This window comes from Loxodonta africana, chromosome 3, assembly GCF_030014295.1.
Source record: "Loxodonta africana isolate mLoxAfr1 chromosome 3, mLoxAfr1.hap2, whole genome shotgun sequence".
Lineage (NCBI taxonomy): Eukaryota > Metazoa > Chordata > Mammalia > Proboscidea > Elephantidae > Loxodonta > Loxodonta africana.
This window is the reverse complement of record NC_087344.1, coordinates 71,182,631-71,254,719: the sequence shown is the minus strand read 5'-3', so window position 1 is coordinate 71,254,719 and position 72,089 is coordinate 71,182,631. Positions and strand designations below refer to the sequence as shown.

Sequence of the window (72,089 nt, the reverse complement as noted above, 5' to 3'; positions counted from 1 at the left end):
TAAAATAAATAAAAACAAACCAAAAAAATGTGGTGGTGGGGAAGTGGGTCATTGGGGGCAGGGTAGAATTGGAGTGGTGGTGAGCAGATGTCTCTCTCACCAGGCAGCATGGCACAGCCTGTCAGGAAGGGGTGGAGGCAGCACAGTGCCTAAGTGGGAGGGAGAAGGAAAAGGGAGAAGGGGAAAGATAAAAAAGAATAAAAAACATGACATTGAGGGAGCTGGCCTGTGGGGGCAGTGCAGACCCAGAGAGGCTGTGTATCAGAGGCTCTCCAGCCCAGTGGTATGGCACAGCCCACCAAGAAGAGGGGGCAGTGGCACATAGGGCTAAGTGGGTGGGAGAAAGAAAAAGAAGGAAGGGAAAGAGAATAAACAACAACAAGAAAAGAAAAACAAAAATAAAATGGTGCTGAGGGACCCAGCTTGTAGGGGCAGCACAGACCCGGAGAGGCTGTGATCAGTGGCTCTATAGCCCAGCAGTGCAGCACGGCCCCTAGAGAAGGGAAAGGGACAGTGCACAGGGCTCAGTGACCGAGAGAAGGGAAAGGAGAAAAAAAAAAAAAGAACTAAGCAAACAAACCAAAAAATCACAGTCCGTCAAGAAGAGGAGAGGATGGCAAATGGAGGTAGCTGGGCAGGAGAAAGAAAAGCAAGGAAGGGAGAGCCAGAGAAGTAACAACAACAACAAAAAAGCCAAAAAAAAAAAAAAAAAGTGCTGAAATGGCCAGCTACTGGGGGCAGGGCAGACCTGGATGGCAGTGAGCTGGACTCCCTCCAGCTAAGCGACCATGTACCATTGGAAAAGTGGCAGAGGCCGTGTAGAGGGAAGAAGAATTGGGGGTGGGAAAGCATATATGCCTGGTTACGGGATTCTCTGTCTTCTGTTGGCAGCTCCTTGAAGTTGCCTTCCTGTACTCCCTGTCCCGGGTCCTTGGTGGCTGAGGTCCAAGATGGCGAATCCATGCCTCATTAGCTCCACTCCATGGCTCTCCTTATTCTGTATTCTCTGTCAGTTTCTTATTTCCTTCAGTTATTGATCGAGTTTTTTATTCCTTCATTTGATGCTTAGGGTTCCAGGATTGAGGTTTGTATCTGTTTTAGTTTTTCGGGTCATTGCTGCAGAAGGACAGCATGGTCCTTCTGTCTAAAGCGCCATGTTGGCTCCTCAGTCCAGAAGATTATTAATTATTAATACAATTTCTTTAATAGATATAGACCTGTTAAGATTATCTGTTTCTTCTTGTGCAAGTTTGGTGATAGATTGTGTCTTCAAAGGAAATGGTCCATTTCATCTATCAAATTTGTGGGCATAAAGTTCATAGTATTCTTTTATTATCCATTTAATGTCCATGGAGTCAGTAGTGATTGCCCCTCTTTCCTTTCTTTTTTTTTTTATTAACTTTTATTGAGCTTCAAGTGAACGTTTACAAATCAAGTCAGTCTGTCACATATAAGTTAATATACATCTTACTCCTTACTCCCACTTGCTCTCCCCCTAATGAGTCAGCCCTTCCAGTCTCTCCTTTCGTGAAAACTTTGGCAGCCTCCAACTCTCTCTATCCTCCCATCCCCCCTCCAGACCGGAGATGCCAACACAGTTTCAAGTGTCCACCTGATATAATTAGCTCTCTCTTCATCAGCATCTCTCTCCCACCCACTGTCCAGTCCCTTTCATGTCTGATGAATTGTCTTCGGGGATGGTTCCCGTCCTGTGCCCACAGAAGGTTTGGGGACCCTGACCGCCGGAATTCCTCTAGTCACATCCAGACCATTAAGTATGGTCTTTTTATGAGAATTTGGGGTCTGCATCCCACTTATCTCCTGCTCCCTCAGGGGTTCTCTATTGTGCTTCCTGTGAGGGCAGTCATCGATTGTGGCCGGGCACCAACTAGTTCTTCTGGTCTCAGGATAATGTAGGTCTCTGGTTCATGTGGCCCTCTCTGTCTCTTGGGCTCTTAGTTGTCGTGTGACCTTGGTGTTCTTCATTCTCCTTTGCTCCAGGTGGGTTGAGACCAATTGATGCATCTTAGATGGCCGCTTGTTAGCTTTTAAGACCCCAGACGCCACATTTCAAAGTGGGATGCAGAATGTTTTCATAATAGAATTATTTTGCCAATTGACTTAGAAGTCCCCTTAAACCATGGTTCCCAACCCCCCGCCCTTGCTCCGCTGACCTTTGAAGTACTCAGTTTATCCCAGAAACTTCTTTGCTTTTGGTCCAGTCCAGTCCAGTTGAGCTGACCTTCCATGTATTGAGTGTTGTCCTTCCCTTCACCTAAAGCAGTTCTTTTCAGCTAATAAATCAGTAAAAAACCCTCTCCTTCCCTCCCTCCCTCCCCCCCTCGTAACCACAAAAGTATGTGTTCTTCTCAGTTGATACTATTTCTCAAGATCTTATAATAGTGGTCTTATACTATATTTGTCCTTTTGCCTCTGACTGATTTCGCTCAGCATAATGCCTTCCCAGTTCCTCCATGTTATGAAATGTTTGACAGATTCGTCACTGTTCTTTATCGATGCGTAGTATTCCATTGTGTGAATATACCACAATTTATTGACCCATTCATCCGTAGATGGACTCCTTGGTTGCTTCCAGCTTTTTGCTATTGTAAACAGAGCTGCAATAAACATGGGTGTGCATATATCTGTTTGTGTGAAGGCTCTTGTTTCTCTAGGGTATATTCCGAGGAGTGGGATTTCTGGGTTGTATGGTAGTTCTATTTCTAACTGTTTAAGATAATGCCAGATAGATTTCCAAAGTGGTTGTACCATTTTACATTCCCACCAGCAGTGTACAAGAGTTCCTATCTCTCTGCAGCCTCTCCAACATTTATTATTTTGTGTTTTTTGGATTAATGCCAGCCTGGTTGGAGTGAGATGGAATCTCATCGTAGTTTTAGTCTGCATTTCTCTAATGGCTAATGATTGAGAGCATTTTCTCATGTATCTGTTAGCTGCCTGAATATCTTCTTTAGTGAAGTGTGTGTTCATATCCTTTGCCCACTTTTTGATTGGGTTGTTTGTGTTTTTGTGGTTGAGTTTTGACAGAATCATGTAGATTTTAGAGATCAGGCGCTGGTCGGAGATGTCATAGCTGAAAATTCTTTCCCAGTCTCTAGGTGGTCTTTTTACTCTTTTGGTGAAGTCTTTAGATGAGCATAGGTGTTTGATTTTTAGGAGCTCCCAGTTATCGGGTTTCTCTTCGTCATTTTTGGTAATGTTTTGTATTCTGTTTATGCCTTGTATTAGGGCTCCTAGGGTTGTCCCTATTTTTTCTTCCATGATCTTTATCGTTTTAGTCTTTATGTTTAGGTCTTTAATCCACTTGGAGTTAGTTTTTGTGCATGGTGTGAGGTATGGGTCCTGTTTCATTTTTTTGCAAATGGATATCCAATTATCCAGCACCATTTGTTAAAAAGACTATCTTTTCCCCAATTAACTGACACTGGGCCTTTGTCAAATATCAGTTGCTGATACGTGGATGGATTTGTATCTGGGTTCTCATTTCTGTTCCATTGGTCTATGTGCCTGTTGTTGTACCAGTACCAGGCTGTTTTGACTACTGTGGCTGTATAATAGCTTCTGAAATCAGGTAGAGTGAGGCCCCCACTTTCTTCTTCTTTTTCAGTAATGCTTTGCTTATCCGAGGCTTCTTTCCCTTCCATATGAAATTGGTGATTTGTTTCTCTATCACCTTAAAAAATGACATTGGAATTTGGATCGGAAATGCATTGTATGTATAGATGGCTTTTGGTAGAATAGACATTTTTACTATGTTAAGTCTTCCTATCAATGAGCAAGGTATGTTTTTCCACTTAAGTATGTCCTTTTGAATTTCTTGTAGTAGAGCTTTGCAGTTTTCTTTGTATAGGTCTTTTACATCCTTGGTAAGATTTATTCCTAAGTATTTTATCTTCTTGGGGGCTACTGTGAATGGTATTAATTTGGTTATTTCCTCTTCGATATTCTTTTTGTTGATGTAGAGGAATCCAAGTGATTTTTGTATGTTTATTTTATAACCTGAGACTCTGCCAAACTCTTCTATTAGTTTCAGTAGTTTTCTGGAGGATTCCTTAGGGTTTTCTGTGTATAAGATCATGTCATCTGCAAATAGAGATAATTTTACTTCCTCCTTGCCAATCCGGATGCCTTTTATTTCTTTGTCTAGCCTAATTGCCCTGGCTAGGACTTCTAGCACGATGTTGAATAAGAGCGGTGATAAAGAGTATCCTTGTCTGGTTCCCGTTCTCAAGGGAAATGCTTTCAGGCTCTCTCCATTTAGAGTGATGTTGGCTGTTGGCTTTGCATAGATGCCCTTTATTATGTTGAGGAATTTTACTTCAATTCCTATTTTGGTGAGAGTTTTTATCATAAATGGGTGTTGGACTTTGTCAAATGCCTTTTCTGCATGAATTGATAAGATCATGTGGTTTTTGTCTTTTGTTTTATTTATGTGGTGGATTACATTAATGGTTTTTCTGATATTAAACCAGCCTTGCATACCTGGTATAAATCCCACTTGATTGTGGTGAATTATTTTTTTGATATGTTGTTGAATTCTATTGGCTAGAATTTTGTTGAGGATTTTTGCATCTATGTTCATGAGGGATATAGGTCTGTAATTTTCTTTTTTTGTGATGTCTTTACCTGGTTTTGGTATCAGGGAAATGACGGCTTCATAGAATGAGTTAGGTAGTATTCCATCATTTTCTATGCTTTGACATACTTTTAGCAGTAGTGGTGTTAACTCTTCTCTGAAAGTTTGGTAGAACTCTGCAGTGAAGCCGTCCGGGCCAGGGCTTTTTTTTGTTGGGAGTTTTTTGATTACCGTTTCAATCTCTTTTTTTGTTATGGGTCTATTTAGTTGTTCTACTTCTGAATGTGTTAGTTTAGGTAGGTAGTGTTTTTCCAGGAATTCATCCATTTCTTCTAGGTTTGCAGATTTGTTAGAGTACAATTTTTCGTAATAATCTGAAATGATTCTTTTAATTTCAGTTGGTTCTGTTGTGATGTGGTCCTTCTCGTTTCTTATTCGGGTTATTTGTTTCCTTTCCTGTATTTCTTTAGTCAGTCTAGCCAATGGTTTATCAATTTTGTTAATTTTTTCAAAGAACCAGCTTTTGGCTTTGTTAATTCTTTCCATTGTTTTTCTGTTCTCTAATTCATTTAGTTCAGCTCTAATTTTTATTGTTTGTTTTCTTCTGGTGCCTGATGGATTCTTTTGTTGCTCACTTTCTATTTGTTCAAGTTGTAGGGACAGTTCTCTGATTTTGGCTCTTTCTTTTTGTATGTGTGCAGTTATCGATATAAATTGGCCTCTGAGCACTGCTTTTGCTGTATCCCAGAGGTTTTGATAGGAAGTATTTTCATTTTCGTTGCATTCTATGAATTTCCTTATTCCCTCCTTGATGTTTTCTATCACCCAGTCTTTTTTCAGGAGGGTATTGTTCAGTTTCCAAGTATTTGATTTCTTTTCCCTAGTTTTTCTGTTACTAATTTCTAGTTTTATTGCTTTGTGGTCTGAGAAGATGCTTTGTAATATTTTGATGTTTTGGATTCTGCAAAGGTTTGTTTTATGACCTAATATGTGGTCTATTCTAGAGAATGTTCCATGTGCACTAGAAAAAAAAGTATACTTTGCAGCAGTTGGGTGGTGAGTTCTGTATAAGTCAATGAGGTCAAGTTGGTTGATTGTTGTAATTAGGTCTTCTGTGTCTCTATTGAGCTTCTTACTGGATGTCCTGTCCTTCTCCGAAAGTGGTGTGTTGAAGTCTCCTACTATAATTGTGGAGGTGTCTATCTCACTTTTCAGTTTTGTTAAAATTTGATTTATGTATTTTGCAGCCCTGTCATTGGGTGCATAAATATTTAATATGGCTATGTCTTCCTGATCAGTTGTCCCTTTTATCATTATGTAGTGTCCTTCTTTATCCTTTGTGGTGGATTTAAGTCTAAAGTCTATTTTGTCAGAAATTAATATTGCTACTCCTCTTCTTTTTTGCTTATTGTTTGCTTGATATATGTTTTTCCATCCTTTGAGTTTTAGCTTGTTTGTGTCTCTAAGTCTAAGGTGTGTCTCTTGTAGGCAGCATATAGACAGATCGTGTTTTTTTATCCAGTCCGAGACTCTCTGTCTCTTTATTGGTGCATTTAGTCCATTTACATTCAGCGTAATTATACATAAATAAGTGTTTAGTGTTGTCATTTTGATGCCTTTTTGTGTGTGTTGTTGACATTTTCATTTTTCCACATACTTTTTTGTGTTGAGTCGTTTTTCTTAGTGAATTGTGAGATCCTCATTTTCGTAGTGTTTGACTTTATGTTTGTTGAGTCATTACGTTTTTCTTGGTTTTACCTTGAGTTATGGAGTTGTTATACCTCTTTGTGGTTACCTTATTATTTACCCCTATTTTTCTAAGTAAAAACCTAACTTGTATTGTTCTATATCGCCTTGTATCACTCTCCATATGGCAGTTCTATGCCTCCCGTATTTAGTCCCTTTTTTTGATTATTGTGATCTTTTACATATTGACTTCAGTGATTCCCTGTTATGAGCACTTTTTTTTTAATTAATCTTAATTCGTTTTTGTGATTTCCCTATTTGAGTTGATATCAGGATGTTCTGTTTTGTGACCTTGTGTTGTGCTGGTATCTGATGTTATTGGTTTTCTGACCAAACAATATCCTTTAGTATTTCTTGTAGCTTTGGTTTGGTTTTTGCAAATTCTCTAAACTTGTGTTTATCTGTAAATATCTTAATTTCGCCTTCATATTTCAGAGAGAGTTTTGCTGGATATATGATCCTTGGCTGGCAGTTTTTCTCCTTCAGTGTTCTGTATATGTCGTCCCATTCCCTTCTTGCCTGCATGGTTTCTGCTGAGTAGTCTGAACTTATTCTTATTGATTCTCCCTTGAAGGAAACCTTTCTTTTCTCCCTGGCTGCTTTTAAAATTTTCTGTTTATCTTTGGTTTTGGTGAGTTTGATGATAATATGTCTTGGTGTTTTTCTTTTTGGATCAATCTTAAATGGGGTTCGATGAGCATCTTGGATAGATATCCTTTCGTCTTTCATGATGTCAGGGAAGTTTTCTGTCAGGAGATCTTCAACTATTTCCTCTGTGTTTTCTGTCCTCCCTCCCTGTTCTGGGACTCCAGTCACTCGCAAGTTATCCTTCTTGATAGAGTCCCACATGATTCTTAGGGTTTCTTCATTTTTTTAAATTCTTTTATCTGATTTTTTTTCAGCTATGTTGGTGTTAATTCCCTGGTCCTCCAGATGTCCCGTCTGCATTCTAGTTGCTCGAGTCTGCTCCTCTGACTTCCTATTGCATTGTCTAATTCTGTAATTTTATTGTTAATCTTTTGGATTTCTACATGCTGTCTCTCTATGGATTCTTGCAACTTATTAATTTTTCCACTATGTTCTTGAATAATCTTTTTGAGTTCTTCAACTGTTTTATCAGTGTGTTCCTTGGCTTTTTCTGCAGTTTGCCTTATTTCGTTTCTGATGTCTTGAAGCATTCTGTAAATTAGTTTTTTATATTCTGTATCTGATAATTCCAGGATTGTGTCTTCATTTGGGAAAGATTTTGATTCTTTTGTTTGGGGGGTTGTAGAAGCTGTCATGGTCTGCTTCTTTATGTGGTTTGATATGGACTGCTGTCTCCGAGCCATCACTGGGAAACTAGATTTTCCAGAAAATCTGCTAAAAAAAAATGCAGTCAGATCCCTATCAGAACTGCCTTTGGATTATAACCGCCACCTTGTTCCCTGTAAGGATGAAAGTCTGAGATTTGGATCATATATGCTTGGCTGTAGCTGGTTCTGTGTTTTTAGTCCATTTAGGGGTGGATTTTTGGTCCCTGGGTTTTTTGTGTTTCCTTCTCTCAGGCCGGAAGAGTGGGTTAGGAAAAGACCAAAAGAAAAAAAAAAACGGGGCGGGGAGGGAAGCAAAGCCGCCGCGGAGCCGGAGCCGTTCTCCCTCTGGCTCAGGAAATTCCAATGTTAATGAAGCCGCCTGGGGAGGGTGGGGGAGGGATCAGAGAGATAGGAGAGTAGCACCTCAGAATATAGCCAGAGTTGCTTGTCTTGCTTGGAATGACTGTTTTATCTGAGATTCCCGAGGGGCGTGTTGCCTATGTGTGCTGGCTGTGTGGAGATTGCCCCCGGGGATCTGGCCCACTGAAGCTGCGGTCAGATCCTCCACTGCCAGTCCCACGCCCAGCGTCAAGGTTCCCCTGCTGGGACGGTGCACTCCCGACTCCAAAATCAGTCGCTGCCTCCTGGGGACTTCTCGTCCCGCCAGCCGCGTCGCCACGCCACCTCTGAGAACTGGCTGGGCCCCCTCCTGGGGCTAGTTCAAGGGAGTGGAGCAGCTCTCCGTGCTTGCGCCGTGACAGCGTCCAGTCAAATGCCCGGCGGCAAGATTCCCTGGCTGGGACGCTGCCCTCCTGGCTCCAAAATCAGTCGCTGCCTCCCGGGGACTTCTAGTCCTGCCAGCCGTGTCGCCGCGCCACTTCTGCGGACCGGCTGGGCCCCCTCCTGGGGTTAGTTCAGGGGAGTGGAGCAGCTCTCCGTGCTTGTGCCGTGACAGCGCCCAGTCAAAAGCCCGGCAGCAAGATTCCCCGGCTGGGACATTGCACTCCCAGCTCCAAGACCAGTCACTGCCTCCTGGGGACTTCTCCCTCAGGCTGCGTCGCCACGCCGCCTGCGCGGACCGGCTGGGCCCCCTCCTGGGGTGAGTTCAGGGGGGTAGGGCTGCGCCCCTTGTTTGCGCCGTCAGCTCCCCTGGGCCCTGCCCTAAATCGGGCGCCCAAGTTACCTGACTGGGACGCTGGCTCCAGGCTCCGAAAACAATCGCTGCTTCCCCGTATTTGTTCGTTTTCCGTCTCTAAATCTGTGTTTGTTGTTCAGGGTTCGTAGATTGTTATGTTTGTGATCAATTCACTTGTTTTTCCGAGTCTTTGTTGCAAGAGGGATCCGAGGTAGCGTCTACCTAGTCCGCCATCTTGGTCCTGCCTCCTCATTTCTAATATTAGTAATTTGTATCCTTTATTTTTGGTTAACTTGGCTAGAGGTTTATCAATTTTACTAATCGTTTTCGAAGAAACAGCTTTTGGTTTTATTGATTTTCTCTATTAATACCTATTTCCAATTTTATTTAATTCTGCTCCAATTTTTACCTTTTCTTTTCTTCTGCTTGCTTGGATTTAATTTGCTCTTCTTTCTCCAGTTTCCTTAAATAGAAACTTAGATTATTGATTTTAGATATTTCTTCTTTTCTTATATGTACATTCAATGCTATAAACTACAGTGCTTTTGCTACATCTTACAAATTTCAACTTCATTTATTTATTTTTACCTTTCTTGCTTTAATTTGGACCTCCAGTACAATGTTGAATAGACGTGATGAGAGGACATTTTTGCCTTGTTCCTAATCTTAGGGAAAAATATTCAGTCTTCACCATTAAATATGTTAGCTGTTGGTTTTTTTGTAGATGACTTTTAACAGATTGAAGATACTCCCTTCTCTTCCTGGTTTGTAGAGGGTTTATCTTATGAATGAGTGTGGTCAAAGCTTCTTTTTCAAGGGAGGGATTATCTATCGAGATGGTTTAATGGTTTTCCTTTTTTAGTCAGTTAATATGGGAAATTACATTGATTTTTTAAAATGTTGAATCAACCCTGCATTTCTGGGATGAACTTCACTTAGGCATGATATGTTATTCTTTTATATATTGCTGAATTTAATTTCTTGATATTTTGTTAAGAGTTTTTATCTTTATATTCATGAAAGATATTGGTCTGTACTTTTTTGTAATGTCTTTATCTGGTTTTGATAATGTTGGGTGGCACAGTGGTTAAGAGCTATGGCTGCTAGCCAAGAGGTTGGCAGTTCGAATCCACCAGCCACTCCTTGGAAACCCTATGGGGCAGTTCTACTCTGTCCTACAGATTTGCTAAGAGTCAAAACTGACTTGACAAGAACAGGTTTGGTTTTTACCTCATAATATCAGTTGATTCGAACTTCCAGCCTTTTGGCTAGCAGCCAAACTGCTTACCGGAGGACTGCACTTCTCAGCTATTCTCTTGTACACTGTGCATTACTGAGCAAATTTCATCTATCCACCAACTTCTACCAAGAAAACTTGTCCAAGCTACTCAGAGTAAAACAGAATTCTGAAGTTACTTTATTTCTCTGTGTGTACTTCTTAGGGTATTAGGTTTAATTTTCTACATTTCCGTGCTTCTGAAGAAATGTCACTTTAAGATAAATATATTACTTTTGCTTTCAAATTCCCTGTTAAATTTCCTCATAAGGACTTAGAGTTTGTTAATTGAAGGGTTTAAAGATTCTAAAGTACTAGGAGCTTCGTTTTCCTTCAAGATTAAATAATGTGACTAGCTATTTGAAGGAGCACCTGAAACTAATTATTCTACCTCTTCTAGTTGAAATTCTTTATAAAAGAAATAGTGTAGAATGATTCTATTATGCTACATTCCTGTAGACAACTACTGTTTAAACACCATTCATTATTTAACAATAGCTAGGAAATTGCCCAGGCCTAGAGGAAAATAATGTTACTCTTGTAATAATATGTGGGAAGTTATTTCTTTTGAAGAAAAGATGTATACCGATCTTTCTGACATTCTTAGAAGCTACTACTTTTGAGACTATTGTTACTGTCTCCTTTAGGTAAGGATGCTTTAGTGTAGAGAGGGCCAGTGTCTTCACTAGAGTCACACACTGAATTTGTGATGAGTGTTCAGAAACTTCTCCTCCACCCTGAGATGTTTGAAGATCTGGAGTATTCTGGTTATTTAATACCCGCCAACCTTTTGGTTAGCAGCTGAGCTCTTAACCACTGTGCTACCAGGGCTCCGATACCTAATGGTAAAAAGATACTAGAAATTCTAGGAATACAACAAATAGGGATTAGTAAACAGGAGTAGTTTTAAGATGTTCTTGACTTAGAACAAGAAAGTAACCAAATTCCCTATTTTACCCCTAGATAAACCTATTCAAGCAATTTATTTCTCTACTTGATTGATTGTATATGGTGTTTTATATTTTAATATTGGCACTAAAAATGAAATATTTTAGTACAACAAAGTTTGGTTTTCTTCTTCAATATGCTGATAACACATTACTGATAATCACATTTTATTTTGTTTCAGTCTCAAGAAACTGAACTGATTGGATAACTTTTGGAAAAGCTTTTCAGATGTGCTTCTCTTAACTGAATTAAGAATAGGAATTATTAGTTATAAAATAACTTAGCCTGACTTATTTATCCAGATACCCATTTTTCTCTCAAGCACCTTGGTCAGTCTCTATTTGTATTTTTTAGAAGTAAAATTTTCATACCCTTTGATTTGCAGTTGTCTTCAGAGCCCATGGTTCATTCTTTAAGAATATCCTTTATGCACACGTTTGAGGATGGGTAAAGTTATCTGGAATCTTCTCTGATGAATAAGGTACATAATTGACCTGACTATTGCTATGTGACCAATGCTTTGCTGGGTGTTCAGCATATATAATCTTACCTTTGCAACACCTCTGTGATGATGGATGATAATATTTATCCCTTTTTCACAGATGAGGAAACTAAAGCTTAGTGCAACTAAACTTGCTCGAGCTCAAACAGGTAGAAAGTTGTGGAGCTGGGATTTCAACGAAGGGTTGAATGGCTCCAGAGCCTGTTTTAATTGCCATCATGCTCTATGCCCCATCCCTTTAAGGAGCTCACCTGAGTTTAGCTTTGGTGTCCTGTGTGAAAATTCTCATACACTTGCCAGCATCTCACTTCAAGCAAGGACTGTGGGGTATCTTTGTTTTCTTGCCTTATAGAGGTTCAACCCAGAAATGTGGGGGAATTAATGTCCCGAGGGGAAATCTCAATGGAAGTAGGTGGATAATGCCCCAACCTCCCTGTTCTTCAGTGGGACAGTTCTGAGATATTGTCTACATGGTTCCTTTGTTGTTGTTGTTAGGTGCCTCAAGTTGAATCCCGACTCATAGTGACCCTATGTACAACAGAACAAAATACTGCCTGGTCCTGCACCATCCTCTCAATGGTCTTTGTGCTTGAGCCCATTGTTGCAGCCACTGTGTTAATTGATCTCATTGAGGGCCTCCTGCTTTTTCGCTGACCTTCTACTTTACCAAGCATGATGTCCTTCTCCAGGTACTGGTCCCCCCTCCTAATAACATGTTGAGAGTACTTGAGACGAAGTCTCGCCTTCTTTGCTTCTGATGACCATTCTGGCTGTACTTCTTCTAAGACAGATTTGTTCTTCTGGCAGTCTATGGTATATTCAGTATTCTTTGCTAACAAACACTGTAATTCAAAGACATCAGTTCTTCTGCAGTCTTCCTTATTCATTGTCCAGCTTTCACATGTGTATGAGGTGATTGAAAACACCACGGATTGGATCAGGTGCAATTTAGTCCTTAAAATGACATCTTTGCTTTTAACACTTTAAGAGGTCTTTTGCAGAAGATTCGCCCAGTGCAAAATGTTGTTTGATTTCTCGACTGCTGCTTCCATGAGTGTAGAGGGAGTCCCATGTGGGATTAAGTTCCAGTTGCTCACTGTGTAGTAACCAATTAATTAACATTCTTTATTGGATTGTCTGCTTTCCCTATCTCACTTTCCCTACTCGTTCACTTCTGCTTCCTGGGATCTCCTCCCAAATAAATTATTTGCACACGAGCCCTTGTCTTATACTTTGCTTTTGAGGAATCTAAGACTAAGAAATCCACCAGTTCTGTCTTTAAGAAATAAGAGTTGGCCATGAAAAAAGTGTCCTTGTATTACTTGTAAATTGTCCCAGAAAGATATACCTAAATGTGTGAGTCACTAATTCAGTAGGCATGTATCAGCTTTATTAAGGTATAATTGATGCACAATAAAAGGTACACATTTAAAGTGTATAATTTAAGCAAATATAGAGAAACCAAAGATTATTAGTGGTTACCAGGAGTGGAATGGAGGGAGGGAAAGAGGAGTTTTTGCTTAGAGGGTATTGAGTTTGTGTTAATGGTGGTGGAATGATTTGGAAAAGAATAGAAGAATGGTTTTACAGTTTGAAGAATGTAATCAATTATCACTGAATTGTACATGTAGAAATTGTCAAGAGGATATGTTATGTATATTTTTACTACAATAAAAAAGTGTATAATTTGATAGTTTTGACATATATGAACACCCATGAAACTGTAACCATATCAAGATAATGAACATACTCATCCCCCCCAAAATTCTTCTTGCTCCTTTGTAATCCATCCCTTTATCCCTACCCAGGAAGACACTGATTTATTTCTGTCACTATATATTAAATTTTCTAGAACTTTATATAAATGGAATAACACAGAATGTACTCTTTTTTTGTTCAGATTCTTTCATTCAACATAATTATTTTGAGATTCATCCATGTAGTTACATGTATCAATAGTTCATTCTTTTTTATTGCCGAGTGGTATTCCATTGTGTGGATATATCACAATTTGTTTATCTATTCACCTGTTGATGGGAATATGGGTTGTTCCAGTTTGGGATTACTACAGTAAAGCTGTTATGAACATTTGTGTACAAGTCTTTGTGTGGACATAAGATTTCATTTCTTTTGGGTAAATATCTAGGAGTGGAATGACTAGGTCATATTGTTGGTACACATTAATTTTTTAAAGAAACTGTCAAAATGTCTTCCAAAGTGTTTGTACCAACTTCCATTCCCGTCAGCAGTGTATGAGAGTTCCAGTTGCACCACATCCTTGTCCACACTTGGTATGGCCGATCTAAAATTGTAACCATTCTAATGGGTTGGATAGTGACATCACATTGTGGTTTTAATGTGCATTTCCCTAATAACTAATGATGCTGAGTATCTTGTCATGTACTTATTTGCTATTCATGTATCTTTTTTGATGAAGTGTCTGCTTATATCTTCTGCCAACTTTTCGATTGGGTTGTTTTCTTATTATTGAATTCTAAGAATTTTTCATATGTTCTAGATATGTATTTTGTTCAATTTATGTTTTACAAATATTTCTTCCCAGTCTGTGGCTTGCTTTTTCATTTTCATAACAGTCTTTTGAAGAGCAAAGGTTTCTAACTTCGATGATGTCCAATTTATTGGATTTTTCTTTTATAGTTTATACTTTTTGTGTCCTATTTATAACATTTGTGCCAAACCCAAGGTCATTAATATTTTCTGGTTAAAGCTCTATAAACCAAAACCAAACCAAACCTGTTGCTGTTGAATTGGCCCTGACTCATAGTGACCTTATAGGACAGAGTAGAACTGCCCCATAGGGTTTTCAAGGAGCAGCAGGTGGATACAAACTGCTGGCCTTTTGGTTAGCAGCTGAGCTCTTAATCACTGCTATATATCTATAATCTTTAAAATATAACAATCTATAAAATATAATATAGATTGTTATATTTTAAAGATTATATCATTTTTAAAAATTAAATTGCAGTTTTTTTCTTTCATAGTTAAGAATCCTTATAATACATTAATTTTTTTCCTTTGTACAAATGATTGTCAATCTAATTCTAAAGTTTTTATATTTTCTAAAATTTTAATATTCTCCATTTTTGTTGTACAATACTTAGTCATCATTTCATTCATTCATTTAGCCATTATTTAAAAAATAACTAGAAGTCACAAAACTTTTAAATTATCTTCCTTTTCATCTTTTATGGATTGAATTATGTCCCTGTCTTAGGCTAGGTTCTCTAGAGAAGCAAAACCAGTAAAGCATGTAAATATATATATAAAAAGAGAGAGAGAGAGAGAGATTTATATCAAGGAAATGGCTCATGCAGTTTGTAGAGGCAGGAATGTCCCAAGTCTTTGGGTCAGGATGGAGGCTTCTCCTGATTTACGTAGCCACAGGGGCTGGCAAACCCAAGATCGTCAGATCAAAGGGCAGGGCTCTTGCTCACAGGCTGAGAAGATCAAGGAATCCCAAGATCAGCTAGCTCAAGTTCCAGGAACTGGAGGTCAGATGAACAGGAGCCAAGTGCAGGATCTAGAGCGAGCAAAAGCCCACCATCCTTGCCAGCATGTCCACTTATATTCCATGCAGGCCACATGTCCAAGGAAACTCCCTTTCAACTGATTGGCTACTCACAGCAGATCCCATCATGGAAGTGATCACATTATATCAAATCTCATCATGGAAGTGATCACAACATCACGTGACTGCCAAACTACATCATAATTGCCAAACCACTGAGAATCACGGCCTAGCCAAGTTGACACACAACTTCAGCCATCACAGTCCCCTAAAGAGATGTTGAAGTTCTTACCTTTGACACCCGTGAGCATGACTCTGCTTGGAAATAGGATCTTTAAAGACATTATCAGTTAACATGAGGTCATACTGATGCAGGGTGGATCCTAAACCAATTATAAGTGGTATCCTTATAAAAGAAGAGAAGAGACACAGAGACAGAGACACAGAGGGAAGGCTACTCTGTGAAGACAGAGGCAGACAAGGAGTTATGCTGAAGCTGCAAACCAAGAAATGCCTCAGGTTACTAGAAGCTGGGAGAGACAAGGAAGAATTTTTCCCTAGAGCCTTTGAGAGAGCATGGTCCTGCCGACAGCCTGAACTCCAATTTCGAGCCTTTAAAACCATGCAACAATAAATTTCTGTCATTTTAAGCCACCTACTTTGTGATGCTTTGTTACAGAAGTCCTAGGAAACTAATACACCATCCCATTTGTTTCTTTTTTCAATAACATCCTCCTAGTCCATGAACTTCCCCCCTCACCACTGCCATTGCGTCAGTTCTGACTCAAAGCGACCCTATAGCACAGAGTAGAACCGCCCCCATAGTATTTCCAAGGAGCACCTGGTGGATTTGAACTGCAGCCATACTCTTAACCACTACGTCACCAGGGTTTGAGATCATTTATAACAGTTTTGCCCACATGTAATACCACATTATCAATCTTATATGTTTAATCTGATTCTAGTACCTTTCATTTTTTGTATTTCATTTCTAGGCTTTTCTATTTTTATGATTCCTATCATATGTTTTTTTCCCAGTCTGAATGGCCTCCTCATTATTCGAACTCTGAGTGGACTCAAATTGCCAATGTTTCAGTTAGCAGGCGGGTACGTTAATTGTTTATATCACCTAGGGACTCCCATTTGTCATTAGGGAGATGCAAATTGAAACAAGACCCCACTCATTTCCATTTTTCCAGTTCAGAAAAGTTAAAACTATAGAGACAGTAAAAAGATCAGTGGCTGCTGGGGCTTGGGGGACAGGGGGAAAGGATGTAGGGATAAATATATGGAGCACAGGGGATTTTTTAGAGCAGTGAAACTATTATTTGATACTGTTACATTGGATACATGATCTTATGCACTTGTCAAAACCCATAGAACTGTAAAATACAAAGAGTGAAGTGTATGTAAACTATGGACTTTAGTTAATAATAATTTATCAATATTGGTTCATCAATTATAAAAAATATATCACACTAATGCAAGATGTTAATAACAATGATGAGTCCACGAAACATATTATAACATGGATGGACCTGGAGGGCATAATGCTAAGTGAAATAAATCAAGCATATAAGGACAAATATTGTATGATCCTTCTTTTATAAGAAAACAAGAACATAAATTTAGAGAGACCAATATTCATTGGTGGTTATTAGAGAGAGGAGGGGTGGAAGGGAAAGTACATTTTAGACCAGAGAGACTTGTTATTTGTAGTGATGGGAAAAGTGGCACCAAATATGGATGTAGTGAGCACAGCACAACCAAAAATGAGTGTTTGAACACATATGGATGGGCACAGACATAATTAAAGAGAATGTTGACTAATTGTGATAAATGTAACAAACATCAATAAAAAATTTGTGTGGAAAATGTCAAATGGGAACCCAACTTGATGTGTAAACTTTCACCAAGAACTCAATTTAAAAGAAAATAAGAAAAAAAATAATAAGGGGAACTGTGCGGGGTAAGAGGGGGCATAGGGGAATTCTTTGTATATTCTGCTCAATTTTTCTAAAAAGAAAAAAAAAGGATTAGAAAACTTGGGGACTTAAAGAACTATTTTGGCTACCCAAAATAAACACAAAGAAAAAAGAATTTTTTGTAATTAAAAGACTACCACAGGACTGTGGAACAATTTCCAGCAGTTTAAAATATCTGTAACTGGAGTTCCAGAAGAAGACAAGAGAGAGGGTCAGAGAAAATTATTTGAAATAATAATGGCTGAAACGTTTCCAAATCTGATGAAACTATAAACTCACAGATCCAAGAATATCAATGAACCCCAAACTCAAGAAACATGGAAAAAAAAAAAAAAAGCTGTAACAAAGCAGTGATCAAAAGAAAATCTTTAAAGCAGACACAGAGAAAAGATATACTACAGAGAAGAACAAAGAACAGAATTACAGTGGACTTCTTGAAGTAAACAGTGCAAGTCAGAAGTCGTGGAGCAACATTTTTAAAGTACTAAAAAACAATAAATAAATAAATAAAACAAGCCTATTAACCTATCAGCTAACCTATAGTTAAAAAACTATGAACTATTTTGAGGAGCTCTGGTGGCACAGTGGTAAATATCTTTCAAAATGGAGGCAGGATAAGAACTTCAGACATACGAAAGCTGAAAGAATTAATCATCACCAGTAAAACTGAATGACTAGAAATGTTAAAGGACCTCCTTCAGGTAGACTGCAAACAGATATACACAAAGGAATGGAAAGCACCAGAAATGGTAACAATGATGGTAAATTTTAAATACTTTGCTTTTTATTATTTACATATCTTTAAAAGATAATTGACTGAATAGAACAAGAAGAGTAATAATGTATTAGGGGGGTTATAACATAAAAAAAAAAAAATGTATGAGAACAAAGCCTGGGAGGGAAGAAATGGAAATACATTGTTGCAAGGTTCTTATACTGTACATGAAGTGGTGTAGTACCATCTGAATGTAAATATATATGCTTATACCATAAATTAACCTCTAAAAAACAAACAAAATGAAGAGTTATAGCTAGCTAATAAGCAAAGAAGGGAGAAAAAAATAGAACCATAAAAACCATAAAAAATAATCCAAAGAAGGCAAAAAAGAGGGAAAAGGGAACAAATAGAGCAGATGGGACAAATAGAAAACAAATAGCAAGGTAGTAGATTTGAACCCAATCATATCAATAATCACATTAAATGTAGATAGTATAAACACCCCAATTAAAAAACAGAAATTGCGAGATAGGATAAAAAAGCATGACCCAACTAAATGCTGTCTACATGAAACCTATCTGAAATATAAAGATATAAATAAGTAAAAAGTATGGAGATATATCACAGTAAAAGCAATAAAAGAAAGCTGGAGTGGCTCTATTGATATAAGACAAAGTGGGTTTCAGAGCAAAGGATATTAACAGGAGTAAAGAACGCGCATTTCATAATGATAAAGGTGTAATCCATCAAGACTAACAGTCCTAAATGTTTTGTACCGAATAGTAGAGATTCAAAATACAAATACAAAGAAAAATATGGAAGTCTTACAATTGTGGTCCGAGATTTAATATGCTTCTCTCAATAATCAATAGAACAACGACTGAGAAAATCAGTAAGGAATACAAGGCTTGAACAACACAATCAACCAACTTAACATAACTGACATTTATAGAACACTCAACAGCAGCAGAATATACTTTTAAAGAGCACATGGAACATTTACCAAGATAGAACATATTCTGGGCTATAAAATAAGTCTCAATAAATTGAAAAGAATTGAAAGCATACAAGATTCTCTGATCACAATAAAATTAAATTAGAAATCAATAACAAGAAGCTATCTAGAAAATACCCAGATATTTGGAAACAATATAATACACTCCTAAATAATCCACAATCAAAGAAGTCAAAAGGGAAATTGAATTAGAAAGTGTTTCAAACTGAATGAAAATGAACATACAACACATATCGAAATTTGTGATTTAGGGATTTCAAGGTTAGTCATGGCCGCTGATGAGGTAGGAAACTGGTAGGCAGGTTGTCTTTGGTGAGAGGAAATCCAACATAACCTCTGTCTCTGCTCTACCACTTTGTTCAAGACCTCGTGGATTACACACACGGATGGCTGAGGAAGGAGGCTAATTCATATCCACATGGTGAGTCATCTTGTTCACCTGTTCAGTGACAGCCTCTTTTCCAGTAAGACCCTTTAGTGAGGAGTCACATGGGACAAAAATATTCTTAACTCTGGATCCATTCTAAGCGGTCTACTCACATACTTCTTCCCCATATCTCCTTATCATACATCCTCCAATTTTGTTTTTTCTAAGCAGTGGCTTGGAGTGGGAGGAAAAACCAAATCCGTTGCTGTCAAGTCGATTCCGACTCATAGCCACCCTACAGGACAGAGTAGAACTGCCTCATACGGTTTCCAAGGAGCACCTGGTGGATTCGAACTGTTGACCTTTTGGTTAGCAGCGGTAGCTCTTAACCACTACGCCACCAGGGTTTCTGGGTGGGAGGAGGGGTGAGGAAGTCATGATTTGTAGAATTTGCCATTTTCTATGGTGTAAAAACTCCCACCATGTCCAATTTCAAGTTATCAATGTGTTATCATTGAACTTGAAGTTGGGAAGAGATGTACACGATTGGCATGAGAGTTGGTACAAACCAGCTCCAGCGTGTCACTGCTCCCAAGTCTCTGACCACAGTCAAAAAAAAACTAGCAATTGCCCACAAAACAAGTAGAACTGCATTTTAGCTCACCTCTTTCCTTCAAGGTATAGTGGATTACAAGATGTAGTGCTTGGGACTGTTCAGTTTCTCCAGTGCCATCTTCCAGTCTCCTTGTGGGTTATTTGTTCAGTCAGGAAATGGGTTTGTAGGTCCCATGGTTTAGAATGCAGTTTTGCTAAATTTTCTGTTTTTAGCTTTTACCTCACCTTTGCTATTCACTAAATTTGGTGTTCATGAGTCCAGTGCCTCTCACATTCAGTTTCTTAAGGAACAAAACTCTCATCTCCTGCTTATTGCTAGTGCAAGAAATGAGTTTAGTCACTTGGCTATGCAGAATGGATGAGGGGACTTGGGGACTGAATCATTCCATAAATAGATTTTCAAACATTCTGTTTTTCAGCCTCACACCTCAGCCCTTCCCTCTAAGGCGTCTTTTGTTGTTAGTTGCCACTGAGTCAGCTCCAACTCATGGCAACTTCAACAAAACGAAACATTGCCCAGTCCTGCACCATCTTCATAATCGTTGGTGTACTTGAGCCCATTGTTGCAGCTGTTGTGTCAACCATTTTATGGAGAGTTTTCCTCATTTTTTCTGACCCTCTACTTTACCAAAAATGATGTCCCTTTATAGTGATTGGTCTTTCCTGATGACATGTCCAAAGTAAACAAGATGATGTCTCGCCATCCTGGCTTCTAAGGAGCATTCTAGCTGTACTTCCTCCAAGATTGACTTATTCATGCTTCTTGCAGTCCATGGTATATTCAATATTCTTCACCAACACCACAGTTCAATGCTCTAAGGTGTCTAGTACCTCAAAAGTCCTAAAGGCAAATTAGCCAGGTTCTTATAATTAGATAGCCCTATTTTTTTTTTTTATAGGCTCCTAGGTTGCAACTTTCTCTGTTCTGCTGTCATTTACCATTTCTCCATCGAGTTTCTTCCTCCCATTATTTGTTGAGATCTCATTTACAAATCAGGAGGTAGAGTTAACAAATGTATGAGGTCCTTCTGTTATGTTTAACTTGTAGTCCCGGCCATTTAATTGTTTTAACAAGAAAAAGTATTTCCACTCTTTATGTATTTTAGATATATTTTGTTACCATCACCATTACCTATCTACTTTAGTAGAAATAGATTAGAAAATATCTATCTCTATGAGTCTGGGGGAAACCCTGGTGGCATAGTGTTTAAGTGCTACAACTGCGAACCAAAGAGCCGGCAGTTTGAATCCGCCAGGCGCTCCTCGGAAACTCTATGGGGCAGTTCTACTCTGCCCTATATAGTCGCTATGAGTCGGAATCGACTCGACAGCACTGGGTTGGGGTTATGAGTCTGGCAGGACCCTGGTGGCACAATGGTTAAGTGCTTAGCTGCTAACTGAAAGATCACTGGTTTGAACCCACCAGCAGCCCACAGGAGAAAAGACCTGGCAATCTGTTCCTATAAAAATTGTAGCCTAGAAAAAATTAAAAAAAAAAAAATTGCAGCCTAGGAAACGGTATAGGGCAGTTCTACTCTATCCTATAGGGTCATTATGAATCAGAATTGACTCAATGGTACCAGCCATTCAGATCTGCTGCAGGTGTCTATCTAATCTGGTCAGGTTCTCCAAAACTCACCTCTGCTTCACCCTTTCTGGTGTTAATAAAATTTAACTGAGAGAAGATTATTCTCTTGCTCTGAGCCTTCTGAGGTATCAGCATATAAAAACCTTTAAGGGACTTTAGGTTTGGTCACTGTACTCCAGTCCACCAGTACTTCCCCCTTAGTCCATTCTTCACAGTTACAGCTTCTACAATCACAATTAACCCAGTTAGCCATCAATACTCACAAGTGAATCATATAGTCCTATCAGCATCTTCCTCCACCCCCTCCTCATCAGACCCATCAGTAAATGAGGAATCTATACAGTGAGGATCTTCTCTTGTCCCCCTTGTTTGAGTGTAAGTATACCACAAAAGCATGTAAGCCAGCCACTTCATGCCTTTATCTCTCCCATTTTAGACGACTGATTTTCGGATGACCTGTCCCAATCAAACCAGTACTCTTGTTGCCAGAATTGAATAAGGTTCTTGCCTCTCACTAGTCAGGAAGCATCAAAAGAAGATGGAAAGAATACAGAGTCATTATACCAAAAAGAATTAGTCGACGTTCAACCATTTCAAGAGGTAGCATATGATCAGGAACCAATGGTACTGAAGGAAGAAGTCCAAGCTGCACTGAAGACACTGGTGAAAAATAAGGCTCCAGGAATTGACGGAATATCAATTGAGATGTTTCAACAAACAGATGCAGCACTGGAAGTGCTCACTCGTCTATGCCAAGAAATTTGGAAGACAGTTACCTGGCCAACGAACTGGAAGAGGTCCATATTTATGCCTGTTCCCAAGAAAGGTGAGCGAACGGAATGCAGAAATTATCAAACAATATCATTAATATCACAGGCAAGCAAAATTTTGCTGTTATTCAAAAGCAGCTGCAGCAGGGAACTGCCAGAAATTCAGGCCAGATTCAGAAGAGGATGTGGAACCAGGGATATCATTGTTGATATCAGATGGATCCTAGCTGAAAGCAGAGAGTACCAGAAAGATGTTTCCCTGTGTTTTATTGACTATGCGAAGGCATCTTACTATGTGGATCATAACAAATTATGGATAACATTGCAAAGAACAGGAATTCCAGAACACTTAGTTGTGCTCAGAAACCCTGGTGGTGTAGTGGGTAAGTGCTACAGCTCCTAACCAAGAGGTTGGCAGCTCAAATCCGCCAGGCACTCCTTGGGAACTCTATGGGGCAGTTCTATTCTGTCCTATAGGGTCGCTACGAGTTGGAATCGACTCGACGGCAGTGGGTTGTTTTTGGGTTTAATTGTGCTCATGAGGAACCTGTACATAGATGAAGAGACAGTTGTTCGGGCAGAACAAGGGGATACTGAGTGGTTTAAAGTCAGGAGAGGTGTGCATCAGGGTTGTTTTCTTTCACCATACCTATTTAATCTGTATGCTGAGCAAATAATCTGAGAAGATGGACTATATGAAGAAGAACGGGGCATCAGGATTCGAGGAAGACTCATTAACAACCTGCGTTATGCAGATGACACAACCTAGCTTGCTGAAGGTGAAGAGGACTTGAAGCACTTACTGATGAAGATCAAAGATCACAGCCTTAAGTCTGGATTACACCTCAACATAAAGAAAACAAAAATCCTCACAACTGGACCAATAAACAACATGATGATGAACGGAGAAAAGACTGAAGTTGTCAAGAATTTCATTTTACTTGGATCCACAATCAACAGCCACGGAAGCAGTAGTCATGAAATCAAAAGACGCATTGCATTGGGCAAATCTGCTACAAAGGACCTCTTTAAAGTGTTGAAAAGCAAAGATGTCACCCTGAAGACTAAGGTGTGCCTGACCCAAGCCATGGTATTTTCAATCGCATCATATGCATGTGAAAGCTGGACAATGAATAAGGAAGACTGAAGAAGAATTGATGCCTTTGAATCGTGTTGGCAAAGAATACTGAATATACCATGGACTGCCAAAAGAACGAACAAATCCATCTTAGAAGTACAACCAGAATTCTCCTTAGGAGCAAGGATGTTGAGACTGAGTCTTACATACTGTGGACATGTTGTCAGGAGGGATCAGTCCCTGGAGAAGGACATCATGCTTGGCAAAGTACAGGGTCAGCGGAAAAGAGGAAGACCCTCAATGAGATGGATTGACACAGTGGCTGCAACAATGGGCTCAAGCATAACAATGTTTGTCAGGATGGCGCAGGACCAAGCAGTGTTTCGTTCCGTGGTACACAGGGTCGCTATGAGTCGGAACCGACTCGACACCTAACAACAACATCATACATTTAGGTCTGCTTTACAACGCTGGGTAGCAGAAACATTCACTATCCATAGCATATTCAAATAAACACATAATCCTAAACGTAACCCTTTTTAAAACATTCCCGTTGCATCTTCTCTTCTGCACCACTTGACTATCTTCCCCTTCATATGCATAGAGCCTTGGGTCTCTGACTGGGTGGAGTCAGAAGATCCTGGCCCCCTATCAATCATCTTGCTTATCTGGCCTGTCTTTTGCCCTAGGCCACTCCAGCTTTGTCTCTTCTCCTTTAGCTGCTGCATAACTTTCCTTTCAGCCTTTATAGGTAAAAACAACCAAAGCAACCATCTAAGAATCTTAAGTTTCATTTCTCAAGCCCCTCCGTTCTTTCTCTTACAAAGTCCCGCAATTCCATTAGTCTGGAACCATTGCAGCAAAACCTGTTCCTAACGCCAACTGTAAAAATGGTGTGGGAGCTGTTGTCTGACCTCCTCTAACTTCACAAGGAGGAAGGAGAATCAAGATAAATGGCTGAAGGCTGATACCTATGAGGCAGATATCAGACTGGTACCTGGTGGAAACCCCAGGTTCTTACTGGGCATGACTCCTATTGGCCAATAAAAAAGAGATGGAGGTGGGAAAACAAGAAGGCATCTTTATTTCCTGGTACAAGGAAATAGAGCAGTCCGGAGCTGTTGCTGCCAACACTGCTTGTCAAGGGCCGGCAGGCAGTTTACTTTTAAAGGGGTCTACAGGTAGGGAGTTCATACAAGTTTAGGTCAGCAACATTCTTAATCATACTAGGCAGGTGCAATGGGGTTATATATAACCTCCAAGCAAAAGCAGAATTCATATGCCAAGCTGAGTGGGGGAAGCCCAGCAAAGGAAACAATTCTGCAATACAACACTGTAGGGGAGGAAGCCAGGTAAAGAATACAGCATTGTGGGGGTTCTCATTCCTCCCATTCCTTTTTGGACAATGATCACTCAAGACCAGTGTCCATTTTGAACTATAGCCCAGCTTGGGATTTTTTTTGCATATTTTCAGGGAGGGGCAAATATTGGCCCCTAGGCCTTTCATTGTGGCTACTGATTTCTTGTTGGTTTATAACTATTTACTAAATATTAAAGGAGTGGCTTTTATGCCATGTTTATGTGACTATCTCCCTAAAAGATTCCTTTTTTTTTTTTTCAGATTGTCTTAGCTATTGGCTTTATACCTTAGTTCCCAGTTGATGTATCTTTATGAGTCTTTGTGAGTCCAACTCCAGCTGGGTGACATTCTGTATGCTCAAGGGCAAGGAATAAGGATTCTAATATTATTTTGTAAATCATTCCCTCCTGTTTATCAGAGATTGGAGATAACACATTGATGATCAATACCTGGACTTAGTTGAGCTCCTAGGTGGTGGCCATTGCAGGATTTTTAAACTCACGGTGCTGGTTTTCCACTGGATACCATTTGGTTTTTCACCAGGATATTAAGTAAGAGCAATGTTCTCAACGGCATTGCCGGAGTGAGCAGACTCAATGCACATCAACATTTTAACCCAAAACCTTCTTTTGCCCTTTTGGGTGTGTAAAACAATAGAAGATAAATTTAATTATGCCTAATACTATCAGGATGCAGACTAAGAATATTACCATCCCTTGCAGTAGTGATCTAGCCCATGTACTTATTCCTGATGGTAACCAACCAAATAAATCTGGTGTTTGTAAGGGTGTTACAGTGTGTAACTAAGTAGCTTGCTGTCTAATTCTATGTATATCTAGTTCTACTTGTCCTGTGTTATCTAGTTCTACTTATCCTGTGTCCTGACGTATTTGCTACAGCACAGAATACACTTTCTTGGGCTAATAAAAAAAAGTAAGGCTATTTTGTTATCTCATGTCACCTTGGCTAATGAGGTCAGAGATTACTGTTGTGTCTTTATCTCATTAGCAACTTTGTTTTTTGTCCCATAATGACTGATAAATTTCTTAAAGATTTCTCCAATTCAACTATACCATAACTAGGAATTAAAGCTACCAGCCATACCCTGAGCGTTGGACCAATGGGTTTCTTTTTGATTCTCATTTTATAGTATGTAACAATTTAATATTACCTTTTCAATATTTGGAAACCCTGGTGGCGTAGTGGTTAAGTGCTACGGCTGCTAACCAAAGGGTCGGCAGTTTGAATCCGCCAGGCGCTCCTTGGAAACTCTATGGAGCAGTTCTACTCTGTCCTATTGGGTCGCTATGAGTCGGAATCCACTCGATGGCACTGGGTTTGGGTTTGGTTTTTTTTCAGTATTTACTAGTATCGTTCCTATGAATATCTAAAGGTAATCTTAAAATTCTCAAAGTGCACGGCCTGTGCATTCACCAGAAATCTAACTCACTGCCAGTTGGAAAGGGATCATTTAAAACCAGTATAGTTGAATCTACCACACACGAAGTTTGTCTAGAAGAATCACAGGTATAGAAAAATTGACATGTGACAACCAGATTTTCATTACAGAATACCTGATTAATGAGATGATATAGGATGGACCTCTCCTCTTGGAGGTCTTAGGTTAATGTATTTAAAACATACTAAGTGTTCTTCTTGAGGGCAAGCTTTCCCTCCTTGGTTTACCTATTAACAGTCATGGGTCCGTTTCTCAGAAGCAGTAGAAGCAGTAATGTCACAAAACTTGATGAGAGAAGAAATTTTAATTCAACAGTTACAATATCTAAGCCTATTAGTTAAATAATTTACGAGAAAGGAAAATGGTTTCTTATATCTAGAAAAAAAACCCCGCTGCCGTCAAGCTGATTGTGACTTACAGCGACCCTAGTAGGCCCTTAAAACATCAGCAATATTCCCACTTAAAACCCATAGTTTCCTTTCGTCTACTCAGTCTTATGTAGTTAACTTCTGTTCTACGCAATTCTGGATCAGCCATAGTCAGCTTCTGTATAGGAGTTCTGGAAATGTTATTCAGTCTAGTCACAGTCCTTTTTGCAAGTCCAATATAGTCCATCTTTTTGCTGAGATATTTTGGTCAAATGTTCTCAGCAAATCAGCAAAGTAAAAACTTATCTGCAAATGACAGAACTTAATATGGCCACGATTAACTTATAAAAATAATATTCTTATAGTGAAAGACCTGATAGAAATTAATTACAAGCATAACATAAAGGTCAAATAAAATCAGTTAAAAAAAACTTTAGATAAAAACATCTCTCAATATAATCATTAACTGTATTTTTAAAGAGCTTCAGATATAATACATAATCATCTTGAGACATAATACCAGGATATACCAAATCAGGATATACCAAGAATATCAAATCTTTAAATACCTGAAGAGTAATAAAAGAAAACTTCACAGGTAAATGATGTGAATTTTCAATTGAACCATTGTGTTTGATGAAGTTGCAATTAGGAAATAATAATAAAATTATGACATAATATTAGGCATCTGCTGTCTAATATCAGGCAAAAACATAAGAGGAAATACTAACATATAAATCTTAACCCAAAGAGAATCAGGCGTTTTTCTTGATTTTGAGAACACCTTCCATGTAATTTATTAAATAAAAATTTTTAGCACTTTTTCTTTATATAAAAAAATTTTTTTTGTCTTTCTATGAAGTTTCAGAGTGTCAGGAGTTTATTATAGGTCACTGCGAAACAATACTTAAGTTATTTAACCAAAGGTCTTCAAGTAGAAACATTGGCTTTTCTTTTCTTTTTTTTTTTTTTTAAAGACATGTGGCTTGGTTTTTGGCTCAGGAATCTTATTCTGAGAGGCCAGACCTCTGCCTTTGAGGCAGATTACACAAAGAATAAATTAACTCAGAAATCAAAGAAAATTTTATTATTTTCTTTAACAGCAAGAAACCCAATTCTTTGTTTTATATTTTACTTAATGTTAAAGCTCCTAAAAATCTCATAAATGAAACCATTAAACTTGATTTAGGAAATAATATTGGAATCATTATTCCCTGTCCTTGAGTTTAGATAACGTGGCCCAGGTGGGGCTGGGCTCACAAGGACTCAAAAGGACACATCAACTGGGCCCTGAGATAAAGACAATAGATAGAATAATCTTGGAAAATATCTTTTAGGGAACCTTTCACGTAAGCCAGAACACGAAAGAATTTCCACTGTTACCATTTTCTGTTAGCATTTAGTGAACAGAAATTTGTTGGACCAATGAAGACCCTCCAGACCGTTACTAAAGCCTGTACCAATGATCATTAAGAAAGACAATTTGAAATGTAGGAAGACAGTTTCTAGCCAATTTGTGAAAAGGTGAAGCTTTCAATGGTTTTGCCCATTTGTAATGTTAATATATACTGATGACTCTGTAACCTTCTCCGGACTTGGGCAGAAATGGCTGTGGCAGCATGCTTGTCCATTTTCCACTTCTGTCTATTCTGTAATATCCTCTGGACTCAGACAGACATGGCTATGGCAGCATGCTTGTCCGTTTTCCCATTCTTGTTTATTCTGTAATATTCCTTGAACTTGGACAGACATGGCTGTGGCAGCATGCTTGCCCGTTTTCCCATTCTTGCTTACTCTGTAATGTTTCCTTAGATTTGGGCAGACATTAGCTCTGGCAGCATGCTTGTCCACGTCCCACTTTTGTCTTTTTGAATATATGCCAAATAAAACTTTCCTTTTGCTGTACTAAACTTCGTGATGTTTTTCCCCTACAACAAACTTTAATCAGACAGATAAAACTTTTGACCATATCAAATGAATTTCATTTTAATAAACCTCTTAAATGTGGGCTTTGCTGCATACCTCTTATGTTGCATCCCTTTAAATGGCAAAAACAAACATACTAATTAGCAGACCTAAATAGACACACATATATATCCTTTCTCTTGTGGCATAAAAAGCAAAAGTATATAAGCTTAAATTATGACAAGTATCTATTAATTCAATTTGACATCAGTAAGTTACCTAAAAGGTCTTAGAAATTATTTTAAGCCTGTATATCATAAAACATAAAACTGTTGTTCAAAGAAAATGTGTTTAAACATTCTAAGTTTTCATGCAACTTTTACTGTTTCTCATATTTTCCCAATCTAATTTTAGCCCTTAAAGATTTTATCAGCTGGCTCAATTGACCAGTTCGTTGATATGGCTAGGCTCAAGTGTCTGGCTAGGCTTCTCAGGGTATTTCTGGTGTGTCTCTTTGTGATTTCTATATGACCTTGGAGACTGGGGGCTGGGGAACCCTGATGTTGTCCCACCCTCTCTATTTTTTGACTCATGGTAGAAGACAAGATTAGGCCATTCTGATTCATTTACATATGTTTAAATTGATCAAGGCATTTTGAAAGGCAAAAATAATTTCTTTACTTTACCTTGTATTTATTCCCTTGGAAACAGTTTTGCTTTCTCTTTATGATAACCTTTCACGTACCTAGTAAATACCAAAGCCTTTTAGCAATTTCTTCTTTTTTTTTCCATACTCTGGAACTGTTTTAAGACAAAATTATCCTTTTTCTTTAAATAAAACACATTTCATATAATGTCTAGCTTAAGTTACTTAGAAAGGCTTTGTTTTTAGGATCGACTTAAACATAAAGTTTTTCAATATAGCTACTAAAAATCTAAATCATAAGACAGACACAAGACACAGTTTTTCTTGGATGAGGAAAGAACTGAGGTTCTAAGACAGCTTTACAAAAAAAAAAACAGCAATTCTCAGCCATAGCCTCCAACCTGATAAAAGACAGAAACTTAGACACGATGCTCTGGATCAGAAGCAAGCTCTCAGAACAAAAGGAGACAGAAAGACCACAATACCACACAAAACAAGGATATGGGGATTCTAGTTTCTTAAAGTGTATATATCAATTTTTGGTAAGACTGACTCAATTCAACCGAAAAAACAGTTTCTAGATAAAACTTACTAACTTGCCAGAGCCTCAAATGGAGGAATTTTAGACCTTTTGACAAAACCTGAGCATCAAGCAAAGTTCCCCAAAGAGGAAAAGACAATACAAATGAAAGTTCATTTTCCTAAAGGAGTCAGTAAAATTTCAAATTACTTCTAGTGTACTCAGTTTATAGTGTTTTAAAATATGAACCCCAAACCAGTGTCTCGGTAGCAGGAGGACATGAATCCAGGCTCATTTATCAAAGATTTTAAGCTCTAAGTTTCAAGCTTTTGGTTTCCTTCTTTTTGGACTTAAATCATTCTGATGGCTAGACACCTAGTCTCTTATTTTAGACCTTAAATACACTAGTTCCTCCAACTGGAAAGTAAAGTACCTACTGATGATTTTAATTTTAACATTGTGATTCTTTATTGAGAGACTGTATCATAAAATGGGTAAGAAACTACCATTTCTCCTTACTAATTTGGCAAAGCAGAGCACTGTTTTCCAGGTTTTCTCTGAGCCACAATAAGAAACCTAACAACGAACGCTGCAGGGTTTGAGCAGTGTTTTGCTTAGAACAAAGTGTACCTTCATTGCGCGAACATTCTCTTGTGGGTGGCAGGCAGCCTAGTGCGCTAGCCTGCCCTGCGACCACCTTATCCTGTCATGAGAGTCTTTAAAGCTCATGATAAGCGCCAGTGACCACCCTAATGGCTTTAACTGGTCAACACATGCCCAAATTTTTGCGGCTTATAGTGGCTCAGGGTCCTTTGAAAATAGGATTACCTTTTTAATATTTCAAACATCCAAATTCGGGCCTAAACTGCAGTTTACCAAGGGTTACTAGATATCACTCGTAAATCATCAAGCAAAAATCTAAGAAAGAGTCTCCTTAATCAAACAATCAGTTTTTCAAACAAATATGCCAAACAAAACTTAAGGAAACAAGAGGAAAAGAACAAAAAGAATAGGTAAAGGCCCGTTTTCCGAGAGCACTGACTCCAGGGAGTGTTGAGGGGACGTGGAGTGCAATGCTTGGGTCCAGAAGATAGGAACTCTCTTTTTGCTGCCTTCTGCTCCACAGTACAGGTCTCCTTCAAGGTCGACTGCATTTGTGGTTTTAGAATCCCTGCAACAACTAACTCTTGTAGGATGAAGACACCACAAAGTTTAGTAAAGCAAAGAGAAAGGTTCTATTCAGCATATACTCAAAAAGGCAGGCAAGCATGCTGCCAGAGCCATGTCTTTCTGAGTCTGTTCCCAGTTCTTAAGAATGCATCTTAGCAGGCCACATTTCAGGATCCCTTGAACATTCTCCATTCTCTAGATATACACACTCACACAACCTAATCTGGTGCACCAACTTAACAGGTACCTGAGCCTTTTATCCCCTCAACGGTCAATTCCTCTTGCTTCTTGGGACTCTTCTAAGGCCTTACCTAGGAATTACCCTGTCACTTACCAATAACCTCAGATTCCTAATGCCCTCACCAGTCAATTTCTCCCGCTTACCTAAGCACTTCTAAGGCCTTATCTAAGCACTTACCAAACAACCCAGGTGAATTTCATGTCTCTCACAGAGCCATCGTTTGGGTCCTGGGAGCGGGGATCGGCTTTCAGAGCTGCTCCAAGGTCTCTAGGAGAAAATCTCCTAGTGGCATTAGACATCGGGGCTATTCTGTTTTCTGATCCACCTCAGGGACAGAGCAGATGCCTTCTCGCTGGCTCGCCAGAAATGTTACCAGGTGGAAATCCCAGGTTCTTACTTGGCATGACTCATATTGCCCAATAAATGAGAGACTGAGGTGGGAGAACAAGAAAACCCAAAATACCAAACTCACTGCTGTCGAGTCGATTCTGACTCTGACTCATAGTGACCCTATAGGACAGGGTAAAAAAAAAAAAACAAACCCACTGTCGTGGAGTTGATTTCGACTCATAGTGACCCTATAGGACAGAGTAGAACTGCCCCATGAGTTTCCAAGAAGCATCTGGTGGATTCGAACTGCTGACCTTTTGGTTAGCAGCCATAGCTTTTAACTACTACGCCACCAGGGTTTCAAGAACAAGAAAGGCACCTTTATTTCGTTGTACAAGGAAATGGAGAAGTCAGAGCTGTTGCTGCCAACACTGCTCACCAAGGGTGGGCAGGCAGGTTACTTTTAAAAGGGTTTACAAGTAGGGAGTTTGTACAAGTTACATCAGCAACATTCTTAATCATACTATGAAGGTGCAATGGGGTTTACATATAACCTCCAAGCAAAAGCAGGCTTCAAAGGCAAAGCTGAGGAGAGTAAGCCCAGCAAAGGACACGACTTTGCATACAACACTCCAGGGGAGGAAGCCAGGTAAAGAATACAATACTGTGGGGGTTCTCTCTCAAGACCTACCTCCTCTCTCCACCATTTTGAACAATTCTGACACCAACCATTCCTCCCATGGCACTCCGTACACCTCTGCTGAGTTTGATAATTCATTGCAATGGCCACAAAGAACTCAGACAATACTCACAATTATGGGATTTATTAAGGATGTAACAGGTTGCAATTCAGGTTCAGAAATGGTCGGGATACAGTTCTTCCATCAGGACAGCCTCTTCTCAGCTGTGCCCACAGGCATGCCTCTCTCTGGCCCCTTGGCCTCTGCCCTGCTCAGTCAAGTTTTACAAAGCTAATAACTGCCCAGAGGCACCCCACTTCACCAGTCGGCCTAGGCCTGAAGGCACTCAGCTCTAGGTCCCTGGGTAGGCAAACCTAACTCCATCAAATGCTCAGAGGCATCCTATTCCACCAGCACTTCTGACCAGCCTCCTGCTCCATGGGTTGGGCCGTCTCCTGCTAGACTCATGGTTCCACTGCCACTGCTTCTCTGCCACCACTCCTCACTGCCTTGGTCATTACAGCTCTCTCTCTCTTGGTTTCCTGGTTCCAGGAACTTCTCAGGGCAGGGATCCTGGGTTCAAAGGTCGCGCTTCAGTCCTGGCTCTTCTTTCTTGGTGGTAGTGAGATCTTCTCTTTCCACCTCTGGGATGGCTCATTTTAAGCCTAATAGAATGGCAAAACTGACCAGTCTCCTTGGTGGGCCACAATTACTTTATTTACATGGTTCCACCCACTCACTTGGGTGGGAGTTAGAAGCCCATGTCAAAAAATCCATAGAAAAGGATTCATCGCACTGCAGCCCACCCCCACACGGGTGCATTGAATTTTATTTGCAGTATTAGCAAGCTATCCAGTTCCCTTGGTGGGCCACAATTACCTTATTTGTATAGTCCCACCCAATCACTTGGACTTAAGCATAACAATGATTGTAAGGATGGGACAGAACCAGGCAGTGTTTCCTTCTGTTGTACCTAGGGTTGCTATGAATTGCAACCAACTTGACGGTACCTAACAACAACGACAACTCAATTGCTTGGGTAGGAGTTACAAGACCATGGTGAGAAAGACCATATAAAAGTGATTCATTGCACCACGGATACATTTGAGTTAATTTTGTACAATACCTAAAGCGTAGCTGTAGATTCATTTGTTTGCATGTGGATGTCCAGTTGTTTCAGCACCATTTGTTGAAAAAGCAATCCTTTCTTTACTGAATTGCCTTTCCTTCTTTTTCAAAGATTAGTTGATTAGTGTATTTTTAAACAAATGTGTACCTTCTATGTTTGTCAACCATGCCCTCCCCCTGTGATGTATTTTCATAAGTGCCACTATGCCAATTTTTTAACACACTGGTGTAAAAAAATTTGCATAGCACTTAGAAAAATATCTGACAGAAGGAGGGCACAGCTGGGAACATAAAAGGCACACATTATTTGCACAGAAATATGTTATATTTGTAGGGGTCTATTTCTGGGCTCTCTATTCTATTCCATTGATTTATTTGTCTATTCTTTCGCCAATACCACTGTCTGGATTACTGCAGCTTTAAAATAAATCTTGAAGTTCAGTAGCGTCAGTCCTATGACTTTGTACTTCTTCAGTATTGTGTTGGCTATTCTGTCTTTTGTCTTTCCACATACACTTTAGAATCAATTGTTGATACCAATGAAAAAACTTGCTGGGATTTTGGTTGCAAATGGGATTGTACTGAATCTACAGATCAAGTTGGGAAGGACTGATCTAAAAAAATTAAGACTTCCTATCCATGAAATGGAATATCTCTACATTTATTTGGATCTTTTTTCTTTCATCAGAATTTTCCAGTTTTCCCATATAGACATTTTACCTGTTGTTATACTTAAACCTATTACTTTTCTCCCCCATGCATCTGTCAGTTTGTCGTACTGTGGTGGCTTGCATGTTCTGGAAGTTATGCTACCAGTATTTAAATACCAGCAGGGTCACCCATGGCAGACAGGTTTCAGCTGAGCTTCTACATTAAGACAGACTACGAAGAAGGACCTGGCAGTCTACTTCTGAAGAGAATCTGCCAGTGAAAATCTTATGAATAGCAGCATAACACTGTCTGACTTAGTGAAGATGAGCCCCTCAGGTTGGAAGGAGCTCAAAAGATGACTGGGGAAGAGCTGCCTCCTCAAACTAGTGCCGACCTTAATGATGTGGATGGAGTCAAGCTTTTGGGGCCTTCATTTGCTGATGTGGCACAGCTCAAAATGAGAACAGCTGCAAACATTCATTAATAATCAGAATATGGAATGTATGAAGTATGAATGCAGGAGAATTGGAAATCATCAAAACTGAAATGGAGCACATAAACATCAATATTCTAGGCATTAGTGAGCTGAAATGGACTGGTATCGGCCATTTTGAATCAGACAATCGTATGTTCTCCTATGCCAGGAATGACAAATTGAAGAGAAATGGCACTGCATTCAAAAGATTTCAAAGGGTGGCTCTAGAAGACAAAGTATTATAATGACATGTGCAAAGACCTGGAGATAGAAAACCAAAAAAGGAAGAACACGCTTGGCATTTCTCAGGCTGAAAGAACTTAAGAGGAAATTCAAGCCTCGAGTTGCAATAATGAAGGATTCTACAGGAAAATATTAAACGATGCAGGAAGCACCAAAAGAAGATGGAAGGAATACACAGAGTCACTATACCAAAAAGAACTGGTTGACGTTCAACCATTTCAGGAGGTAGCATATGATCAGGAACCAGTGGCACTGAAAGAATTCCAAGCTACATGAAGGTATTGGTGAAAAACAAGGCTGTGGAATTAATGGAATACCAACTGAGATGTTTCAACAAACAGGTGCAGTGCTGGAAGTGCTCACTCATCTATGCCAAGAAATTGGGAAGACAGCTACCTGGCCAGTTGACTGGAAGTCATATTTATGCCTGTTCCCAAAAACGGGTGATCCAACTGATTGAGGAAATTATCGAACTTTATCATTAATGTCACACGCAAGTAAAATTTTGCTGCGGATCATTCAAAATGCGGCTGCAGCAGTGTATCAACAGGAAACTGTCAGAAATTCAAAATGGACTCAGAAGAGGACATGGAACCAGGGATATAATTGCTGATGTCAGATGGATCCTGGCTGAAAGCAGAGAATACCAGAAAGATGTTTACCTGTATTTTACTGACTATGCAAAGACATTTGACTGTGTGGATCATAACTAATTATGGATAACACTGCAAAGAACAGGAATTCCAGAACACTTAATTGTGCTCATGAGGAACCTGTACATAGATCAAGAGGCAGTCGTTCAAACAGAACAGGAGGATACTGTGTGGTTTAAAGTCAACAAAGGTGTGCATCAGGTTGTTTCCTTTCACCATACCTATTCGATCTGTATGCTGAGCAAATAATCCGAGAAACTGGACGATATGAAGAACATGGCATCAGGATTGGAGGAAGATTCATTAATAACCTGCGTCATACAGATGATACAACCGTGCTTGCTGAAAGTGAAGAGGACTTGAAGCACTTAGTGATGAAGATCAAAGACCACAGCCTTCAGTATGGATTACACCTCAACATAAAGAAAAATACTCACAACTGGACCAATAAGCAACATCACGATAAAGGGAGAAAAGACAGAAGTTGTCAAGGATTTCATTTTACTTGGATCCACAATCAACACCCATGGAAACAGCTGTCAAAAAATCAAAAGATGCGTTACATTGGGAAATCTGCTGCAAAAGACCTTTTCAAGTGTTAAAAAGCAAAGATGTCACCTTGAAGACTACGGTGCATTCTGACCCAAGCCAAGGTGTTTTCAATCATCTCATATGCCTGCAAAGCTGGACGATGAACAGGGAAGATTGAAGAACTGACGTCTTTGAACTGTGGTGTTGTCGAAGAATTCTGAATGTACTATGGACTGCCAAAAGAACTAACAAATCTGTCTTGAAAGAAGTACAGCCAGATTGCTCCTAGTCAGATTATCTATTTCTCATAGTCTGAGTTTTGGTAGATGTGTCTTTGAAGATATTGGTCCTTTTCATCCAAGTTATCAAATTTGTGGTCATAGAGCTGTTCATGATATTCCTTTATCTTATTGTCCAAGGGATCAATAGTGATGACTTCTTTCTCATTTTTGCTATTAGTAATTTGTATCTTCTTTCACTTTGGTTTTTTTTTTTTTTTGGTTAGCTTGGCTAGATGTTTACCAATATTCTTGATTTTTTCAAAGAACCAGATTTGGGTTTTGTGGATTTTTTTCTATTGTTTTCAATTTCTGCTCTAACTTTAATTCCTTCTGCTTATTTTGGATTTAATTTGCTCTTATTCTTCTTGTTTCCTAAGGTGCAAGCTTATTGATTTCTTTTCTAATTGTCTTAAGTCATCTAGTGCTGCTGTAACAGAAATACCACTCATGGATGGCTTTAACAAAGAGGAGTGTACCCTCTCACAGTCCAGTAAGCTAGAAATCCTACCTATGGCGTAAGCTCCAGGGGAAGGGTTTCTCAGGGCATAATTCAGGGTGTAAACTCCAGGGGAAGGCTTCCTCCGTCAGCTCTGGAGGAAGGTCCTTCTTGTCAATCTTCCCCTTGACTAGGAGCGTCTCTGCTCGGAAACCCTGGGTCCAAAGGACATGCTTTGTTCCCAGTGCTTCTTTCTTGGTAATATGAGGTCCCCATGTCTCTCTGCTTGCTTCTCTATCTCAAAACATATTGGCTTAAGACACTATCTAATCTTGTAGATCTCATCGTGTAACTGCCATTAATCCATCTCATTACATCATAGTGACGGGATTTACAACACATAGGAAAATTTCATCAAAACGACAAAAATTTGGGGGGGACACAATTCAATCCATGACACTAACATATATATTCAGTGTTGTAAATTTCCCTCTAAGCATTGCTTTTGCTGTGTCCCCCAAATTTTGATGTTTTATTTTTTCTTCAAATGTCTTTAAATTTCTTTTAAGACTTATTCTTTGACTCATGTGTTATATAGAAGTATATTGTTCAATCTCTTAATATTTTGGGATTCTCTATCCGATTCTGATTTCTAGTTTAATTCCATTGTGGTCTGTGAGCATAGTTTGTATGAATTTGATTCTTTTAAGTTTGTTAGGGTATGTTTTATGGCCTAGGGTATGCCCTATCTTGGTGAATGTTCCATGTGAACTTGAGAAAAATGTATATTCTGCTGTCGTTAGATATCCTGTAAATGTCAATTAGATCCAGTTGATTGATGGTGCTGTTCAACTATACCCTTCCTGATTTTCTGCCTTCTGGATCTGTCAATTACCGATAGAGGGATGTTTAAGTCTCGTACTATGGTAGAGGATTTGTCTATTTTTCTGTGCAGTTCTATCAGATGTTCCCTCATGTATTTGATGCTTTGTTCTGTATCTTGACTGTGGTGATTACACAAATCTACGCATGATAAAATGCTTTGAACTACAGATACACACACACTCAAATGAGTACATGTTAAACTGGTGAATCTGAGTAAGATCAGTGGATTATATCAATGTCAATTTTCTGTTGTGACACTGTATTATAGTTATGCAAGATGTCATCACTGGGGAAAAGTGAGTGAAGGGTACTTGAGATCTCTCTGCACTGTTTTTTACAATTTCAAGTCAATCTATAATTATCTCAAAAACAGTTTAACGAAAAATTGTGTAATAGTTGATAGTGACTATCCATGACTTGTTCCTGATATTTTTAGGGGAGTGGTCCTAATATTTTACCTCTAAGCATGCTGTTACATATACTATTGGCTAGGTCTATAATTATGCTTTAATATATACACAAACTACATATATTTTATCATGTTAAGGAAATAATTTTTAAACTAATTTTACCAAGGATTTTTATCAGCTACAGATATTAAAAAGTTTACCAATGTTTTAATAAACTTCCTAATATTGAAACACCCTTACACTCCTGGTGTGAACACTAACAGGCAATAATTGGTCATTTAAAAAAGTTTTTATTATAGAAAACTTTAAATAGATGCAAAAGTTGAATAAATACAACGAACCCCTGTGTACCCATTATCTAAATTTAACAACTATCAAATCATAGCCACTTTTGCTTTAGACCTTCACATACTCCCTCACTCCACCATACTATTTTGAAGTCCCAGATATAATGAGTTCATGTGTTGTAGAGAGCTGGCAAGTCCACATGTAGGTCAGGTGACAAGCTAGTGATTTCTGCACACCCGTTTACCAAAGTTTATAGGTCAGGTGATGGCAAGAGGGAAGGGTGAGGGAACTCTGGCAATATATCTACTCATAGGCTGGTGGCAGAACACATCCTAGGGAAACTCCTTTTGCTCTCACAGCCTTCAACTAATTGGATGAAGTCCATTCATGTTATAGAAGGCAATCTGCTTCACTTAAGGCCAATTGATTTAATCACATGTAACTACTTCATAACAGCAACTAGGGTTTTACCAAATAACTGGCCACCACGGTTAACACATTAAAATTAACCATCTCAGTGGGTCTGTGTCCTTTTCAAGCCATAGAACTTCGATATACATGTACTTTATCTGAAGTCTTCAGAAAGAGGATTTGCTGCTGCTGTTAATATTATTTTGTTGAGTTTATTCATTTTGGCTTCTCTGTATCTACTGACTGTTCTTTTTGAGTAAAAAGAAGGTACTTTTTATAAAGCTTGGATACCAATGGGAGTTATTTTATGGTAATCATCATACAAGGCAACTGTCAGCACAATGATGAAAGAGGTTAGTAGAATGTTGTCACTGGTAAAAGGTCTCCAGTCTTTTTCTAGTCGGCATGAACTGGCTGGCTGCCTTTCTGGGGGTCCAGTTTGCTAACTCTGCAGCTAGTAAAGCTTTTCTCACTTATTTCCTTCAGTTTTACTTTCAATAACCTTTTGTCCATCTATAAAAGCAAAACAGAGAAATTTATAACCTAATAAATAGCACTATCTCTGTCAAAAAAATAATCTGTTATTTAAACTTTTCTAAAGCATACAGACAGGAAAAAAAAAGAGTCCTTTCTACTGAGGTTATTTATTTGAAAAATATAGTCATTTTCATAAACCAAAAACATAGCAATACTTGAGTTTTAATGTTTAAATGTACAGTTCACAAAAAAGGTAATACAAATGGCTCAAATAAAAAGATACCCAACCTTATTTTTTTTTTCAATTTTTATTGTGTTTAAGTGAAAGGTTACAAATCCCCAACCTTATTTTTAAGAGAAACACAAATTGAAACGCACTGAGATTAAAATACCAGTTTTCAACTAAGAGATTAGCGAAGATCAAAAAGTTTGATAATACTGTGAAGATTCCTGGGAGTGCAAACTGACATAACCCCTATTGAAAGCAATTTACTGATATCTATCAAAAATAAAAATGTACAACTCTTTTGATCCAGTAATTACGATTTTAGAATTTATCTTATAGAAATTCACTCAAGTGCAATATTACCTATATTCAGGGTTATTAAATGGAGCATTATTTACAATAGCAAAAGATTGGAAAGAGTTAAGAGTATCTATCAGTAGAGACTGCCCAAATATTTTATGGTACATTCACACAATAAAATCTTATATAGTTGTAAACAAAAAAGGATCAAGAAACTATGTACTGACATGAGATGATCTCAAAACTATCATACTCAGGAGAAAGAACAAGCTGAAGAACAATGTGCACTGCAGAACACCCTATATATAAAATATTTCTGGAAGAATATTTAAGAAACTGTTAACACCCCAGGGAGGGAGAATTGGGTGCTAAAAGTGGGAAGAGAATTTTTCACTGTATATCATCTTATATCTTGAATTCTGAACCATGTGGTATGTTACATGTTTTGTTGAAAAATTTTTTTCTAAAAATTTTGAAATAAAAACTATAACATTCCAATAGAAATACAAAATTCTTTTAGGTAAATTCAAATTAGCAAGCATCATATTTCTTTCATCTGACTGATAAACTTTTCTACAATTCCATTGAGTCTTTCAGGCTCCATCAGTTTGTTTACCAATTCCTGCTCAATTGCCATTAAGGCCATGTCACTACACCTCTCCTGTCCCATGGTATGACATAAATATGTTTTAAGGCGAGGTAGTACAGAAAATGAGCTTTTAGCACTTGCTGAACTAATTGGCCAAGACAAAGCCGTATGTAATAGCTGTGAGATGCCCGGAATATTACTGTGAAGACCATGCCGAATAAACAAATAGCCAAGATTTATGAAGTTGACAGAATCATAATCTACGACAAAGTTGAGCTTTGCATAGTGCCGATAAAACCTAAGTTCTGCGATAATATCTGCATCAAGTTTATAAAATTCTTGAACATGTTTGGCTGTTGCTTCATTTAATGGTTCATTCCATTTAAGTAACAGTTCTGAAATTTGCTTTATTTTGCAATAATCAAACTCTGAAAAACATAATTTTAAATTTTGCAATACAGTATCCAATCCTTGGTAATAAATATTAATTTTATATTGTTCTTCAGTTGAAGAAGAAAAAAACATACTATCTGAATTACTATGATCTATTACTTTCTGAACTTTTCTTCTCTGAAAAGAAGGTTTTTCAACTTCAAAACCTTTACAGGTTATTTTTTTACATATTTCTTCTGCTCCATCCCAGACACTTTTAAAATAGATATCATTTCTCTCAGATGATAAACATTCAAAAATTGTTTCTATTTTTGAAGTCAAAGAAGAAACGTCCATGGTTTCACTCTGTAGCTCTTCGGAAAGAATTTCTGTAACACTCAGCACTCGATAAAGAAATTTTATACAAAAGATAAATTCAAATTTGGACACCAGTGTCAACAAATTGCTCAGTTCATCAGCCAAATTTGTGTTTGAAGAATGGCTTGATATAACTTCCAGTGTTTCAATAATCTCTGGAAGACCCTCAATCACAGATAGTAATGTACGATCATGGACTGTCCAACATGACTGTGATGAATGTTTCTTGCATGTTTTGTTTTGGCTTAGTTTACAAATATTTTGAAAATTTGCCAACATTTCCCCAGACATATGAATAGTGTTGAACAAAGTACTAAGAGTATTTAGGGTACTTCGGAGTTCTTTTACTTCTTTACAGAACCGAATGACTGCTAAATCCAAAAAATGTGCATAACAATGTATGTATAAAGCTCTTGGCTCTTCCTTCTTGAATTCTGCTGCAATCTTATTAAATTTTCCCCTCAAATTAATGGTACTATCATAGGCCTGGCCACGTATGTTTTTCAAATCAACTCCAATTTGCTCTAGGTAAGTTTTGATAATCCTATGTAAGTTGGTCCCAGTTATCTCTCCAATATCAATAAAACCCAAGAATCTTTCTTTTATTAAGATAGCCTTTGATGTTTTTTGTGGGTATCTTACACAAACTGAAAGCTGTTCTTTAGTGGCACTATCAGTTGTTTCATCACATATTACTGAAAAAGCTGAGGAGACATTGATCTCATTCACAATATCCTGCAACATTTCAGTCTTTATTATTTCAATAATTTCAGTTTGAATTTGTGAACTATTATAGAAGTCAACTTGTGAGTTCATTAGTCGAAATATTCCTTCTCCTTTATCTTTTGCTCTGATTTCTAACAATTCTAAAAAATTCCCTTTATTTATAGATGAAACAGACTGGTCATTCCCTCTGAAGGGTAAACACTGCTTTCCAAGAAACAGAATATTTTCAATGATAAACTTTAGATAGTTTTTATTTTCCTCAATTTTTTTTGAATGAATAGACAAATTATCATTTATAGCTTCATCACAAAACTGGTATTCCCTCCAAAATTGCAATGACTTCAAATGCATCTCACTTTTTTCATGCTTTCTGAATTTTTCCAGAGTTTTTTTCCAATTAGAAATTCCCTGGGTTGTAAATGACTCTCCTCCAGAGCTAAAAATTTTTTGGCAGAACAAATGGCACGAATAACAGAATGTCACATCCTTTTTCGCACTGTGTTCCAGACATGGATTGGAACACCAAATTTTTTTAATACTTTGAGATTTCCCTTTAACTTTTTGTACTTTGGATGTAAATTTTGGTTGACATAGTTCATCATCATTTATTTTCATGGATTTCACATTGTATGCAGGACCCTGGCTTGACACTTTACCTTTCTGTAACTCCGTATCGCAGCCAATTGTATGCTGACCGAGTACTGATGAAGATGGCGAAAGGCCTGGCTGTTCCACACTATGATTAGCAACACCACTACTTGATTCACTGGGTAAACTCTCAGAAATCTTTGGAAGAAAATGATAAAATAACATTTAATAGCTTTCAAATAATCAGTTAAATTACTGAACAGATCTATCCTAGTAACAGAGTAATATGAACAGGTAAGTTACAGTAGGAGCTCCACTAGGGGGAACATTAACAATTCTTTATAATTATTTGTAATCCAGATTAGGCATTATATGTTCAAAGGGCTTTTTTAACGTAATCGTAGTAGAAATAACTTTTATTGCTCAGGTGAACCCAGAGGAACTATATGACTAATAATACTTCTGTTTAAACATTCTTATTAATAATTTCAAGTCAAACTTGAGATTTGGGAAATTGAATGTGAATAGCAAACAGTATTTTCGTTTATTTACTCTATTTTTTGAGATTTAAGTTAAAAATAGGAATGAATATATTCAGACATATATATACAATTAGCTTCAAAAGGAAATAAATGCTGAAGACAATAGCGAAACAAACAAAACTGAGAAAACTTACATCTGCAATGACATTTTGTGTTACTGGAGAAACTGTACCTGTTAAATTAATTAGAGCATAAATTCAGGATCTTATACTAATCTATAAAATAGCATCATAAACTGTAATTGCTTATTGCACATTAGGAAACAAAAAGAAAACTTAGAATACAAGCAGATTCATCAAGTATGGCAAAATGGTATATGCATCAAATATTTTCAAATCATACCTTGTAAGACATCAGAGTTCACAATGGAAAGGTCACCGTGAGGATCTGCCAATGACATTATATTGCTTATAACTGGAGTTGTGTCTTTCTTTGGAGAAAGGAGCTCAGTTGAAGCCTCTTGCACCATGGGAACATTTACTGATACAAATAAACAGACTTCTTATAAACCAGGCAGAATCAATCAGAAATACTTTAATAACAAGTGTTTCAAGGAACAGTACAAATATCAAATACTTTAGGAATTGCTTGGCTAAGTAATTTCTAATTGGAGTAACTTGTATTAGGATTTAGGGATAGCCAGGTTCTTCAGGATATTAATAACAATATTAAACTGATAGTTCATACTTCCCCATCATTTTATACCTTTTTGCACACAATTTCTCAGTCCTTTTACACAGCTTGCTGAGATTACAAGCAAATTTTTGCTGTGAAATTAGCCATGAGAAACCTAAAAGAGATTCCTATACAATCTCCTAAAGGGTGTCATTTCTAACTCTTCTGGGCTTCATAAACCTCAACATCAATGGAGTTAGGTTGGTATCCAACCTAGTATTGAAGAGATTTCTGTAATAAGTCAGGGTACAAATTCTAGGTCACCATTCACTCTACAGTCTATGTAAATGGCACTTCTGATACTACAGGAGGCTCTTGGATGAAATATTTGGTTGGCTGTGGATTATGTGTGCTTTTCTATCAGTGAACTTCCAACTAGATCTACTTCATGTGAATGTTACCAAAGGCCTTGTTTTTACAAAGCAAGAATAAATTTGATATAACATTCTATAATCTAACAGAACAATTCTTTATCATAAAAATATTGAATTAACTCAATATTTATTGAATAAGTGCCTCGTATGTACCAAATCCTGTGGCAGGGGCTCAATACATATACTAATATAAACATAAATATGTTCATTTACTAAAGGATCCAAATTATCTAAAGACAAAACCAAACCCGCTGCCATCAATTCTAACTGACCCCATGTGTTCCAGAGTAGAACTGCTTCATAGGATTTTCTTGGCTATTACCTTTAATGAAGCAGACTGCCAGGCCTTTCTTCCATGGTGCTTTATGTTACCATCAACCTTTATGTTAGTAGGTGAGTGCTAACTGTTTGCACCACCCAGGGACCTAATCTAAAGACATGTATCACTAAATTTCTTTTTCTTAACTTTTGTCTTAAAATGAAGAGCGTTTGTATCAACCTGATACAACAATCATTACAAATAAATATTAAATTCTCTGGTAGAGACGTAGTCTTCCTTTTACTCCAGAGTATTGGAGAACAGTTCTTTGCAACAAATTTTAAATCACTTTTATTTGGAAATGAATCCAGGTTATAAATTAATGCAAAGCAGTAACATTCTTCTTTAATAGTTACTAACCTTTAGTTACTAAACCTATGACAACTGCTAAACAAACATTACCTCTAGAAGATTCCATGTTAGCTTTATTGTAAGCAGAGAAACAACTAATAGAGCAGAAAAGCTCTGTCTTTCCAAAGTCATTGGTAGTCTCAATAATTTCATCAGAGGGCTTCAGTGATTTGAAAATAACAGATGGAAGTACTTTGGCTGGTTTCTGTTTAGAGATTAAAATAATATTCATATTCCTGGTACATGATACATATTGTTAAAAACAAAAACATACCCACTACCATTGTTCTTAGTTAAAATATTCCAAATAATGTCAATGAATCCACATTTTTAACACTTTGTAAAAACCAGAAAAAAGGCACTATAAATTGCAATGACTGTAAAATGAAGGAAATTAATAAATGGGAAGCCCTGGTGGCTTAGTGGTTAAGAGCTATGGCTGGTAACCAAAAGGTCAGCAGTTTGAATCCACCAGGCGCTCCTTGGAAACTCTACGGGGCAGTTCTACTCTGACTTATAGGGTCGCTATGAGTCGGAATCAACTTGACAGCAACAGGGTTTTTTTTTTTTTTTTAATAAAAATGAAATTATATTGTCAGCTATACTAACAATAATAATAATATATGCAAGTAATGAAGAAACTGGTCAGAGAAAATGTTCACAGTCCTAGCTAATCAAAGCCAACTGGATAAATAAACCAAACCAGTTGCTGTTGAGTTGATTCCAACTAAAGGTGACCCCAAGTGCGTCAGAGCGGAACTGTGCTTCACAGTTTTCAACGCATAATTTTTGGAAGCAGATTGCCAGACCTTTCCTCTAAGGTACCGGGGTGGTTACGAATCTCTAACTTTTTGGTTAGCAGCTGAGTGTGTTAACTGTTTGTACCACCCAGGGACGCCCAGATAAATAAACAAAGGTCTTATAATAATAAGTCACTCTTCAATCCCAGATTGTGCATCAGCTCAGGAAAATCTTCTAATGGTGCTAAGGAGAAGCCAGAAAGGGTGCTTAACACACATGATGAGGTATTGTAGGAATTGCTGCTTTTCTAGGCTAACCTCACCTGTAAGCATATCGTAAAAAAGAGGCATCCAAGCAGTAAGAAATATAGTTGAATTTAGTAAGCAATAAGCGCACAAAGGAAAAGGATGTAAACTAAGAGGTTTCCCACCTATTCTTTCTAATGAAACAGGAACCACCATTCCTGGATTTAAGAATAAAATATTGATGGCAATGATAGAATAGAACTGCTTCTGGGGGCACAAAGTACAAAGATAAATGAAAATATCTGTTTGTGAAAGAGTAGGAGACTGGCAAAAGAACAATGAAACAAATAAAAAAGGGATAATTTTGAAAATTTCACCTTACCCTTTCATTTTGAGAAACCCCTAACAATTTGCCAATATTTAACATTAAGCAACAAAAATAGTATAACTTACAATTAAGTTCATTATTCATATGGGAAAGCTAATACTTCATATACTCTATTAGGGAGGTGTGGCCAAAATACAATTACACCAATCTACTTTTTAAAATAAAAGGCCGCTCTTTATTTAGATTTACAGATTTGAATACTTTCCTAATTCTTGGTTATAGCTCACTAACAATATGGATTTTTCTCATTATCACTACCATATAATATGTTATATTCAGGGAAAAGTATGAGGTGGTGTTTATTACCTGGTATACCTAAATCAGCCCTATTCCGTCACATGTGCTGAGTAACTGGTTACTCAATACGGGCTCTTAAAAACTGGACAAAACACCCAAAAACAAACCTGTTGCTGTCAAATCGACTCCAACTCATAGCAACCCTCTAGGACACAGCAGAACTGCCCCATAGGGTTCCCAAGGAGCGGCTGGTGGATTTAACTGCCGACCTTTTGGTTAGTAGCTGAGCTCTTAACCAGTGAGCCACCAGGACTCCAAAAATAGGACAAAACCTATTTATTGAAGGATAAAGGAGGAAAAGAAGGAATGGCATTTTTCTTTCCTGCCTTCCATTCTAACATTTTTGGTCCCAATGCAGGACAATCTCCTGGTGGCGCATTCTCCACCACAAAAGGTGTGGCTCAGAGATTGAACAATCTTCAAGTGTGGCTCCCTGGGACTCCCATCTTCAGTTACTTGTTTTTAAGGAAGAACTTACAGGAATAGAACTGGGTCTCAAAGCATCATCTGAACAAGTAAGGCGTATGACAGCCCCACCATGAAAGGGGTCAGACCACTAATAGTGTTCATCTCATTTAGTCCACCAAAGCCTCTCTGCTCTCAGAAGTACCCACCCAAGGCTCTCCAATCAGAAGAAAGCGCTTATTTCTCATTGGTTTACTTCCTTCTATGACTAGTTCAGAAAAAGCATGTGACTAGGGTTAAACCCATAGAATTAAATCACTTTTATGGGTAGGTCTTATAGTAGACTAGTGTTATTTCTGCTATGTTTATTTGTAGTTTATAAACAGGCTTCTACTTCCTTGCCTTTCCTTCAAGGTAAGATGATCATCCTGAGATTCTTTAGGAAAATCTCCATCCAGCATTTATCATGAATTCTTATGTAAGAAAAAACTATCAAAAGTCTTCTATTTTATCTTCTACATCATCTTACCCAACCCACTACCATTGATTCTGAGTCACAGCAACTCCATAGGGTTTCCAAGGCTGTAAATCTCTATAGAATCAGACTGCCATGTATCTTTCTCCTGCGGAGCCACTGGTGGTTTCAAACCACCAATCTTTCAGTTAGCAGTTGCTTTAACCACTGTGCCACATCATCTTACCACCATTAACCATTGCCTTCGAGTCGATTCCAACTCATAACCCACAATTATTCCCAATGAGCCAAAATCTATATCCCCACATGTTCCTACAGTACAGCCACTTATAAGCCAGCTAAAGGAACAGAAGCTTCTATTTTTCATTTCAATCCTAAGCAGTCAATTCAAATGGCATAGTTCACACTTTCAGCAATGTATCTTTATTCATACCTGCTTGTATGCTGTAATATTCCTTAAACTATTACAGTACTGGGACTGTCTTTCCATTTGAAGTATGTGGAATGAACTAGAGCTAGTATAACAGTAAACCCCACAGTTCTCACAACAGTTCATGACAAGGTTGTTAGCAGAGTGAAACTTTAAAAAGCAGGTATTACTGCAAAGGCTATGTTTCACGTTCTGGTATTTTACTTCATACTGAATCTAGGAATTAAAAAAAAAAAAACTCAGTCAAAAACTGATATTAATGCAGAATCACAGACGTTCCTAAAGATTAAAAAAATGACAACTTACAACAGTAGTCTTCTGACACATGCTGCATTTGGTTAAAATCTTATTATTACTACATACGGTAACAAATAATTTTCTTTTTTCTTCATATGATGAAAGACAAGATTGGCTGCAAAAATTTTTGCTAGAGGTAGTATCTTCCAGCTGAACACTGATCACATCCTTTTGACTTAAAATTTCTCTAAAAATAAAATAACAAGGGCACCATTAAACACTTCCATCACAATTACAATTCTTTCCTCTTCCTAAGCTAAATCTCTCCCTCAATCATCCCTCTTCCTTGCTGTTCAATGTACCCAACAAACTACAAAATAGTAGGGAGAACCTCAGCCTTAGAGAGAACCTATCACTTGTATTAAGAACCCTTGGATAAGTCACTTATACTCTCTCAATGTGAATTTCCTCATCTATAAAGTAGGAATTATAAAACATATCTGAAAGTGCTATTTTAAGGACCACCTAACCTGCATTAAGGAGCAATGGTGGTGCAGTGGTTAAAGTGTTCGGCTGCTAACCAAAAGGTTGGCAGTTTGAACCTACCAGCCACTCCTTGGGAGAAAGATGTGGTAGTCTGCTTCTATAAAGATTTACAGTTTTGGAAACAACCCTATGGGGTAGTTCTACTCTGTGCTATAGGGTCACTGTGAGTCAGAATCAACTCAATGGCAATGCGTTTAGTCTGTATTAGTTGTTGCTGGTAGTAACAGAGTGGTGATGAGAAATTACATGCATGAATAACCTGAGCAACTTTGCAATCTATAGGATTCCATCTATAGGACAGGAAATTTCAAAGAATGGTCTGCAAACCCTGGGTTTCCCTCATATATTCTCAGACGGTCTATGAGATCAAAACTATTTTCATAATAATATTAAGATGTTATCTGTCTTTTTCACTGTGTTGACATTTGAACCGATTGTACAAAAGCCATGGTGTGTAAAATTGCCACTCTTAGCACAGGTCAAACCAGTGGCACCAAAATGTACTAGTACTTGTATTATTCACTACTATGCATTCACAGCAAAACAAACAAAAAAGCCAGTTTTTCTTAAGAATGGCCTTAATGAAGTAGTAAAAATTGTTAATTAAGCCTTGATCCTTGAGTGTACATCTTTTTAACTAACACTGAAGTACAATAATTGTCTCATGTAAAAAGCACATATGGGAACAGGAGTCGTTGCAAACTATATTAGATGCTTTTTTCATGAGACATGTTTACTTGATGGAAAAACTAACAAAAACCAACTTTTTCAGAAATGGGTATATGGCAGACATTTTCTTAAAAATGAACAAAGTGAGAAAGTTACTTCAAGTAAAACAGTTGATAGTATTTGCTACCAATGATAAAATTTGAGCTTTCAAGTGAAAGTTTGAATTTTGAGAAAGTTTTATCTGCCACGTTGAGCTTGCTGGCTTCCCAAAACTTAAAAGACCTTTCTGACGAGACTGCTGGTGTTAACAAATATGACTTTAAAAATGCTGCATAATGAAATGTGTCAGCTTCGGGAAGATCTGCAAACCCCAGTGAACCAACACTCCTCAAAGGACCGCAGCGTGGCGTGGCAAAAATCATACATGGCTGAAAGATGTACTCAAAGACCAAGAGAGGCCAATGGATTCTAATGTAATAGAGTACAAAAAGCTCATTGATAAGGTTTCAGATTCTACATTTCAGCTAACCTTTAAGAAACTACTAAATGTCTTTTGGTGTAGTACCAAAGAACATCCATAATTATCTGAAAAGGCTATGAAAACACTCTTCTCCCTTTTCCAACTACAGATTTATGAGGCCAGGTTTTCTTCACAGATTTCAACCAAAACAACATATCACAACAAATAGAACAAGCAGATAGGAGAATTCAGCCAGACACTCATAGGTTTGCAGAACTAATAAAACAATGCTACTCTTCTCATTAAATTTGTGTTTTGGAAAAAATGGTTATTTTTCATTAAAAAAAATAGTATTTACATTAACATGTAACTGAATTTTTTAAATTCTAAATGTGTTAATAATATTTAAAAAATCTGTTTCAGTTTATAACACAGGAAACATTCATAAATATAACCTACATAAACTAAAGCTCTTCAGAGTTTTTAATAATTTTTAAAAGTGTAAAAGGGTCCAGGGACCAGAAAATTTAAGAACTGCTGCTAAAGGAAATACCAAAATATATGGCAGAACCCTCAGGATATCAGTCTTTCAAGATAATAGTTTTCTAAATGAAATACTCCTGAAATTAACACTACTTTAACATTTCAATTTTTTAGGGAATTACGAACTTTCAGTCTTCTTCAACAAATGGTACTGAAAGTAACAGATTAATGTCCTTATCACAACATCAGTTATTTTACTAGCTTAAAATATAGCTCTATCAGTTAGGAACAGGAGAAGGATATGGAATGTGCGACTAAACGCCTCCACGAACAACTGCCTCCTTTGCCATGTGACCAGAGAACTGGATGGTGCCTGGCTACCATTACTGAACCTTTTGATCAAAGATTCTATAGAAGAATCCTGAACAAAAGAGGGAAAATACGGAAGAGAATTTCAAATTCTCATGGACTCCAGACTTGCAAGAGCCATGGAGGTTGGATGAACCCCTGAAACTACTACTCTGAGACAACCTTTAAATCTTAAATAAAAAAATATCCCCTGAAGTTCTTAAAACCAAACTGTAGTTTAGCTTAACTACTGAAGAATGTCTGCTTTGAGTATTATGCTCTTTGAAGATCTATTTATATGGAATCAAACTGACAAGAGTAACTTGAAAGAGGAAATTTAGGGGGCAAAGAGTTTATGTTAATGAGGGAGGAACAGCTTAGAAAAAGAGGGGGAGAATGGTTACACAACTCAAAGAATATAATCAATGTCTCTGAGCTGTACATGTAGAAACTGTTGAATTGGTGTTTTACTGTGTATATTCTCAACGATAACAAAATAAATTAAAAAAAAAAAAAACAGCTCTATTCACAGTGCTTGAGTTGTGCTGTCCCTGCATTTCACTTGGCAAAAATTGTTCTAGAATTCACTCTGTACCAGGCAGCGTTAGGCCTTGAGGATTTAAGATGAGTACAAGTTGGTACCTAATGTTAAGAGGCTTACAGTCTAACAGGGCAATACAGAAATTTAAAAAACATTGCTATATTATGATCAATACCTTAGGAGTTATAAACACTATACTACAAAAACATAGACTAAGGAACAAATAATTTTTGGTGGTAAAAGGGGAGGGAGGAATGGTATGGAAGTAGATAAGCGGTGAAGATATTTAAGGCAGACTTTTAAGGTACAAAGAAATTAGTCAGACAGGAAGGTAAGCAGAAGAAATACTGCTGTAAGCATGCTAGATTGCTGGCTTCTAATCTACTAAGGTCTTAGAAACAAAACGTTAAAAAAAATCAATCTTGTTAGAAGTACCTAAAATTAGCTTAAGCAAACTCTGAGTACAGGTCTGAACAACGGTTCTACCAATGAACCAAGTGTGAGAGTTTTAGTGGATGGGCCTGTTTTGGCCTTAACTAGATCTGTGTTGGTTCCGTTTGGGATACTAAAATTTAGGAATGACACTTCTCGAATATATCACTCTCAGAAAAAAAAATCACCTTTGAAACAAGATTTAAAATGTCATCCTCAAAACAATCTTTATTTCACTTGGCTTAGGAAATAGAATGACAGCGTCGTTAGCACAAAACAAATTTTAAATCAATCATTGCTATAAAAGAAACTCCAACAATAACAGAAGATTAACTAAAATCTTCAGAATTACAGATGAGTACAAGAGGCTAATGAATGTGGAATAAAAATATGTTTTGAAAAAAACACAAGTTACTTTTAACAGTGGATGGCCTCTCATAGCCTGTGTGTTATTACCATCCTTCCCCCAACCTATAAAATACTATTTTTTATCAAAAAGAATTTTATTCCAAAGTTAAAACTTGACTTCTGTTTTTGATCATATTGGATAGCTTTGCCTTAAGGAACAGTTTACAAACCACATCTTCCCTGCTTTAGCCTTTTTCAATCTGTTTGGGAGACCTGCTGAAGATACGTACAGGGAAAACTCTCAGCACAGCAACATAACACCTTAACTTCTCAGGGACTCATTTTTCTCCAAACCAAACGAAATGGCTTGGACTGCATGATCTCTAAGATACCTTCCAATGTTATGATTCTGCAGAAAGAGAAAGCAGGCTGAAGTAATGAGGGTGGCATACAGCCCACAGCAAAAAAAAGAGAAAAGACATAGTATAGTATCAAAGGGTTGAAAAAGCAGAAGAGAGCGGTAAGCAGAGTTCAGGGGGTAAGACTTGAAACAACGGATAACATCTGAAGCAGCAGCCTGACGAGAAGCTGAAACCACCCATAAAAAGGTTTGTGAGTTCAAGAGAATAACCGTGATAGTTAACATTTATTCAGTTTTTATTATTTGCCAATACTGTTCTAGTCACTTAAATGTATTATTTAATTGTCATAATTCTTATGAACATTTAAGAAAAGAGATGGGAATACTACAAAACAAGTTCTCAGTGCCTCTCAAACTTTAGCATGTATGAGTTGCCTGAGGATTTTGTTAACATGCAGATTCTGACTCAGTAGGGCTGGGTGAGACCTGGGATTCTACATTTCTAGCAAGCTCCCAGATGATGCTGATATAGCTACTCAAAAACCAAAACAAACCAAACCCAGTGCCGTGGAGGACAGAGTAGAACTGCCCCACAGAGTTTCCAAGGAGCGCCTGGCGGATTCAAACTACCGACCCTCTGGTTAGCAGCCATAGCACTTAACCACTAAGCCACCAGGGTTTCCTATAGCTGTTCAGGGATCACAAAATAATAGCAAGTGAAGAAGGCAAGATTCAAATTACGGCAATCAGATTCCAAAACAGTATTTTAAACGGATTCATTACATTTAGAAGCAAAATTTAAATTTAGCATTACCATTAGCATTCAGTGACAACTGAGAATTACATTACTACAGGACTTTCAAAGCCTATACATCTCATCAGGGCAGAGGTAGAAGTTCTGGACATTTTTCACTACACCTACTATCTCTTTATCCAACATTTTGCACTTATGACAATAGTAAAAAATCTACTCTCCGACTATTTGGGGCATTAACAACACGTCTGGCAGTAACAAATACCGAGGTGCAAGGCAAGAGTGACGCTGGCTGTTATGGTTAAGGTTATGTGTCGGCTTGGCTGGACCATGATTCTCAGTGGCTTGGCAGTTATGTAATGATGTAATTTGGCAGTGTAATGATGCAGTCATCCTCCTTTTTGTGATCTGATGTGGTTATCCTCCATTTTTACATAATGCTGATTTTCGCATAATAACCCGGTCTTTGGATCCTAAACATGTTGAAAAGTGAGGAGTGGGTGCAATTCATTATGAACTTAAGTGGAGTCACTACTTCCTTTTTCTGCATCTAAACTGCCTTACATATGTTAAAAAAAAGGTTAGCAAAAAAGACCCCTTACAGAAATCTTTAAAAGATTACACACACACACACGTTTATCTATGACTATTCAATTTTTCAAAAGAATTATCATTAAAAGAAAATCATTATATTATTTATACCTTGGAAGATCCAAAATAATCATTAAATGACTAATTTTTGAGTAGTTGTTGCCTGTAAGTTAAATGATAAAATAGAACGGACATACATTCATTCTACTTACAGAGAATTTCTACTGAAAAGAATAGGAAATATGTTTTGGAAGCCACATTACATAAAGTGAGGAAAAACAGAGCTCTTCATACTTTAATTTCTGAAAACTTCTCAACTAGTAGAAAAGTTTTTTTCTGAAGAATTTACTAGAGGAACTGAAAGCAAAAGCAGCTTCTTTTCATTAAACCAAAGTGACACTTTTTCAGAAAAAATGAAAATGTAGAAAATTACATCCAAGACTCTGATCAAGATCTAGGTAGGGAAGTAAAAGGGAGCGTAATTTAGAATTATATACTTGGAGCAGTTTGAGCAAGTTCTCTTGGGAGGAGCTGGTGAACTGGCAGATGCAATGTATTCAGTGATGCACGGCGTGGAGCAGAAAAGCTGAGTAGACCCTTTTCTCTGAAAAGCAGTTTGCCCCTTCTGGAGAATTTTTTTACAACCAGAACAGGAAATCTGAATAGCTGTGGATGAAACTGAAGGAAGCATTTTGTTCATGCCAGATGATGCCAGAGAAAGCTGAATGCCTGTAGTCAACTGTGAAGCTATAAAAACAAAACACAAAGGGAAAAATTAGTATTTACATAAAATTAAGTATGCATTCTTTTACTTTTTTTTAGAAGTAATTCATCTGGACTTGAAATCCAACACAAATAATGCAATATTCAGAGGCATTCTGAAAAAGCAGAATGTATCAGCCAGAATAAATATGATTAACTAAAACAATTTTGTTACCACTGTCTGAAAATGCAGTGCTCATTTTCAGGTCACTCTCCTGAATTCTGGGCTGTTGGGCTTGAAAATATTCCTAAAAAGAGAGTTGAAAACAATGAATACAATGTATTTAAGACAACCGGTCATTCAACAGAAAGTGATAAATTATGCTCAAGTTTGTTTAGTGAACTGAATTGAATGAACCATGGTACACAGGTAAGCAATACCCTTTTTGGTGTCCTTCGCTGATAACACCAATCACTACATTATTTTCTATCATACCCAGATGTGACCTCAGAATTTTTTTTAAATAGTCCCTCAGTAGCCACTACCAATAAACCAAAGAAATGCTCAATGATACCTATTTTTCTTTCCTTGTTCTAATCTTTAGTAGCTAATTATCTTCTTAAGGCCTTCAACACACAAATTTTTAGATTGGGCTGCAGGGTCATTACAAAAGAGGATTTTTCAGAGCAGCAGGCAATCTCATGGCCAGCATATCTAAACTTGACCTATATGCTTGAATGACCATGGTTTGAGTAAGCAACAGTATTTCCTAGACGGATAACATTCCCAGCACACATTTAGAAGTGGACTGATAACTCACCAACCAGTGGGAGTCATACTCTACTTAATACGGATCTACTTGAGACTATTTCTAAAACAGAATACTATGAATAAATTTAAACTAAATTGTCTGACTTATTATTTTCCTTTCATTAAAAATTTCAACTGGTGCATACACAAACATTTCAAGGAAATGTGGCCCTACTACAAAATACTCACAGCTTAAGTCTACTTATCCTTTATATGCTCTTTAGCATGTGATATGTCTAAAAGAGTTTAATAATATTTAAGCATAAAACTAATTTGGATTAAAAAAAATCATAAAGAAAAAAGTTTTGATAATTTAAAATGTACTCTTCAATAAATAAAAAAGCCAAACCCAGTGCCGCTGAGTCGATTCCGACTCATAGCGACCCTACAGGACAGAGTAGAACTGCCCCACAGTTTCCAAGGAGCGCCTGGCGGATTTGAACTGCTGACCCTTCAGTTAGCAGCCATGGCACTTAACCACTATGCCACCAGGGTTTCCCTTCAATAAGTAGTAGCTGGGAAAACTGGATTTCTACCTGCAGAAGAATGAATCAGGATCCATGCCTCACACCACACACAAAAACCAATTAAAAATGGATCAAAGACCTAAATGTGAAAATTAAAACTATAAAATTCTTAAAGAAAATATATGGGCATGGCTGCAGGGCCTAGTTTTTAACAATGGATTATAAAATATGATAAAAGCATGAACAGTAAAAGACAAAATATATAAATTGGACTTCATAAAAATTAAAAAATTTTGTTCATCAAAGGATTTTATCAAAAAGTGAAAAGACAACCTATGCAGATTAGGAGAAAATTTTGGGGAACCATATACTTGAGGAGGCCCTAATATCCACAAAATATATAAAACTTTTCTAATTTAACAAAAAGACAAACAACCCCATCAAAAAATGGGCAAATGACTTAAACTGACATTTCACCAAAGAGGCTATTCAAATGACCAACAAGCACAGGGAAAGATGCTCAAAGTCATGAGTCATTACCGAGATGCAAATCAAAACCACAGTGAGATACCATTTCACTTCTACTATGATGGCTATCTATCGGTTGCTATGAGTCAGAACTGGCTGGACAGAACACCAAAACAGGATGGCTAAGGTGAAAAAAAAAAGAAAAACAACAAATGCTGGCAAGGAGAAATTGGAACCATTATCCATTCCTGGTAGGAATGCAAAATGGTACAGCTGCTGTGGAAAAGGTTTGGCGATTCCTGAAAAAGGTGAACACAGAACTACCATAAGACCTAGCTACTCCACTCCTAGGTATACACCCGAGAGACCTAAAAGCAGTGACAAAAACAGACACATGTACACCAATTTCACTGCTGCACTATTCACAATAGTCAAAAGGTTGAAACAATCTAAATGTGCATCAATAGATGAACAGACAAACATACACACGATAGAAGACCAGGGCTCCAAATAGAATACTATTTAGCCATAAAGAGAAATGAAGTCCTGATACCTGCTACAACATGGATGAACCTTGAAAATATGCTCAATGAAATGAATCAATCACAAAAGGCCAAATAATGTATGATCTCACTTATGTGAAATAAGAATAGGCAGATGTATAAGAGCCCCAAATTTATTTGGTTAAGTGGTTAACCAAGTGGTTACCAAGGGCAGGAGGGAGGGCAAAAGGAGGAGTCATTGTTTAAGAAGCAGTGTGTTTTTGTTTATGGTGAAAGGAAATTTGGCAACAATTATGGGTGATAGTTGCACAACATGATTAATGTACACCTTCTCCTCACTTATCAACTATCTCATTACCCAATATTTTGTATTTACGACAACAGTAAAAAATGTAATATCTGACTATTTTGCATATTAACGACATACATTTAGCAGTAACAAACGCTGAAGTGGGAGGCAAGAATAATGCTGGCTTTGATGGTTAAGGTTATGTGCCAGCTTAGCTGCACCATGATTCTCTGTGGTTTAGTGGTTATGTAATGATATAATTTGGCAGTTATATAATGGCATAGGCATCCTCCATTTTGTGATCTGATGTGGTTATCCTCCATTTTTGCATAATACCAATTTTCACATAGCAACCTGGTCTTTGGAACCTAAACCATGTCAATAAGTGGGGAGAAGGTGTAATTCGTATCACTGAATTGTACACCTGAAAAATATTTAAAAAAAATTTAAAATTTACTCCACTACTTGGTAGAGGTAGTTGCATAAAACATTAGTTACTTGCCTTGTTTTAAGTTAAGAAAAATGAAAACAAAAATGTTAACTTCAGCTGGTCCCGTAACATTCTAAGCAATTCTATTTCCTCTTCAAAAGCCCAATTTTACATAGTACGTTCTCTCAAATCCTTTTCTTGCATATACTCATTATGTTCCTTAACACTATATATACACTATATATATTGTATTATTTGATCAACTGCTTTGGGGAAGATAAAGATTTAAGTATTTTAACCGATAAACTAGCATTTGCGTAGCTAAAATTTACAACTGAATGCTGCTCTAGAAAGAAGAAAATAAGACAAAATATTTACTTGATCACTGTCCGGTTCTGTCTTAATTTCATCTAGCTGCCGCAGCTGTGGAGCCATCACCTTGTCACATTCACTATCTAACAGTGGTTCTTTCATTTTAGTATCTGATGCAAAGGAATCCTCCAGTTCCAAACGAACGGGTTTCTTCTGTTTCCAGATTCCTAAAACGCAATATGAATTAATGTTTGATTTAAAAATTCGTTTTTTTAAAATGTGATAATTGTTCAGGAATAACAAACGGGTCTTTAGGCAGCTCAGCCTCAAGGCTCCTTCAGAGGGCTAACACTAGTTTCCCCCATCCATTGCTCAACATGTTGTTTTGCTTTCCACTCTTCTGACAGATACCACATCTAGGCTTTCCTCTGGGACTGGTCTTCGTTTCTGTTCTGCTAGGCTTGGCTGCAGGGGCAGTGGTGGCTCAGTGGCGGAATTCTTGCCTTCCGTGAGGCAGACCCAGTTGGATTACTGGCCAGTGTGTCTCATGTGCAGCCACCACCTGTCTGTCAGTGGAGGTTTGTGTGCTGCTATGATGCTGAACAGATTTCAGTGGAGTTTCAGACTAAGATGGACGAGGAAGAAAGGCCTGGCAATCTACTTCTGAAAATCAAGAACGAAAACCCTATCAATCACAACAACCCAATCCAAAACCAATCACGGTGATGGTGCAGGACTGGGCAGTGTTTCATGCTGTTGCACGTGGGGTCACCATAAATCAGGGACTGACTTGACAGCAGCTAACAAAGAAACAGGCCTGTCTGAAGCATAAGATAACCAAACCTACAAGTTTGTTTCCAACTTATTAATAGTTTTAGAGAAACTGGTAAAGCCTTCTATGTGAATTTAATCTTATCACCTGTACTGTGGATCTCACTACCCCTCTCTGCCCTCCTACAGAACCAGGTATCTTCTCTTGTCAGCATCTTCAACTCCTCTTCCCCTTCCTACAGGTTCCTATCACATTTATATTCAAGGATGCAACTTCTAAAGTTACAACTTTCTCTCTGACCACTCCTTCCAAGGATCCTAGATCCTCCAAGATCTCCTATTTTTCCTCCTACCTCTTTGCCACTCTTTTTCACAAATATTTCATCTGCTGCTAAAATATTTGTGTTTTTCCAAAGCACAATTCCCCAGGACTCTTTCTTACTTGCTCTGTGGGTTCAACCTTCGATTCAACTATCATCCATAGGCTGATTTCCCCTTGAGGTCCAGCCCATATGCCTGTCTGCCTATTAGGTATCTCCACTTGTATGTTCCACAGGTCCCTCGAGCTCAAGAGATTTAAAAGTATATTCTTATATTACCCAAAACCTTTTACACATGTTCCCTTTCATAGTAAATGTCACTACCATATACCCAATTTTCCAACCAGAAATCTAGCAGTAGTCCCAAGTTCCTTTTTTCTCCAAACTCCCACAGCCTATCACCAAACTGGACGAAATTTACCTTCTAAAATACATCTTGAATCTATTTTCCTATTATACATAATTTCTGCTTCCCCACTCTCAACTTCCCTCCCCCACCCCAAATCAATGGATTCTTTTTTGGTAAACAGATAACTAAAATCCAAAATGACAGTATAGAAGGTTGAGCATTTAGATTTAAAGAATTTTATTTTATAATTCTTGAGGAACCATATGAGCCTTTTGGTTGCTCAGCCCCAAGGTCTCTTTTCAAAGGACAGACTGACTCCCTGTGTTCTTCTTTTTTCCTTGACAGATGCCAACTTACCTCTGGGGACTGCCACCTTTGATTCTATATCCTTTTGAATGCTTTCTTTTCCTGCCATTCTACCTTGGCTGAAGAGTGCAAGTCCCCAGGTCTCCTGGATTCCTCTTCCTTGATCATCCCCAATACTAACACATACTGTTTTTAAAAACGGTTTTATAACTAATTATTATGGAGGGCAGGAGGAAATAACAAATGTGGAGACATTATAGTTCTTACAAGAGTAACTGCAGGTCTATACTGTTATTCTGAGTTAGTATATGAAAGAACCAAGAGATTCCGTCATCATTTTTTATTTCTCAGGTTGGGACTCAACTACCCCCTCACCCCCACTGCCATCTTTAACTCAGCTTTTACTGAAAGTTCCCATCCTAAGACAGAAATTAAATAAGCCTAAAGATGCCACTAGGGCCCTGGTGGCACTGTGGTTGAGAGCTATGGTGAGCTTCGGCTGTGTCATGGATTGAATCGTGTCCACCAAAAGTATGTGTTAACTTGGTTAGGCTATGACTCCCAGCATTTTGTGGTTGTCCTCCATTTTTCCTAGACTACTGCCTATGGTTGATGAGGCAAGACTGAGTTATGTTAAATAGGATTAGGGTGGGATGTAACACCCTTACCAGGTCACATCCCTGATCCAATGTAAAGGGAGTTTCCCCAGAGTGTGGCCTGCATCATCTTTTATCTTATAAGAAATAAAAGGAAAGAGAAGTGAACAGAGAGATGCCACCAAGAAAGCAACACTGGGAGCAGAGTGCATCATTTGGACCTGAGGTTCCTGCATGGAGAAGCACCTAGTCCTGGGGAAGACTGATGACAAGGACCTTCCTTCGGAGCTGACAGAGAGAAAGCCTTTCCCTGGAGATGATGCCCTGAATTCGAACTTCTAGCCTACTAGGCTGTGAGGGAATAAACTCCTGTTTGTTGAAGCCATCCACTTGTGGTATTTCTGTTATAGCAGCACTTGATGACTAAGACAGACTGCTAACCAAAAATGCTGGCAGTATGAATCCCTCAGCCACTCACTGGAACCCCCATGGGGCAGTTCTACTCTGTCCTATAGGGTTGCTATGAGTTGGAATTGACTCAACCACAACAGGTCTGTTTTTTTAAAAAGATGAATAAGAGAGAGAATAAGAGACAGAGAATAAAGTAAAACTTGTATACTAACCCTGCTTCACATTAATCTTTTTAATTTGTCCCCAGCATGCTTATTCTCATACGGTTCTCCTTCTGCAAAAGTCATTTCTGTCTATTCAAATCCTACTCATCTTCTAAAGGATCTCATCTCTAGATTGTATCAGATTGGCAAGATTTACAAATAAGACTGATAAATCCAGCCATAACTGAGTAACCTTATCATATTAAACCCTCCCACCAAAAACAATCACGAAATTAAGGGACTTTACCCCTGAGGTCACCACTCATTTGTCAGTTTGACATAGTACTATAGTGGCTTGCATGTCGCTGTGATGATGGAAGCTATGCCACCGGTATTTTAAATACCAGCAGGGTCATCTGTGGTGGACAGTTTTCAGTGGAGCTTCCAGCCTAAGATGGACTAGGAAGGGCCTGGCAATCTACTTCCAAAAATTAGCCAATGAAAGCCTTATGCACAGAAACAGAACACTGTCTGATAGAGTGCCAGAAAATGAGCCCCTCAGGTTGGAAGGTGCTCAAAATATGACTGGGAAAGAGCAGCCTCCTCAAAGCTGAGTCAACCTTAATGATGTGAGTGGAGTAAAGCCTCCAGGAACTTCATTTGCTAACGGGCAACTCAAAATGAGAAGTAACAGCTGCAAACATCCATTCACGGAATGTATGAAGTATGAGTCAAGGGAAATTGGAATTCGTCAAAAATTAAATGGAACACTTGAAGACTAATATCCTAGCAGTTAGTGAGCTGAAGTAGACTGGTATCAGCCATTTTGAATCCAACAATCATACGATCTATATGCCAGAAACAACAAATTTAAGAGGCTAGGCATTGCATTCATCACTGAAAAGAATATTTTGAAATCAGTAATAGGTTAACGGCCATATACCTACAAGGAAGACCAGTAAATGGGACTATTATTCAAATTTATGCACCAACCACGAGTACCAAAAATGGAAAAATTGAGGATTTTTACGACCTACTGTGGTATGAAATTGATCGAACATGCAATCAAGGTACATGGATGATTACTGGTGATTAGAGAGTTGGAAACGAAGAAAGAATAGTAGTTGGGAAACATGGCTTCAGTGTCAGAAACAATGCTGGAGATCACATGATAGAATTCTGCAACACTAATGACTTATTCATTGGAAATACCTTTTTCAACAACACAGTCAATGATTATACACTTGGACTTCACTGGATGGATTACACCGGGAATCAAATCAACTACATCTGTGGAGGGAAAAATAGAGAAGCTCAATATCATCAGTCAAGACAAAGCCAGACCAATTACTCACGTGCAAATTCAAGCTGAAGCTGAAGAAAACCAAAGCATGTCCATGAGCCAAAGTATAACCTTGAAGACATTCTGCCTGAATTTAGAGACCATCTCAAAAATAGATTTGATGCAATGAATACTAATAACTGAAGACAAGAAGAGTTATGGGAAGACATCATACATGTAAAAAGTAAAGGGCCATTACAAAGAAAAGAAGGAAAAGACCAAAATGGATGTCAGCAGAGACTCTAAAAATTGCTTTTAAGTGCAGAGTAGCCAAGGTGAATAGAAAAAATCATGAAGTAAAAGAGTTGAATGAAAGTTTTCAAAGGGCAGCTTGAGATGACAAGGTAAAGTATGATAATGAAATGTGCAAAGACCTAGAGTCAGAAAACCAAAAGGGAAGAATATGCTCAACATTTCTCAAGCGGAAAGAACTGATAAAAAAAAAATTCAAGTCTTGTGTTGCAATACTGAAGGATTTTAGGGGCAAAAAATTGAATGACACAGAAAGTATGAAAAAAAGCTGGAAGGAATACACAGAGCCACTGTACAAAAAGAATAGGTTGACCTTCAACCACTTCACGAGGAAGCATATGATCAAGACCTGAAGGACTTACTAATGGTGGTAAAAGATTATAGCTTTCACTACGGATTGCATCTGAACGTGAAGAAAGTGAAAATCCTCACAACTGGATAAGTAAACAACGTCATAATAAATGAGTAACAAACTGAAGTTGTCAATGATTTCATTCTACTTAGATCAACGATCAACATCCATGGAAGCAATAGTCAAGAAATCAAACGAGTGGGGACCATGGTCTTGGGAACATCTAGCTCAACTGGCATAACATAGTTTATAAAGAAAATGTTTTACATTCTGCTTTGGTGAGTAGCATCTGGGGTCTTAAAAAGCTTATGAGCAGCCATCTGAGATACTCCACTGGTCTCACCCCACTAGGAGCAAGGGAGAATGAAGAAAACTAAAGACACAAGGGAAAGATTAGTCCACAGGACTAATGGACCACAATTACCACAGCCTCCACCAGACTGAGTCCAGTACAACTAGATGGTGCCTGGCTACCACCACCGACTGCTCTGACAGGGAACACAATAGAGGGTCCCAGACAAAGTTGGAGAAAAATGTAGAACAAAATTCTAACTCACAAAAAAAGACCAGACTTACTGGCCTGACAGGGACAGGAGAAACCCCAAGAATATGGCCCCCAGAAACCCTTTTAGCTCAGTAATGAAGTCACTCCTGAGGTTCACCCTTCAGCCAAAGATTAGACAAGCCCATAAAACAAAACAAGACTAAAGGTGCACACAAGCCCAGGGGTAAGGACTACAAGGCAGGAGCTGACAGGAAAGCTGGTGATTGGGAACTCAAGGTCGAGAAGGGAGAGTGTTGACATGTCGTGGGGTTGGTAACCAATGTCAGAAACCAACATGTGTACTAACTGTTTAATGAGAAGCTAGTTTGTTCTGTAAACCTTCATCTAAAGTACAATAATAAAATAAAAATTAAAGCAAAAAAAGAAATCAAACAATGTATTGCATTGGGCAAATCTGCTGCAAAAGACCTCTTCAAAGTTTTAAAAAGCAAAGATATCACTTTGATGACTAAGGCGCACCTGACCCAAGCCATAGTCTTTTTGCCTCGTATGCATGCGAAAGCCGGACAATGAAAAAGGAAGACAGGTGAAGAATTGATATATTTGAAAGAAGTTTCCTGAATAAACCGAATGCTTCAAAGGCCAGAGTAGCAGGGGCAGGGGTTTGGGGACCACGGTTTCAAGGGACATCTAGGTCAATTGGCATAATAAAATCTATTAAGAAAACATTCTGCATCTCACTTTGGTGAGTGGCTTCTGGGGTCCTAAACGCTAACAAGCGGCCATCTAAGATGAATCAATTGGTTTCAACCTACCTGAAGCAAAGGAGAATGAAGAACACCAAAGACATACAAGGTAATTATGAGCCCAAGAGACAGAAAGGGCCACATAAATCAGAGACTACATCAGCCTGAGACCAGAAGAACTAGATGGCATCCAGCTACAACCAATGACTGCCCTGACAGGGAACACAACAGAGAACCCCTGAAGGAGCAGGAGAGGAGCGGGATGCAGACTTCAAATTCTCATAAGAAGACCAGACTTAATGGTCTGAGACTAGAAGGACGGCAGAGGTCAGGGTACCCAGACCTTCTATTAGCCCAAGACTGGAACCATTCCCAAAGCCAACTCTTCAGACAGGGAGTGGACTAGACTATAAGATAGAAAATGATACTGGTGAAGAGTGAGCTTCTTGGCTCAAGTAGACACATGAGACTATGTGGACAGGTCCTTTATGGAGGGGAGATGAGAAGGCAGAGGGGGACAGAAGCTGGCTGAATGGACATGGGAATACAGGGTGGAGAGAAGGAGTATGCTGTCCCATTAAGGGGAGAGCAACTAGGAGTATATAGCAAGGTGTATATAAATTTCTGTACGAGAGACTGACTTGATTTGTAAACTTTCACTTAAAGCACAATAAAAATTAAAAAAAAAAAAAAGAATTGAGGTACTTGAACTGTGGTGTTGATGAAAAATATACAATATACCATCAACTGCGAAAAAGGCAAGCTAATCAGTTTTAGAAGAAATACAATCAGAACGTTCCTTACAAGACAGTATGGCAAAACTTTGGCTCACTTACTTTGGTCATCAGGAAAGACCAACTGCTAGAAAAGGACATCATGTTTGGTAAAATAGAGAGTCACTGAAAATGAGGGAAACCTTCCATGAGATGGCCTGACACAACAGTCAAAGCAACAGACCCAAACACAGCAACAATCATGAAGATGGTGTGTGACCAGGCAATATTTCATTCTGTTATCCATGAGTCAGAGCCAACTTGAAGGCACGTAACAACAACAATAACAACCCTGAAGGCACTTTCCAGGACACAGTGGTGGAAAAACAGAGGCCAAGCAGAAGACAGCAGTTTACTAGGCTAAGATGACAGAGTAAGGGGTTCTGGGATACCAAAGTAACTGGAACTCAAGTGGCACATCTCGGAAAGCAGGAAATTGCGAGAAAAATGAATCCCAAAATTTGCATACTATTCTCTCTCCCCAAGTCATTGGTTGGCTTCTAAACTGCACATCTGCAGAAAGAAACTCCAAAAAACCTAGTAGACCACTCTGACCAGAATCACAATAGAAGGTCTCAGTTAGAATGGGAAAAAAATGCAGAACGAAATTCAAATTCAGACCAGATTTATTGGTCCGAGAAAGACTGGAGGAACCCCCGTGGACTACGGCCATTAGACGCCCTTCTAACTTAGAGATGAAGCCATTCCTGGAGATCACCTTTCAGCCAATTGACAGACAGGCCTATTAAAAAAAAAACAATAATACCCATGAGGAAAGTGCTCCTTAGAACAATCATCTATATGAGACCAAAAGGGCAACATGTGCCCAAAAGCAAAGATGAGAAGGCAGGAAGGGACAGGAACACTGGATGAATGGAAATGGGGAACTCAGCGTGGGGTAATGGGGAGAGTGCTGACACATTGGGGGGATTGTAACAAATGTCACCGAACAATTTGTGTATAAATTATCGAATGGGAAACTAATTTGCTCTGTAAATCTTCACCTAAATCACACACACAAAAAACAAAACCAATAAAGGAAACCCTATTCCTAAATGAAATTATAACCAGTGGTACAGTAGGATTTACAACATATATTTTTGGGGGACACGTGTTAAATTTACCAAATAGTACACTTTCAGTATGTGGTATACTGTACATCAATTTACCTGAATAAAGCTCCTTTTTAAAAATCCTCCCCCAAAAAGAAAAAAAAAAAAAAAACAGCAGCTGAGAGCTTAAGAGATTTTAGTAACTATGCAGCGCTAAGAAGAGAGATGTTGAAATACAAGCCCAGCAAAGGTAGAGGGACCTTAGTAAAGGCTTGGACTTTCAGTTGAGACTCCAGGAGGGCCATGTCTTAGGAGTAAGGACCATACCCCAGGAGAAAATTACTTAATACAGCTCTTCCGGCCAGTCTTTGTAACTCCCACCAAATGACTGGGTAAGGACTATGCAAATAAGGTGCTTGTGGTCCACCAAGGAGACTGGATAGCTTGCTAATAATGTAAATAAGATGCCTGGCACACTTGTGGGGGTGGGACCATGCAAACAAGGTATATGGAACCCTAACGAGGGAACTGGTCATTCTGTCATCCTGTTAGGCTTAAAAGAGCAGTCAGTTCCTGAGCAGAGGGGACCCGATTACCACAAAGAAGAGACAGGAGCAGAGTGCATCCGTCGGAACTGGGATCCCTGTGTTGAAACCCTCTAGACCCAGAAGACAGTGAGAGCCGTAACCTTGAAGATGGCAAGATGGTAAGAAGCAGTGGCAGAGAAGTGGTAGCAGCAGAGGCAGCAGAACCAGGTGATCAGCAGGAGGCAGTGTGGTGGACTTCCCGGCCCACAGAGTGAGGAAGCTGAGTACCTTCAGGCAGGAGGCCTGCTGGAGGAGTAGGGCGCCTCCGGGTACTTAGTGGAGTTGGGTTTGCCAAACTACAGAACTAGAGCTGAGTGCCTTCGGGCTGAGGCTTACTGGCAGAGTGGGGTGTCTTGGGCACTCATCGGCAGAGCTAAAAGAGCTTTGTAACATTTGGCTGAGCAGGGCAGAGGCCAGGCAGGCCCAAGAGGCCTCTATAGGACCAAGGGCTAGACAGAGGCCTGCCTGCGACACAGCTGAGAAGAGGCTGTCCTGATCGAAGTACTGTACCTTGAGTGTTCCTGAACCTGTTACCTCTGTAATAAATATCATAACTATGAGTATGGTCTGTGAGTTCTTTGTGGATACTGCATGAAATATCGAACCCAGCAGAGAAGTAAAGAGTGCTGTGGGAGGGGCAGTTGGTGTCAGAATTGGTAAGAAGGGCTGGCAAGAGGAGGTATGTCTGACTTCCGCTTTACAGGAATCAGCCTTGGGCTGTAGATGCTGATAATTACTCTCCCCCTCGTTAAGTTAAAGGAGGCTGCATGCCTCCCCCACCATACCATTTTTATAGGAAAAAAAAAGACAATATCTTCATGATTTTGGGATGGACAAAGATTTTCTAAACAGCACACAAAAAGCACTAACCATAGAAGGAAATGTTAATAAGCTGGACTTCATTAAAATTAAAAAGTTTCATTCATAAAAAACTACCTTAGAAGAATGAGAAGGCAAGCAACACATTATGTTAAAAATTAAATATTAAGTATTAATACATATATCCCACAAGGACTTGTATCCAGAATATAGAAATCCTACAAATCAATAAGACACACAGTCCAATTTTAATAAGTAGACAAAAAACTTGAATAAATACTTCACAAAGAGGATATTCAAATGGTCAATAAACATATAAGAGTACTAAAGGAAAAATACAAATAAAAACCATAATATGATACTACTATTAAAAAAAACAAAACCCAAACCAGTTGCTATTGAGTCAATTCCAACTCATGGTAACCCCATGTGTGCAGAATAGAATGCTACTCCACAGGGTTTTAAAGATTGTGGCCTCCCAGAAGCAGATTTCCAGGCCTTTTGTCTGAGTCACTTCTGGGTGGGTTTGAATTGCCAACTCTTCAGTTAGAAGTCGAGTGCGTAACCATTTGTGTCACCTAGGGATTTCTATGATACTAAAGCCCTACCAAAACGGCTAAAATTAAAAGGCCCAACAATATCAAGTGTTTGTGAGGTTGTACAGCAACTGGGACTCTCATACGTTTCTAGTGGAAATGTAAATCGATACAACCATTTTGAAAGACTGTTTGGTATTATCCTCTAAAGGTGAACATATGCATGACTCAGAAATTTCACTCCTGGATATATACCTGATGAGTTCTTATGTTTACTAAAAGACAAGAATGTTCATAGCAACATTACTTGTAAGAGCCAAAACCCGAAAACCAAATATCTATTAATAGTAGAATGGATATATAAATTGTGGTATATTCATACAATGGAATACCATACAGCAATGAAAAAGAATTCACTAACACTACACGACCACATGGATGAATCTCAGATACAACGAACAAAAGAAGTCATTCACTGTATGCTTCCATCTATGGATGAAGATTAAGAACTGGCACAACTAATACATGATGATGGAGGTCAGAGAGGGAGGTATTTACTGAGAAGAGATATAAGGAAGCTTTCTGGGGTGCCAGAAATGTTCTGTATCTTGATCTTGATGGTGGTCACATGGACATATGCATACATAAATATTCATAAAGCTATATACTCAAGATTTATGCAATTGACATATTTACATACCTCAATAAAAAGAAAAATATATTTTAAAAAGACTGCTAATATATCAACAGTGGCAAGGATCTGGCAACATGAGCACTTCTATGCATACCCTGTTGGTTGGAATATAAATTGTTTCAGTCTTTCTGAGTAGCAATCTGGTACATCTATCAAAAGTCCCTCGCTGGTGCAAACAGTTAACACATGGTTGTCAGTTGAAAGGTTGGCGGTTTGAGTCCACCCAGAAGTGCCTTGGAAGAAAGCCCTGGCAATCTACTTCCAAAAAATAAGACAATGGCAACACTATGAAGCACAGTTCTACTCTGATACACACAGGGTTGCCACGAGTTGGAATCAACTCAGCTGCAACTAGTTTGGTTTTGGTTATCAAATTTTTAAATGTGGGCACTTTGACTAGGCACTTCTGGAAATCTAATATACAGATGTACTTGCAAATGTACGTAATGAAGTGTATGTGTTTCCTGCAGCACTGTTTACCTGTGAGACGTTCTAAAACCTAAATGTTCATCAATAAAGAGTGGTTAAACAAATTTGGGTATATCTATATTATAGAAAACTATGCTGTTGTTTGATTTAGAATATATTGCCCTGGAGGGACATCATACTATATTGTTAACTGGGAAAAGCAATAGTTGGTCCTATTTATATAAGAAAAAACTATACATGTAATAAATTATATCAGTAGAAGGTCTCTTAACTGATCTTCACTTAACAAATTCACTGTGTTAACCAAAAAGAAACAGTTGTTTCACTGAAAACTAAACTGAATGCTTGGAAAAGACTCAATAACAAGAACTACTTTAAAAAATACTAAGAATTATAGGTAAAACAATTTTAAAAGACTGGGAAAAAAAATCATAAAACTCCTAAATAAATTTTTACTTTAAATGTTCTGCAATGTTCTTACTTTGCCTTTAAAGAAACTAAAATTGAACATTTTAAACAATCTGTTACCGGTTTAGTTTATGTAAGACAAAAAATTAGTAACTGTAATCATAGATTCACACTCTAAGAAAGTGCCTTGAACATATACATAAGATTGGCAAATGAACATATACTTCTAGTTCATCAATCCACTACCAGTCATGATTATGTCTACATTTGACAAGAAGGGGAGAGGATTAAGGCAAAAGATTTAACAAGAGTTAGGTACGAAGGAGCATTAGAAGAATAGTAAACAAGTCATAAATTAAGACCATGTCTCAAGCTGGGAGGTTGAGGGCTAGCAAATTCCCATCATCCTTTAAAGCTCAAATGTCACATCTCCAAAGCACTCTCTAATTTCTCTACTCATTCTCACTCTCAAGCAGAAATTGTTTTAATTGTCTGGGTTCCCACTGCTTCTCAGACCTTTGTTAGAGCTACTGTTGCTTTGCATTATAGCAACTTCTTAATATAATAAACTTTGCATAGATTGATTTCAGTTGAGTTCTGCAAGTTCTTTTACTGGCTTGACAGGGAGGCTGGAGGCAGGAGGCTGAACACTTTTAAACAAAACTAAAATGTCCATGCCTAATTCTTAGGCAATGGGGAGCCACCATTTATGAAGTGCTGGGGCTCGGGGGTTACAAAAATAAATAAGATGTCATCCGATCCTCATACTGCTCTCCCTAGCAGAGTATAGTAAGTGCAAGAATTTAAGTATTTACAAGGTACAAAGCAGCAATGAGGCAGGGGAGGATGATCAAAGAAGTCTTCTGGAAGGTGAAATCTGAGCTAGGTTTTAGTGTCTAGCAAGCATTGCCACCACCCATCAGTTTGTTGTATGGTGGTGGCTTGCATGTTGCTATGACGGTGGAAGCTATGCCACTGGTATTTCACATAACAGCAGGATCACCCAGGATGGACAGGTTTCAACAGAGCTTCCAGATTAAGACAGACTAGGAAGATAGGTCCGGCAATCTACTTCTGAAAATTAGCCAATGAAAACCTGATGGATGACAACAGAACATTTGCTTCTCCTGTTTTGGATACATCATCAGGAGGGATCAATCACTGGAGGAGGACGTCATGTTTGGTGAAGTAGAGGGCCAACGAGGGCGAGTGGAGACCCTCAGTGAGATGGAGAGGCACAGTGGTCACAATGATGGACTCAAACATCTCAGTGACTGTGAGGACGACACAGCCCCAGGCATCATTTCATTCTGGTGTGCATGGGATCACTATGAGTTGGAGTCGACTTGATGGCCGCTAACAAGAAGAAGCAAGCATTGATAGGGGATACTGCAGCATAGGAACAATATAAATAAAAGCACAAATATGAGGGAAATAAAGTGTAGGATTACTGTTGAAGATAAAATGCAAGGGTCACAGTGGAAGGAGATGATGTTGGAAAAGCAGACATAGATTAGGAAGTTCCTTGAACACAACCCCAAAGTCCTAGAACTTAATCTTGTAAGTCAGTAGCTCTCAAACTGTGCTTTTGAGGTTCAGCAAATGTTTCATTTTTAAAATAAAAATTTACTTAAAAAACACAAAAACTAATAAAAGCATGAGATACACTTAACTGTGTTATATACCAAAGGTTAAGTTTTTAGAGACCCTTCCAAAATATTAACTTGTTGTGAAAAACACAGACCTTCAGAAAACAGCTTCTATTACCATCTGGTGAATACAGGTCAATTCCTGGTAGTGTGGCACTGAGTAGGAAGAAAGGCCTGGCTATCTACTTCTGAAAAATCAGCCAGTGAAAACCCTAAGGATCATAGCAGTCCATTCTGTCGTGCATGGGGTCACCATGAGTAAAGGGCTGACTCTGTGGCAACTAATGAAGAAGTGGCACTGATTTGAAGGTTACAGCTTTGCACTGATCCTTTTTGGATTCTAACTTGTATACGTTCTAAAACCCTAGAAGTAAATTCACTATTTTAGCAAATGCATCTATCTACTCCTTTAATGCTCTTACTTCAACCTAAGAGTTAAATGGGCGAAGTGGAAATGCCTAACAATGTGGAGTCCTGATGCTGGAAAGGCTAAATGCCGTTCTTGTTATAAATTTGGGGGCTGTCTTATGTATTTGTGAAGAGGAATACAAGCTACTAACTCTTAAAGCAAAAATTCACCACTCCTCTCCTTCCGGATCAGCTTAAGCGAAAAACATCCTGAGACTACATTCTGAGAAACCTGATAAAGTTACTGTTGGCAAGCACTAAAGCAAACAAACAAAATAAACAAACCCGTTGCCGTTGATTGAATTCCGACTCATGGCGACCCTACAGGACAGAGAACTGCTCCACAGTTTCCAAAGAGCACCTGGTGCATTTGAACTGCTGACCTGTTCGTTAGCAGCCACAACACTTAACCACTATGCCACCAGGGTTTCGTTGCAAGCACTAGTCCACGCAAATTAAGATATTCGCAATTCTGTACACTAAAGCAAAACAATGAAACAAAGTGTGATTTCGAGACTGATAAAGACTGCGCCACCATCTAATCCCAATTTTAAGTCCGAATTCATGGAGTCAAATTTATCAAATTATAATATTCTTTCATAGTAATTCTCTAATCTCTTTTAGCTGAGATCCCGTGTACGATTCCATGTGCAAGAGGAGTTCCATGATTTTTTTTTTTGTTTGTTTGAAAAACCACTGCTTAATGAAGGAGAGCTATGAGGCAGCAGAGAGACCAAAGGCTGAAAGCCCAGTTGCGACGCCGTCACAGCAGGCGGCGCGAAATGCTGGACGTGGAGGCAACGAGCCCGATTCTTTGCAGGCAAGGTTAAAGGAGACCATAAACACAATCCAGGTCCGGGCCTGGCCCGGCGGTCCCGACCAGCACACGGCGGAGTCCGCGCTCAGGCCCGGTGCCTAGAACCCTGGCCCAACCCCGGCGCTTCAGCCTCCCTCCGACAGGCCAAACTCTCCGCCCCTCTCCGGTAAGGCACGGTGGTTGGACAGGAATAAAAACCGATCCCAAGGCCGTATACGGAGGCTTACTAATTTCTCTTAGGGACGTTCGCCGCGTGAGACTTCTCAAAAGAACTTCGACACAGCCTTTGCGCGCCACTGACGCGAAACGACCCCGCCCCATTCCCGTCGTGCTCTACGGCTGAGCATGCGCAGCGCAGCCGGCCCGGTGTGGTCCCTTCTCCCTGCCTTGGGAAAGGAAGGGCGACCTTGGGGATAGAAAGGCAGGTGGGAGAGGGGGAGGGGGACAGACTGTGGTGTCGGGTGGACCTGTACCTTGCATCCCCACAGCTTACCATTGAAGTCATTTCTAGATTGACTTGATCCTTAAAGTCGGGAGTGATCGGCGCTTCGATTTCCTCTACAACTTCACTAGCCGTGTGACCCGGAGCAGTTTGGCCACTTCTGTAAATCCGTTTAGTAAATCCCAATTTCTTCATCCTTGACATAGAGATTGGAAACGCTGGTGGTGGTTGCTAACCAAAAGGTTGGCAGTTCGAATGCACCAAGCACTGCTTGGAAACTGTGGGGCAGTTCTACTCTGTCCTATTGGGTCGCTATGAGTCGGAATCCACTCCACCGCAACGGGTTTTTTGGTTTTGACGTGGAGATCATTACAGTGTCATAGGATTGTGGAGATTAAAGAGGCAGTGCTAGGAAAGGGCCAGGTACAGAGTAAATTCCCAGTAAAAAGAATTATGTGCAGGGTAGAGAGCGGGGTGCAGGCTGTTTCCATTTTTGG

At 38.5% G+C, this 72,089-nt stretch overlaps 1 protein-coding gene across 5 annotated transcripts; it reads right to left on the bottom strand.

The window, feature by feature from the left end:
• Positions 1–38,880: 38,880 nt before the first annotated feature.
• On the bottom strand, positions 38,881–71,756 carry ZMYM1 (zinc finger MYM-type containing 1). 5 transcript variants are annotated; one of them, XM_064281685.1, is made up of 11 exons: positions 71,378–71,434; positions 70,619–70,812; positions 56,952–57,112; positions 53,841–53,913; positions 53,401–53,650; positions 47,440–47,617; positions 47,137–47,349; positions 44,204–44,357; positions 42,776–42,913; positions 42,568–42,605; positions 38,881–42,089 (listed from the first exon to the last, which is right to left on the bottom strand). In XM_064281685.1, exons 3-11 carry the CDS (start codon positions 57,045–57,047, stop codon positions 39,780–39,782), a joined length of 3,450 nt encoding a protein of 1,149 aa, XP_064137755.1. In that variant the 5' UTR covers positions 57,048–57,112; positions 70,619–70,812; positions 71,378–71,434; the 3' UTR covers positions 38,881–39,779. The 5 variants fall into 5 exon arrangements, with proteins under 5 accessions (XP_064137755.1, XP_064137756.1, XP_064137754.1 ...); XM_064281686.1 differs by lacking the exons at positions 70,619–70,812; positions 71,378–71,434 and adding an exon at positions 71,644–71,756; XM_064281684.1 differs by lacking the exon at positions 71,378–71,434 and having other exon boundaries at positions 70,619–71,351.
• Between the last annotated feature and the right edge of the window lie 333 nt (positions 71,757–72,089).

What these genes read in the sequence shown, in the direction of transcription:
- ZMYM1 (XM_064281682.1), bottom strand. Translation starts at nt 61,105, where the DNA reads ATGATATTGAGCTTCTCTATTTTTCCCTCCACAGATGTAGTTGATTTG. An exon ending in CACTGCATTTTCAGACAGTG is followed by an intron (nt 53,651 to 53,840) that starts GTAACAAAATTG and finishes TTGTTTTTATAG; the next exon opens with CTTCACAGTTGACTACAGGC. An exon ending in ACTTGCTCAAACTGCTCCAA is followed by an intron (nt 47,618 to 53,400) that starts GTATATAATTCT and finishes TTTTATTTTTAG; the next exon opens with AGAAATTTTAAGTCAAAAGG.